We start from the raw sequence: 72,089 nt of genomic DNA, 5'->3' as shown, positions 1-72,089 counted from the left end.
CTGGGCATGTTAGTCAATAAATCTAGTATAAGCATTTATTTAATTGTTTACTATTTACTGTACTGTACTGCAGTAAACATTGAAGATATGAAGAAAAGTGAAAAATAGTGACATTCTTCAAGGAACTCACACTTGTAGCAGACATGTACAAGTATCCCTTCTAAATCTCTGGGGTTCTTGGCTTGATATTCCTAAGTTTTGGAAAATCCAAGTAAAAACATTTAGCTCTCCCTTTGTAACAGAAAAGAAGTCAGAAGTGTTATTTTCTTTTTCTTTTATGGGTTGCTTACAGTACCTTATTGTAAAAAATAGGCTAAGTAGTTGGTCTTAGAGTATATGTCACTCAATGATAACATTTCTAGTCTTTGAGTTTCGTCTTCTGGCTTTTGTGCTATTTTCACAAACTAACTTTTTAACTTAAATTAAAAAAAAGAAATTGTGATTATGGAATTTTCTGTGTTGTCTCCTTGCCTTTGTGTGTTGGCCTCCACAAGACTCAAAAATTTCTATTTAATTTCTCATGCCCACCCATGATGTATCAAAACTACAAAGGAGAGAGTTTTATGAGGAAGAAATATTTGTAATCAGGTAGGCACAAGACATAAACCAAATAAAAATGAGATGACCCTATGAAAGAAAGCATTTACATTTGGAAATGTAATGAGCAGGTGGTATTTATCAAATTAAAGAAAGCCGGGGATCATAAGAAGTAGATATAAGCATTAAAAGTATTCTAGGAATGGGGAATAACTAGTGTAAGAATTCAAAGAGGAGAGGTATAGTGTCATAATTAGGAATAGAAAGTAGTCAAATGTTTCTAGAACACAGATTTCAAAGAGATGAGTAAAGTGTAAGAAGCTTGGAAATGTAGGAGGATGTCAAGTAATAAAGAATTTTAAATGTCAAATAGAGGAGTTTATATTTGATCTTAATGGTGGTAAAGAATCACTAAAATTTATTAAATAGACTTGTGAGGGAAAAAATATGTTTTAAAATAATTTTGACAATGGAGGTGAAAATAGGTTGAAAAAGAAATATACATGAGACAGACATACCAACTTGTAACCTAATATATTGATCCAAGTGAGACAATTTGAGGACCAAAAACCAGGGTATAATTATGTGAATAATGATAATGAGAGAAACTGAAATTGAAATAAGAGAAATTAAAAGATTTGACAAAGATTTTATCTGTGAGGAAAAGGACAGTGAAAAGTGAAGGACAATAATAAAATTGTGAACCTTGGAAACCAGTATAAATATGGTACCTTGTTACTAATAGGGAAGTTCAGAAGAAGGAGAGGTTTTAGGGAAAACATGCTAATTTTTGTTTTTATGAGAATGAATTTGATTTGCTTATGAAATATGAAATTCAAAATATTTAAATATCAGTTGTTGGTCTTTGGATTTAAGCTTAGGAGAGAATTTAGGACTGGAAATTTGGGATTAGAAATCTAAGCTTCAATTGTATAAAGATGATAAACCTATGATAGGTGAAGATATTACCAAGTGAGGTGATACAGAGCAAAATTGAAGTGAATTAAGAAGAAAAAAATATTTAAACTTTAGCATATACCCAAAGTTAGCTAATATGTGATGGATAAGTAAACAGCAAAGTAAACTAAACTGAGAAGGGATCAGAGAGTAGGAGCTCAGTAAAGATCAATGTCACTTAAAACCAGAGATGAAAGAGCATTAAGAAGAAAAGGTAATTAGCAGGGTAAAATGCTGTAGGGGGATCAAGAATGATGAGAGCTGAGAAAAATGTCAATGAATTTGGTCATTAAGAGATATTTTGTAAAATCACCTGGAATTATGGTCAAAGAGTTCTAAAACCATGTATGGCTTTTGACCCAGTAAAGCATTATTAGATTTATTTCCTAAGTTGATCAATGAGAAAAGAAAATAAATTATATGTTCTGAAATATTTATAGCAGCTCTTTTTGTGGTGGCAAAGAACTGGAAAGTGAAGGGATGTCCATTATTTCAGGAATGGCCAAAGAAGTTGTGGTATATGATTGTAATGGAACAGTGTTGGGCTTTATTAAATGAGAAACTAAACAAACAAGCAAAAAAACCCTCCAAAGATATATGAAGTGAAACAAAGTGAAATGAGAACCAAGAGAATGTTATATATAGTAACAACTACAAGATAAAATACAACCATAAATGACAATTATTATCCACAAGCCACAATCCAGGACGATATCCACTGCCGTAAAAGAATAAAGAGAGTTCAAATGCAGATTTAAATATACCATTCTTCACCATATATCCTCTACAATTTTTTCTCTAATATAAATAATATATGCCTTGCTTCACAACATGACAAATAGGGGAATGTGTATTATATGATTTTATATATGAATATATATACATATATATATATATATACAACCTAATACATATTATCTGCTTTCTTATGAAGGGGAAGGGGTGAGGAGGGAATGAGAGAGTTTTTGGATATAGCTAATATGATTATTTCTCTTGGATAAGCATATTTATTATATTTTATTATATATTTATAACAAAGCATATGTATTATGAAACATTATATTGTTATACATTAAAACAAAATAAATTATAATTCTTTTAAAAAATCATTGGCTATAATGCATTGAGATAAAAATGGAATGAAGGGAAAGGAAGTTGAAGCACTTTTTATACATTTCATTTGCCAAAGAGAAGAGAGATATAGTATAATGATTCATGGAGATGGACAGATGAAGTGAGAGCTTTTGTTTGTTTTGTTTTGAGGATAGAGGAGATATGGGCTTTTTGTAGGCAAGAGTGGGCATTGAGGATGCAGAAGTCATTGAAGATAGATGAGAGAATAAAAGGCAGAGAGGGTGGTAATTCTGTTTGAGAAGAGAAGATTGAATAGGATCACTTGTGCATGTCCAGGGGGTTTTACTTGGTGAGAAGAATAGCCATCTTTTTGTGTGAAATAAGTGTGAAGGAGAAGAGGTTGGCAGATGATATCTCAGTGGCTTGAGAAAGGATACAAATATTAGTTATTATTAAAATTATGATGTTCTCTCTACTTCTCAGTATTAGTTATATATCCTGTCAATTAGAAAATATTCTACATTGACTCAGGAGTTGAAAAAGAACTCTAGTTTTGTTTTCTTTTTCCCAATTTACTCTTCATAGGAATTTTGGTAAGAGGTAGCTTGGTAGAGCAGATAGTTTGAGCACTAACCACTGAATCTTATCCTGCCCCTGATCCATGTTATCTGTGTGCCCATAGTCAAATCTTTTTCATTACCTCAAGCAACTCTTAAAGGCCTTAAGATTCTGAGTTCATGTCAATGAACATAATGGATGAAGAATTCCCTACAATAATGATATCTGCAAATTTAATAAGGATGTCACACATCTCATTTTATTATCAGGGATCATTGACCCCATGGAAACCTGGATGTATATGCAAACTCACTGGCAATGCCTTTACTCCACAAATTCTGAACAATTTTGCTTGATGAAAGAGAGATTAATGGAGATATTTCTCTTCCCAGTAATGAATGGTAGTTTCCCAGAAAAGTTTCTTAAAGTTTTTTTAATGATCTCCTTATTCCCTTATAAATAAACATATACATATATTTACTATGGATTTAGAAACTAAAAGTAATAAATTCTTAAAGATTTCTTACTGTGTAAGAAATACCTCTGCTTTTTTATGTGTTGGATATTTGAGATGAGGTCTCCTTGAAGATGCTGTGCCATCTTCAGACTAAGTTAGAGGGAAAGGATGTGTGAAAGCAACAGATGAAAAGAAAAGAAAACAATGGCATAATTTATAAAATGTAATTGTTTTTCTAAAAAGTATGCTAAATTAGCATATGACAAGTGAGATTTAAATCCACATGGATGCTAAGTTGAATCCCCCAAATAGATCTTTGTGGCGTTTCTTTTAAAAGAATTCCTATATTTTGCCTTTTCAAGTTGGGGGAATAGATGGATTTAGGTGGGGGTACCTCTTTGTTACTTTGGTGAGCATCCTTAGTAATACTAATTCTGAGGGAAATGACTGCCTCTAAACAATAAAGGTCACTCTATAAGGGATTTATGATTATTGGTGGTCATCTCTTTAGCTTAATTGTCACAAATCACCTCTGGGGAGATAAATTTAGTGTGAATGTTTTTACATTTAACTTCCTTGGAATGAAATATTCACATAATGGATTTGTTTCTCTATTTTTATGAACAATGGCATGGAACATTAAGAGAATAAAAATCCTTTTATGTTTTGTTATTAACTCCCATACGGATGTTCCCCAACTAATTTAGATTTCAGTCATCTAGGGACAAACACATTTTCTCGATCAGTACATTAAGGGTGCAGTCTCAAATAAATGACAGATGACTAATTGTTTAGTATAAATTATGTGATAAAAGATATTACATGATAATTGCATCTCTAAATAGGCAACTTACACATGAATTGCTAAGAGAGAAAAACATTCTATTTTTACATGTTATATTTTTGAGATGATGATACATAACAGCATTCTGTGCACTGAGTTTATGCAAAGTCTTATTTTTTTTCCAAAGGCAGGTAGAGTTTCAGAAATTCTGGAGAAGCTAATTAGAGACTGTTTAAAGAAGATTTTTTTTAATTCCATCATGTCATTTAGGGCAGCTAGTGTTGTATCTGCAAATGCAGATTCCCAAAAATCCCAAGTGTAGCATATGACAAAAGATGCTAATAGGATTTAGAGAGCATTTTAGAAAATAATATCTTCCTCAACACATAAGAGATTACAGGAAATTTGAGTGTGAGTATATTGCTTGTTAAGAGCCAGAAAGCACTTACTTTTATTTGTTTGGACTTTGCTTTGGTCTTTATTGATGCCAATATTTCAGATGTCACTCTGTCCCCTTCTAAATCATAATGCACCAGATAAAATGAATGTTGACGTCATTTTGACCATGGCTCCTCAATGTCTGACTTTGAAAATAAACTCTTAACTCTATCTAAAGGAAAGAAAGAAAAACAAAGTCTACCAAATCAATATTTTCTTCATATCTTTTTAGAATTCTCTAGAAACATTGGTTATAAATCCTATGAAAATCGCATTTCATTTTAAATCTTTCCTTACAAACAACTGCTAAAAACATAAATAAACAAATGAAAGTAATTTGATTGGCACTCGTCATCCTTTCTTTTTAAAAATATATATTTATAGACTTGTAATAATCACTTAGTCATACGTCTGGGTGGCTACATATATCTAATCATTATATTAAGCAAACACATTTCAAAATAAAAAGTTATATGTGCAAACTTATTTTAATTTCTAAACTCCTCTTGCATTTAAAACATTTACATTTCAGAAGAAATATCTATATACTTTGAATACATTAGATGAGAGAGAATGGTCACATAACTTTTACTGTGTAATGAAGGCTATAACCTAATTACTAAATAAGAAAGAGCAAAAATTAATTTTTCTCCTATTTTTCTTCATTGATATTTGTTTTCAAAGAGAAGATCTAGCCCTGTGATGTTAAGGGTGTGGGGCTGGCAGGTTGAAAACTCACTACATTAGTGCAGAAAAAAAATCATTTGTAAGCTATAGTCTAAGAAACTTTATCAGGCCACTGAAAGAATTTAACTGATTTGCTTTCTGACTGAAGAATTCTTTGTGTCAACTAAGCTCTATTGTGTCTATTGACCTTCTCACTTCTCCAAACTCTCTCCCCATAACACAAATGCAATTGTGAAAATTCTATCCATGTAAGTAGGTCTTCCTTGGAAGGATAAAATTATTTAGTGTGGTATTCATCTCTCCACCACCCACCACCCAAAATTTAAAGTAAGGGAATTAATAATAATCATTAAATTTGTGAATATGGAGATTCCAGGAAAACTAAGATTAAAAAAGTAATTACCTTGAAGAAGATTCCTTAAGGTTTAATGAGTCTGTGCACATATCCATGAGAGGTTGAATGATACAATGTCAAGAAAAGACTTAGAACAGACAGCTCCAAGATAGATGTAAAGGTCATTTTATTGTCTTTGTATTGGGGTGTCTAGCTAAAAAGATTGATGCTAGTTACTGTGAATGCCAGCCAAAGTATCTAATAAGAGATACTTTTAGTCAAACTCTTGTTAAAGCATTATTCCTCAAGTGAATGATTTTGGAAAAAAAAAATTATCACCTCATTAGGATAGTATGACTGTAGTTGAGCAAAACCTAGAATTGAACAAACAATATTCTAAAATGTTTTCTTCATGTTCTCTCTTTTTTCTCTCTGTCTGTCTGTCTGTCTGTCTCTCTCTCTATCTCTCTCAATTGATCTCTCTCTGTTATCTAATTTAAAACTCTATGGAGTATTGAATGCAGAACTGGCTATGAAGCCCAGACAACCTGAACTCAAGTCACTCCTTTGGCACATTTTGGCTGTATGACCCTGGAGAAGTAGTTAAAATTAAAAATTTCAAGGTTAATATTTAAGAATCAAAGTTTCAGAAAAGATGATGTTCTGTATTGGTTGATTGAGTTTCCTTATCTGGGAATTCTCTGTACTCATATAATCATAAATCCAGTCCCTATTCCTTCATTTGAAATCATTAAGGTGATTTTAAAAAGCTTTAAATTGAAAAATTATGTTAAAAATTTAAAATATGGTTTTTCATATCAGTTTTTTTTCCATACATAGCTTTTTGTTCCCTGACTGATTAATGCTGGGAGTAATCTCAATGAATTTTCTATCACAGGTTTATCAACAGTATCAGCTTATGATAATTCATTAAGCAGATAAATGCATTTGAATGAATGAATTGGATATGTAATATAGATTACAAAGGGAATAAAAGTGCCATGAAGACAGTTATTATATTATTTTTTATATTTCTATTCTCAATACTTTGCACAATTCTTGGCTCATAGTACTTGTTTTAAACTCATCTGCTAAAATTGAGGAGGAGACAAGATAATCTAGATCTTTCATAGGTTTTATAAAATGCTGAAATTGGTCATATTGCATCACCTGCATTAGCCTAGTTAAATCTAGTTAAGTCTCTGGTTCAAAATATTATAGCATCCATTTTAGGAATAAAGCTTGTTCAAATAAAATTTTAGTAGAAATTGTTAAGCAGAAATATTTCTGTTAGCTTCAGCTTTATCTTTAGCAATGAAATATTTCTTCATTTTTCACAAACTTTTGTTACAATAATAATGGAATCCAGAAGATTACATTAGACACAAAAAATGGCCATTAGAACAATAAACCATCAGAGGTAAATAGAGTGTTAATTGATTTACTGATATGTAAACACTAAATATCTGTTAGTAGGACTATATTGACCTCCTTCCTCATACCACTAGATTTTAATTAACATTGACAGAAATCCACCTGATATGACTAAGAAACTTTAATAATGGGATTATTGGAAAAGAGCAAATATAAATATATTTTGCTTTGAGAAGCATATAGATATATCTTTTGGAATAATAAATTCAGTATTCCTAGGAGAATTTGATTTTGAGTTCCTATGTGCAATTAACTAGCTCCCCATGCTTGTTAGAATAACTTTGTGTGCTCCAAAAAGGATATAGATAAATCCTAATGTCCACTGTGTTAGTACAGACCATACAAAATTATTATGTATGAAAGTAGGGACAACCTTGACTAAGTTCTTCAACAAATAAATCATGTTGTTTAAGCTTCTAATGGTTAGATAAAATGAATACTCCTATGGGTAATATAATAACTAATTCGATAAGATCTTCTGAGAAAAGAATATGGGATTATCTTTTTATGACATCCAGAATCATACCTATATTTTGAAGATAATATGACAATGGAAATTTATAATAGAATACAAGAAATTTTGTTTTTCCTATGAACTCAGCCATCACAAATTTGAAATTCGACCTAAAGACATGATTGCCATCTACAGAATGCAAGATAAGGGGTCTTCTAGTCTTCCATTAGAGATAGAAGGTTACTAAGAGTTTACAATTTTCTGATTACAGTCATTCTATTTTATTTTTAATTTTTGAAAGTTTTTTTCCCCTTAAAATTAGTTAAATTTAGCTGAATTCTGCCTTCCCATAAATTCTTCCCATTGATTCTAATGACATCCTCTATGACTTTTTAAAAGCCTTACCTTCTGTTTTACAATCAATACTAAGTATCAATTCTAAAACAGAAGAGGATTAAGATCTAGGCAACTGGAGACTTCCGGTCAAGATGGCGGCTTAGAAGCTGTGAAATTTCAGACCTCAGAAACCCTTCCTTACCGATTGCAAACTGAGTGCTCCTAGGACACTGAAAATCAAGCTGAACAACAGGACAGACCTAGAGAACCCTCCTCCTAGACCTGGATCAAAACGTACGGCCCCCCAAAAGCCAGAACCCTAGATCACTTGGATCTAAGGGGCAGGCAGAAGGAAGGTCCCAGGACCCATCCCCCCAACCCAGAGTGCTGAGCCCACGGTAGCAGCAGGAACCTCAGGGCCAGCAAAAGGGCCTCAGGGCTGGCTATTCTGAAGGACTCACCTTGAAAGCAACCTGAGCCAGTCTCCTGGAGCACCCAACACAGACAGCAGGGAAACATAGAGAGAAGGGGGAAGCCTGTAGCCTCCTGGCTGGGTCCTTCCATCTGAGTCTCAAGGGAGGTTCCAGCTTTAGGGCACCAGCTGAACCCAATCCTATCAGGAGCCCTCAGCACTACTGAAGGGACAAAAACCTCAGGGCTGGCAAAGGGTTACTCTGCAGAGCTTACCTTGAAAGTAACCTGAGCCAGTCTCTGGGCATTCAACACAGACAGTAGAGGATGAGGGTTTTATTTTTTTGTTTATTTGTTTGTTTTTTTTGGTTCAGGGATCATTCTACCCACACCAGCTGAACTTAATCCCATCAGGAGCCCTCAGAACCCAGGGAGGCCAGAACCCCTCCCCACTTAGAGAGCAGGGTTTTTGGAAAGAACAAGATAGGCAAAGGGGTTGCTCCAAAGGGCATTCCTTAAAAGCAACCTGGGCCAGTCTCTGGGCATTAAAAACAGATTGTGGAGGATGAGGGTTTTATTTTTTTGTTTGTTTGTTTGTTTTTTTGGTTCAGGGCTCATTTGGCCCAAACCAGCTGAACACAATCCCATCAGGAGCCCTCAGAGCCCAGGGAGGCCATGACCCCTCCCCCCTTAGAGTGCAGGGTCTTCAGAAGAAACAGAAATATAGAAGCAGAGTCAAGGTGGCAACCTAGAAGGAGCATAGACCTGGCAGCCTGGCCAGAACTTTGGAGATCCTCCATATTTGCTCTAGCTTTCCAGGAAGTTTAAAACTCAGAGTAAACCCAGCCCATCTAAGCTGAATTCAATCCCATCTAAAGTCTCCATAAAGCAGGGCAGCCCAGGCTCCCCATCCATCCTCATTGACTGCTGGACTTTAAGCCAATCAAAAGCCTCCAGAGGACAGGGAAGCTCAAACCCCCAACACCACTCCCCCAGGGACTACACCAAGAGAACTTCTGTTAAAACTCCAAGAGGGAAGACTGATAAAAGTCCCCAAAAAAACAAAAAAAATGAGAGGAACAAGAGCACAGACAAATAGGGAGTAAAGAAGGGGTGAATTTGAGCAAACCACAGAAAAAGAAGAAAGAAACTACAATATAGAGCTACTACTCAGCAAATGGAACAGAGGGGGAAGGATCAACAAAAGATAAACCAGAAATCCCAGCGAATTGGATACAGGCTGTGGAAGAACTCAAAACACAACTAAGAGAGGCTGAATACAATTGGGAAAAGAACTTAAAAATTAAGACAAGTCATCTAGAAAGAGAGGCACTTGAACTAAAATGGGAAAATAGTGTCTTGAAAGCCAAAATCAACCAGCTAGAAAATGAGGCAAAGTAGATAAAAGATGAGGCAAAGGAGATGAAAGACAAGGTAAAGAGGATGAAAGATGATCTTCAAAGAAAATCAGACCAGAAGGAAAAAGAGGACCAAAAAGCCAGAGATGAAATCCAATCTTTAAGAACCAGAATAAAACAACTAGAATCAAGTGACCTCACAAGGCAGCAGGACACTATAAAACAAAACAAAAAGAATGAAAAAATTGAGGAAAATGTGAAGCATCTCATTCACGAAACAGATGATTTAGAAAATCGTTCAAGAAGAGACAATTTAAGAATAATTGGACTACCAGAAGACCAAGACAAAAGAAAAAGCCTGGACATAATACTAGAGGAAATTATCCAGGAAAACTGTCCTGAGATCCTAGAACAAGAGGGGAAAGTGGAGATTGAAAGAATCCACAGATCACCCCCTGTATTTAATTCCTAACTGACAGCACCAAGAAATGTTATAGCCAAATTCAAAAACAATCAGATGAAAGAAAAGATAATGCAAGCTGCCAAGAAGAAGTCATTCAGATACCATGGAAACATGGTGAGGTTAACACAGGATCTGGCTCAATCCACCCTGAAGGACCAAAAGGCATGGAATGTGATATTCTGGAAAGCAAGGGAACTAGGTCTACAACCAAGAATAAAATACCCATCAAAACTGACTATATTCTTACAGGGGAAAGTATGGTCATTCAACACAACAGAAGAGTTCCAAGCATTCATAAATAAAAGACCAGACCTGAACAGAAAATTTGATGTCCAACCACAGAACTCAAGAGAATCATCAAAGCGTAATTAAAAAAGAGGGGGAAAAAAGAAACAAAACAACAACAAAATTTTTTTAAGAGACTCAATAAGTTAAAATGATATGTATCCCTATAAGAAAAGAGGTCATTGGTAACTCCTAAAAACTGTTGCTATCACCTGAGCAGCTATAAGAATTACACTCAGAGTGAACAGTGACAAACTGTATAGGATGAAAGGACAAGATATAAATAGGTATATAGATATATGCATGCATAAATACATACACATGTGTATGTATATATATACACATATATATATATGACTAGAGCTAAAAAAGAAAAGAGGTTATGACTAAAAGAAATGAAAAAAGAAATAAATGGGGGTAAATTTATATGTCACAAAGAAACTCATGGTGGGAGGGGGGAGAACATCAATACACTGGAAGGGTAAAGAGGTTGGAGATAGGAAATACTCAACTCTTACATACTTTGAAACTGACCCAAAGAGGGGAGAACAAACCAATCAATTTGGGAATAGAATAGATTTGCGCCCTATAGGGGAGTAGAAGGGTAAAAATGGGACTGGTGGGGAGGGAAGCAGTACAAAGGAGGGAGAAGGTGGGGGGAAATTTTAAAAAGACTACAGGGGAAAATAAGGGAGGGAATAAGAATGGAGGGGGGTAGAAAGGGAAGTAAAATAAGGGGGGAACGGGGAGGGACTGACTATAAACAAACATTAGTATAGAAGGAAATAGTGAAAGAAGAAAATGCAGGACCAGGAGTAGAAATCAAAATGCTGGGAAATACCCAGCTATTAATCATAACTCTGAATGTGAATGGAATGAACTCACCCATAAAACGCAAGCGAATAGCAGAGTGGATTAGAATCCAAAACCCTACCATATGCTGTCTGCAAGAAACACACATGAGGAAGGTAGATACGCATAGGGTGAAAGTAAGAGGATGGAGCCAAACCTATTGGGCATCAAATGATAACAAGAAGGCAGGAGTAGCAATCATGATATTGGACAAAGCCAAAGTAAAAGTAAATCTAGTTAAAAGAGATAGGGAAAATAATTACAATCTAATAAAAGGCAATATAGACAAGGAGGAAATATCTGTACTCAATATGTATGCACCAAATGGCAGAGCATCCAAATTTTTAAAGGAGAAACTAGAGGAGCTCAAGGATGAAATAGATAGAAAAACTATACTAGTGGGAGATCTGAACCTTCCCCTATCCGAACTAGATAAATCAAATCAAAAAATAAATAAGAAAGAGGTGAGAGAAGCAAATGAAATCTTAGAAAAATTAGAGTTAGTAGCCATATGGAGAAAAATAAATAGGGACAAAAAGGAATACACCTTCTTTTCAGCAGTATGTGGTACATTCACAAAAATTGACCATGTACTAGGGCACAAAATCATTGCAAACAAGTGCAAAAGGGCAGAAATTATAAATGCAACCTTCTCAGACCACAATGCAATAAAAATGATAATTAGTAAGGGTACATGAATAGATAAAACAAAAATTAATTGGAAATTAAACAATGTGATTCTCCAAAACCAGCTAATTAAAGAACAAATTGTAGAAACAATTAATAACTTAATTGAAGAAAATGAAAATGGTGAGACATCCTTTCAAAACCTATGGGATGCAGCAAAAGTATGACCCAGGGGGAAATTTATATCCTTGAGTTCATATATAAACAAATTAAGAAGGACAGAGGTCAATGAATTGGACCTGTAAATTAAAAAACTAGAAAGTCAACAAATTAAAAATCCTCAGATGAAGGCTAAATTAGCGATCCTAAAAATCAAAGGAGAAATTAATAAAATGGAAAGTCAAGGAATTATTGATTTAATGACTGAGACTAGAAGCCAGTATTTTGAAAAAACAAATAAAATTGACAAAGTACTAGTCAGTCTCATTTAAAAAAGGAAAGAAAAAAAAAACAAATTGACAGTATCCAAGATGAAAAGGGAGCCCTCATCTCTAATGAAGATGAAATCAAGGCAATCATTAAAAACTACTACGCCCAATTATATGGCAAAAAATATGGCAATATATCAGAAAAAGAAATTGAACAAGCCATCAAAGAACTCCATAAGAAAAAGATCCAGGTCCAGACGGATTCACAAATGAATTCTATCAAACATTCAAAGAACAGCTAACCCCAATACTACACAAACTATTTGACAGAATAAGCCGAGAAGGGGTTCTACCAAATTATTTTCATGACACAAACATGGTACTGATCCCAAAGCCAGGCAGGTTAAAAACAAAGAAAGAAAACTATAGGCCAATCTCCCTAATGAATATAGATGCAAAAATCTTAAATAGGATACTAGCAAAAAGACTCCAGCAAGTCATCACAAGGGTTATCCACTATAATCAGGTAGGATTCATACCAGGAATGCAAGGATGGTTCAATATTAGGAAAACCATCCACATAATTGACCATATAAACAAGCAAACTGACAAAAATCACATGCTTATCTCAATAGATGCAGAAAAAGCCTTTGACAAAATACAACACCCATTCCTATTGAAAACACTAGAAAGTATAGGAATGAAAGGGCCTTTCCTAAAAATAATGAATAGTATATACCTAAAACCATCAGCAAACATCATCTGCAATGGGGAAAAACTCAAAGCCTTCCCAATAAGATCAGGAGTCAAACAAGGATGCCCATTATAACCTTTATTATTTAATATTGTACTAGAAACACTATCAGTAGCAATTAGAGAAGAAAAAGAAATTGAAGGTATTAAAATTGGCAATGAGGAGTCCAAGCTGTCACTCTTTGCGAATGATATGATGATTTACTTAAAGAATCCTAGGGAATCAACCACAAACCTAATTGAAATAATCAACAACTTTAGCAAAGTTGCAGGATACAAAATAAACCCACATAAGTCATCAGCATTTCTATATATCTCCAACCCAGTTCAGCAGCAAGAATTAGAAAGAGAAATTCCATTTCAAGTCACCTGAGACAATATAAAATACTTAGGAATCTATCTGCTGAGACAAACACAGGAACTATATGAACACAACTACAAAACACTCTCCACACAATTAAAACTACATCAAAACAATTGGAAAAACATTGATTGCTCATGGATGGGAAAAGCTAACATAATAAAAATGACCATCCTCCCCAAACTTTTCTATCTATTTATTGACATACCACTTGAATTCCAAAAAAGTTTTTTACTGAAATAGAGAAAACCATAACAAAGTTCATTTGGAAGAATAAAGGATCAAGGATATCCAGGGAAATAATGAAAAAAAAATACAAAGGAAGGTGGCCTTGCAGTCCCAGATCTCAAACTATATTACAAAGCAGCGGTCATCAAAACAATTTGGTACTGGCTAAGAGACCAAAAGGAGGATCAGTGGAATAGACTTGGAGTAAATGACCTTAATAAGATAGTCTTTGACAAACCCAAAGACCCCAGATTTTGGGACAAAAATCAAGTATTTGATAAAAACTGCTGGGAAAATTGGAAGACAGTGTGGGAGCGATTAGGTTTGGATCAACACCTCACACCCTACACCAAGATAAACTCAGAATGGGCGAATTACTTGAATATAAAGAAGGAAACTATAAGTAAATTAGGTGAACACAGAATAGTATACATGTCAGACCTTTGGGAAGGGAAAGATTTTAAAACCAAGCAAGACTTAGAAAGAGTCACAAAATGCAAAATATATAATTTTGACTACATCAAATTAAAAAGTTTTTGTACAAACAAAACCAATGTAACTAAAATTAGAAGGAAAGCAACAAATTGGGAAACAATCTTCATAACAATAACCTCTGACAAAGGTCTAATTACTCAAATCTATAAAGAGCTAAACCAGTTGTACAAACAATCAAGCCATTCTCCAATTGAAAAATAGGCAAGAGACATGAATAGGCAATTTTCAGTTAAAGAAATCAAGACTATTAATAAGCACATGAAAAAGTGTTCTGGATCTCTTAAAATCAGAGAGATGCACATCAAAACAACTTTGAGGTATCACCTCAAACCTAGCAGATTGTTCAACATGACAACAAAGGAAAATAATGAATGCTGGAGGGGATGTGGCAAAGTAGGGACATTAATGCATTGCTGGTGGAGTTGTGAATTGATCCAACCATCTGGAGGGCAATTTGGAACTATGCCCCAAAGGCGATAACAGATTGTCTGCCCTTTGATTCAGCCATAGCACTGCTGGGTTTGTACCCCAAAGAGATAATAAGGAAAAAGCCTTGTACAAGAATATTCATAGCTGCACTCTTTGTGGTGGCCAAAATTGGAAAATGAGGGGATGCCCTTCAATTGGAGTATGGCTGAACAAATTGTGGTATATGTTGGTGATGGAATACTATTGTGCTAAAAGGAATAATAAAGTGGAGGAATTCCATGGAGACTGGAACAACCTCCAGGAAGTGATGCAGAGTGAGAGGAGCAGAACCAGGAGAGCATTGTACACAGAGACTGACACATTGTGGTACAAGAGAACGTAATGGACTTCTCCCGTAATGGCTTTACAATGTCCCTGAACAACCTGCAGCGATCTACGAGAAAAAAAAAAAGAAAAAAATCTATCCTCATGCAGAGGACAAACTGAGGGAGTAAAAACACCAAGGAAAAGCAACTGCTTGAGTACAGAGGTTGAGGGGACATGATCAAGGAGAGATCCTAAATGTGCACCCTAATGCAAATACCAACAACAAGGAAATGGGTTCAGAGCAAGGACATGTGATACCCAGATGAATCGTCTAAGGAAGGAAGGGGGGGGGGGAAGAAAATGATCTGTTTCCAATGTTTAAAAAAAAAGTAGCTTAAACATAATAATAAATCCTTAATAAATTATTGTTGATTTTTAAAACACCATTAAATAACCTTGTACAGGATATTGCATCAACTGATAGCTGTGAAAGAATCCTCCCATTTAATTTAGCTCCAACCGAAGTCCTATTCCTTGAGGTAGTTGAAATTGTTGGGATTGTAGTCATATGCCTGATACAAGGTGATTAGGAAAATTAAATCACATTGTTGTGGAAAATAAAAAGATCTAGGCAACTGGGGCTGTTCCTTGCTCAGGGTCACAGCAAGAAATCTTCTGAGATCAGATTTGAATTCAAGTCTTCCTAAATATAGTCCCAGAGCTCTATCCACTATGTACCTAGCCACCCTTCACACTCCTCAATTAAACAAAATAATATTCCATAATCCACATACAAAGTAAATAGTATATTTTAAGTTCATTATTCCTTTATTTTTAATAATTATTTTTAAAATTTTGAGTTCTAGATTTTCTCGCTCCCCACTTTTCCTCTACCCAAAGAGAAGGTAAACAATATACCAATTATATATTTGAAATCATGTAATACTACATACTTACATATTAACAATATCAAGAAAAATTATAAAATCAAGATAAAGACAGAAAATTTTAGTTTAATTTTCACTCAGAGTTCTTCACTTCTGTCTCAAGAGATAGATGATTTTATAATGTTCTCCCCCCGGCAGATTACAGGCTGATACAATTAATAATATTTTATCCAACATGTTCTTTCCCTCCCTCCCACACCTTTCCTTCTCCTCCTATCCCTCTGCCCCCTCCAAGACATTTGGTAATATGATGTGTTATATAGGCTCTGTTTTTTTATCATAACTTTTAGCATGTAGAGTAATTCTTAAAGAATTTCTTCTCAATCTATTTCCAAGATTAATTGCTTTACCAATTAAATTTTCATATTTTATTAGCTTCTATTTATCCAATATAATTTTAAAAATATATTTTCTTAAATGAGATTTTGTACTCTTTTCCATTTGGAAAATTCTTCTTTTTAAGTTCTTTTCTTCAGTGTTGTGTGTGTGTGTGTGTGTGTGTGCGTGTGTGTTTGTGACTTTTACTATTTGTCCAATTTTGTTTTTTTTTTGTTTTTTAAGGTGTTATTTTCAGGATGGTAGAAGAGCCACAGATGGAAGAGTAAAAAGGTTTTCTCAAATTTCCCTCCAAATAATTTTTTTAAATCCCAAAATGAGTTCTAGAGTCTCAAAAACAACAAAATGATGAGGTGAAACAATTTTCCAACCCAATACAACTTAGAACTTTGACATAAAAAGGTATATCTCAAAGGAGTGAGAATAAAGCCCAGGGTAGCACAGTTGGTGCCCAGGCAATTCAGCAACAGTTTAATCCCAAGTAAACAGCTCAGTCCTTGAGGCTGACTTTAATCAACAGCAGTCAGTACAGCCCATAGATTGTAAAGGTGCTAGATAACTAGTGAGAAAGAGATTACTAGGAGCATTATGCTTACATTGCTTACAGAACTCTGTTGTATTGCCCATAAGGAAATCTGGGTCATAGGCCTGAGTGCCAATTCCATAATAGGGAGGACATTCAAGTCTACCACTGCAAATACTTGGCTCTCTTGATTACAGGATCCTAGTCAAATTTGGAGTCCAAAATGGCTGCCCAAAATTCAGAACACAGGTCAAAAGAGCAGTGACCACATATCCCCTTAAATCAGGGGTCCCCAAACTATGGCCCACAGGACATATGTGGCCCTCTGAAGCCACTGCACTTCTGGAAGGGGCACCTCTTTCATTGGTGGTCAGTGAGAGGAACACTCTATGTGGTGGCACCACAAAGCATGGTGTCACTCACATACAGTACTACTTCCAGTGACATAATCCTTTGCGTGGCCCCTTGTTCTGAGAGTACATAAACAAGAATGAGGTACTATGCAAAGGATTATGTAACTGCACAATGGAAGATGTCATCATGGTGAGCTGCAATCTGAGGGGGGGGGGATTCCACATTGTGTTCTGCCTGTGCAAGGTGTTGACAGGCCCATCACAACTAGCACTGTAGCCTCCGCTATCCAAGACAGTGGTATACAAATTTGTCCATAGTTTTTTATACAGTCCAGCCCTCCAACGGTCTGAGGGCACAAATTAAACATCATTTAAAAAAAAAACAAACCTAAAATACAAAAAGAAAACATAACAATATAATTTACTATGGTTATAGGAAAGATCAAAACACAAACTCAGAAAAGGACAATTGTTACCAAATAACTAAAGACACAATCTTAAAGGAATTCTGAATTTTTCTCATGTTCCCCACCTAAAAAAATGTCCTGGAAAATTACAAAAAAAATTTTAAAAATTGAAAAAGAAACTAGAGGTCAAATTGAAGAACTCAAAAAGAATGATGTAAGGGAATCATGGGAAAAGTGTTAAAAACTTAGTAAAGGAACCACAAACTTCTAAAAGATATACAAAAATAAACTGAAAAAGCAGCTCCTTTAGAAGAAGAATTGGAAAAAGGTAAAAGGAGGTAAAAAGCTCAATAAGGAAAATAATTTTTTAAATTATAATTGAACTAGTATATGTTAAAGACTTCATGAAATATCAAGAAACAATACAACTAAAACAAAAAAATGAATAAATGAAAAGAAAATATCTCACTTAAAAAGCACCTGAACTAGAAATTTCCTTGAGGAGAAATAATTTAAGAATTATTTAACTTCATGAAAATCACTATAAAAAAGGGAGGACCCAGATAGCTTATTTTTTAAATATATCAAGTAAAGCTAAGACTACAGAATAAAGCAGAAATTGAAAAAAATCTACCAATCATCTCTATAAAGAGATGCCAGAATTAATGACTCCAATAATGTTGTAGTCATAGTTCCAAAGTTTCATGCCTAAGAGAAAATAAAACAGGTAGCCAGAAAGAAATGCTTCAAATATGGAGTAACTGTCAGTATAAAACAGTATTTAGCAGCTCCTATATTAAAGGATCAGAGTGTTTGGAATGTCATATTCTTGAAGACAAAAGAGCTAGGATTACAACTAAGAATCACCTACACAGAAAAAGCAAAAAAAATTCTTCTCTATGGGAAATGGCTAGCTAATGAAACAGGACTTTCAAGCATTCCTGAGGCAAATACCAGAGTGAAACAATAAATTTGATTCTCAATTGTAAGACTCAAGTCTTTAATTTATATTGGAAAGAAAAAGCATAAGAGATACAATACAGTTAAAAGGTTTGCATTCCCAACCCATATGGGAAGATAATATTTGTAACCCTTAACATGTTTATCACTATTAAAGCAGAAGGGATACACATAGACAGAGAGTTGACTATGAGGGACCGATTTAAAAAAAAATAGTGTTAGAGAGAGGGATGTATTGGGAGAAGGGAGACATGAAATTATGTATTACTTCACATAAAAAAGACATGAAATAGATTTTACAGTGGGAGTTTGGGGATGAGGAGGCTAACAGGAAAAGTGTTAGCCTTATTCTCATCAGAATTTTCTCAAAGAGAGAAAAACATCCACACTCAGTTTAGTAATAAATCTCTTACCCTAGTTGGTAGAAGTAGGAAGGGAGAGAGTTTTTTTTTTTTAATAAAGGATGGTGGATTGGAGGAGCCAGTGATCAGAAGCAAAACACATTAGAAGAGGGACAGGTTGAAAAGAGAAATAGAAGGATGAAGAGGAGAATAATTAGATGAAGGGGAAAACATACTAGGTCACAGTTTGAATTATGGATTGAATGAAATCTCCCATAAGACAAAAGATGGCAGCATTCTACCAGAATTCTACAATTTGTTGTTTATAATGTGCACTTGAAATAGAGACAAATCAAAAGTAAAAGTAAGGGAGTATAAACTACTATTTTTCAGCTCAATTAGAAAAAGAAGGATAAAAATCATTAATTGAGAAAAAACAAAATTAAAATAGATCCATTAAAAATCAAGGAAACTATATCTTGCTAAAAGATGCCAGAGGTGATAAAGCAATTTTAATACTAAACATATATGAACCAAATGGTATGGCACCCAATTTTTTAAGAAGTTCAATGAGTAGGAGGAGGAAACAGAAAAAATAACTACATAGGTTGGTGATATCAACTTAACCCCTATCAAGATCAGATAAATCTAGCCAATAAATAAGAAAGGAGATAGAAAGTTGAAGAGAATTTTTTAAAAAAATTAGATATGGCAGACCTCTAAAGAAAATTGAATGTAAATAAAACTTTCAGCAGCATATGGCACCTACAAAAAAGTCAACTATATATTAAAGAATAAAAACATCACAACCAAATGAAGAAATGCAGAAATATTGAATTAAGCCCCTCCATAACAATGCAATTAACTTTACATAACACTCATTTAGTTTCTCAATTTTTCCTCTAAATTCTTATTTCATTTTTAAAAACTTTTTTGAAATTTTCCTGGAATTATTTGGGTGGAGGACATGAGATCAATTTAAAATTTATATTGTAATTATATTACAATTAAAATTTCATTTAATACAGAGCCTTTGAAACATAGATTTAAATTAATGTGTGATTAAATAATCTAATCAGAAAGAATGAATGGGTAAAATTATAAAAATGTTTCATTAATTAATTAGTTTCATTAATTAAAGTGACCACAATGATCCAAAATACCAAAATGGTGTAATACAAACAAAATGGCACATATGGGAAACTTTATATGTTTAAATACTTATATCAACAAAATAATGAAAGTATACACAAATGAATTGGGTGTGCAACTGAAAAAAAAAAACTTAAAAAGAACCAATTTTAAATCCCCAATTAAATATCCAATTGGAATTCTTAAAAATTAAAGATTAATAAAATTGAAAGTAAGAGAACCATTAAACTAATACATAAGTCTGGGGTGTAGTTTTGTTTTTAAAATCAGTAAAATAGATTGTTAATTTGATTTTAAAAAGAAGGAAAATGAAATTTGGTTGTTATATGCTTTGATGCATTTTGATGAAAAAACCAAACCAAATTCTTAAGAATATGAGTAATTCCTCAATTTATATATGGCCAAATGATTTGAATGAGGAGATTATAGAAGAATAAATCTAATCTAAATAGAATCATGGGGGGAAGTCTAAATCTAGGTGTTGATTAGAGTAACTTAATTAAAATAACTCCAAAGTACTATTTCAATCCGATCAGATTTTCTAATCTGAAAGAAAAGGAAAATGACCCATGTGGAAAGGTATGTGGGAAAACTGGGAGATGAATACACTGTTAGTAGAGTTGTAAGCTGATCCAACCCCTCTAGAGAACCATTTGGAACTGTGTCCAAAGATTTAGAAAATTTTACATATCTTTTTTTTTTTTAAACCCTTACCTTCTGTCTTGGAGTCAATACTGTGTATTGGCTCCAAGGCAGAAGAGTGGTAACGGCTAGGCAATGGGGGTCAAGTGACTTTCCCAGGGTCACACAGCTTGGAAGTGGCTGAGGCCAGATTTGAACCTAGGACCTCCCGTCTCTAGGCCTGGCTCTTAATCCACTGAGCTACCCAGCTGCCCCCTGAAAATTTTACATATCTTTTGAAAAAGCAATGCTACTATTAAATCTATATTATAAAAATATAAAAATATATAAAATAACTTTAATTACAAAAATATATGTAGCAGCACTTTTTGAGGTGTCAAGTTATAGTATAAGATTATAATGAAATGCTATTGTGGCAAAAGAAATGATGAGTAGAAATTACAAACAAGATGATCAAAAAAATTGGAAAGATGTATTTGAAAAATGATAAAAAATGGAGTTTAACTAATGGAATGTGATACAACATCACAGCCATAATATATAATAATCAATTTTGAAGTAATTAAATATTATGAGCAATGAATAGATCCAGGACAATTCTGAGAAACTCATAACAAAAAAGGCTATCCACCATTCTTGAAGGAATTCGTGAGTGCAAATTGAACCATTCTTAAATTTGTTTCCACCATGAAGTTTCCTCTAGTATAAACAATGTGTATCTTCTTTCACAACATGGTAAATATGCAATTACATAGTTCATGATAGCATATGTACTGACTAAATTACCTGCCATCTTAGAAAGGATGGATGAAAGGGAGAGAGAGGACATTGATTGCAAAATGTCATAAAACTATTTTTAAAACTCTATCTCTGTGTAATCTTGAAAAATATAAAAAATAAAAAATATATTATCAAAAATATAAGTGTAAATGTATATGTATATGTATATATGACAAGCAGTTCACTTTTAGACTTCCATGAATTAATGTGAAGTGAAATGAGCAAAAACAGGAGAATATTGTATACAACAATATTATTGATTGGTCAACTGTACCTAACTTAGCTTTTCTCAGTAATACAAAGAATACAATTACAGAGAAAGAACTGATAGAGTATTAATTTTTATTGAAACTTACTACTTTTTTTCACTTTTATGTGTGCGTGTATGTGTGTGTGTGTTTTCTGTGTTTGACAACATGGATAATATAGAAATATGTTTGCAAAATTGCACATTTATAACTAATATAAAATCTCTTGTCTTATCAATAATGCAAAAAGGAAGAAAGGAAGAGAGACAAATTGTTAATTATTTTTAAATGAATGTTTAAAATATTTTAAATATTTAAAAAAGAAAAATGTATTATTTTCTTAAGTATTTTTGCATCTTTCACCAAGCTTTTCTTTTCATAATTTTCTTTAATTTTTCTCATTTCTTTTCCCAATTATTCTCTATTACTTTTGTCTTTTTCTTTACATCTTTGAGAGATTCTTATTAACCTTGCATTCCATTAGCATTTATCTTTGAGACTTTGCATTTAGCGTTTTTCACATTTCAGTCTTATAAGTTTATATCCTTTTCTTTCCTACCACCACAGTAGTTTTTTATGGTAAATTTCTTCATTCTTTCTTCTTTTTCTTCTTCTTTTTCTTCTTCTTCTTCTTCTTCTTCTTTTTCTTCTTCTTTTTCTTCTTCTTCTTTCTCTTCTTCTTCTTCTTCTTCTTCTTCTTCTTCTTCTTCTTCTTCTTCTTCTTCTTCTTCTTCTTCTTCTTCTTCTTCTTCTTCTTCTTCTTCTTCTTCTTCTTCTTCTTCTTTCTCTTCTTCTTCTTCTTCCTCTTTTTCTTCTTCCTCTTCTTCTCCCTTCTCAGTTTTCAGTTATTTCTGGGAGGTGGCAAGTTTCCAATTTCAAAGTGGTGTTATCCTGTGAGAAATGTGGTCACTGCTCTCCTTGTCTGCTCTCTGACCTTTACCCTGGAAGGGCCCTTATTTCCCTGAAACCAAAAGTACTAGTTCTCCTTTTGGTTCTGGGACTGTGTCCACATGCCATAGTCTTCTCTTGCTACAAATGTTAGTACTCCTTTTGACCTTGAAAATTTAACCAGGCCCCCCACCCCTTTGTGACAATTCATAATCAGTCCTCTGGATGTCTGGAGCTATGATACATAAGTATCTATGGGCAATAGAGTTTCCAGTCAGAGTCAGCTGCAGTCAGGGCCAGGAAAGAGTTCCCTATAATATCTTTCTGAAGCATCCAAGCTCTTTGACGTCTCTGGACAGAAAGCTCCCAATGTTGTTGCTGCTGTTGCTCTCACAGCCTTCTCTTAGTTCCACCACATGTGATCCTGCAATGCTCCAAGCCTGTGGCCACTGCACTATTATAGACCTATTCAGAATACCTCCTAAACTCTCTCAGCCTGGGAAAAAAATCTCTCCCTCTGTTGTTGTTATTGTTGTTGTTGTTTTGTTTTGTTTTGTTTTGTTTTTGCTGGCTTTCGTATCTAAAATTTAATTTTAGTCATTATAAAAGTTTGGAGGAGAATGTTGGGAGAGTTTAGCTGCATCCCCATCTGTAGCCTGCCATCTTGGCTCCTGGGAATGAAGAAAGTTAAAAATGCTTATATACCTATATGCATTTTTGAGCATAATTTGAGGATCAAACTTAAAAAAAGATAATGCACTTCAGTAAGTATCCCTTCTTCTTTCAATAGATTCAATTTCGCCTTTGCTGCCACCTTCACATGATTCCCTCTGTTGTAAATTTTTTAATAAATATTTGTTGACTTTAATTGGCTAACTCATTTATGAATGTTATAACCTACCAAGTTTTATTCTTTTCTTTCAGGACCTGGCCTGAGGTAAAATTTCAAATTACTTTCTATCTATTAAAATGATCATAAAAATAGAGGTCAGCAGTGTACCAGTGAAGTATTTTTTTCTAAAATAAAATGAATGGATGCTAAATCTCTTGAAACATTTGCCTATTAAAAACAAAAGATTTGACTTATCAATTGAAAGAGAAACAGATAAAATATAGAAGAAAAATTGTATGACAAACTAGTTGTGCCAGATGTTCTCACACAAAGCTGATGCTAGCAGCAAGTTAAAAGTGGATATAAAAATCTCATGTTTATAGACTGAGATAGATTTAAGATAATGCTGTTAGCAGCTCAAATTTCTTGACTGATACATTAAAATTCATAACAGTATTAAGTATATAAAACTTTTGGAAAATGTATTCATTATCCAGAGATTATGTTGAACATTCCTATGAATTAATACAGGAGTTCTCATCTATCTTGCACTTTTAAAAAGAAGGACAATAGTTTTAGGTTTTGTGTCTTTTCCATCTATGTTCCTCAATAGTTCATTCTATAGTATATTTTTCCTTCAAGTTATATAAGGCAGTCATAATGAAATTCCTTTTGAAATGGAAGAAAAGAAAGGCATAATTAAGTACAATTTGGCCCATTGGCCCACATTTTAAAGGCTGCATTCAATATGACCCAATGAGTTAGGGCTTCCTGTTATTGTAAATAAAAATTGTGACACAATATGTTGTAACGATGATTTTTTCCCTTTCCTGAAAAAAATGTCCCTGCCCATTACTTATATAAAACATTGTTCCTTTCCAAATTTTGTCACCCTTGTTTAAAACTGTGCCAGTTTGCTCTTAATGTTGATCCTGACTCCATTTTAGTCATTGTTTCTAATTCCTATCCTTTTTATGGCCTCTCTACTAAAAGTAAACAGTCCCATAACCTCGGCTACCTACCACCTGACCCTAGATAAATATCTCATTATTAAGGGTATACTTCTGGCTACTTCTCCAAACTAGTTTATTTTGAAGTCTGTTCCATTTTAATTGGTCTGGCTTTCTTCAAGGTTAGGTGGATTTATCACTATTGTTACACTCTCATCTTCTATGCTTGTGAAAATCTTTCTACCAATTCTTAGGAGAGGCACTTCCTACCTATTTGTTATTATCTTACCTCTCTATAATTGTCATAAGATGCTTCTCTCTTCCATATTTCACTCTAGTCTTATGAATTAGTCCTATTGACCCCTTCTGAAGCTAAGCTTAGCCACTAGCTGCTCACACTAGTCTTTCATGCATTATGTTTAGACAAAATGTTTAATTGAATATTTTCCTTTTATCACCATTAGTTTGCTTCCATACAGGTACCATGTAAATGGAAAATGGAAAGAATATATTACCCATACATTATCCATTTGCTATTTTTCAAGAGTATTACATTATCTTGAGAATCATCTACTCATTTTATGGATCCTCAGAGAGTCCCAAACACCACAGGAAGTCCCTGAATGTTGAATTTTATATTTCAATTCAGCACAAGCTATAAGATATTCGAAATCCCAGGGAGACAAAGTGAGGGAAAGCTCCCTATTGCTTAGATGTTCAAGTGGGCTCTTGTGTGCTATTGATACTAGAAAGGACATAAACTATCTTATGTGCCTGAAATGTGTCCTAGGCACACTTCTTTTAGATTCTATGAATAATTGATATTCAGGTTGAAACACTATTTCTTCTCAAATTTGTTTGGATATAATAAAGCACACATCTTTACAGAATTGTTCCTAAATATTTAGATATGGTTACATCCCACCTATAGTGCAAGCACTTAACCCAGTGAAGAAAGTCTTGAGCTTTATCAGTTGGGAAGATCTTAGTTTAAATCTAGCCTCAGACAATTAATGATAGTGTGATCTTGGGCAAATCACTTCACCCTATTTTTCTCAGTTCCAAATCTGCAAAGTAACTAGAGAAGGAAATGGCAAACTATTCCTGGATCTTTGCCAGGAAAACTCCAAATATGTTCATGAAGAATTGGGCACCACTGAAACATCTTGATAACCACTTCATCTATATGTTTTATTTATTTACATTCTTTGAGGTTTTCTTTTGTGTATTTTGTTGCAAAAGAAACCCCTTAGATTCTATCCAGTATCAAGAACTAAAATTTTGTTCCTTGTTATCATTTTATATTTCATTAATATGCATAGAACAATTCACATATTTCATCACATTTTCCCTCACAAAAACCCTAGGAGATATGTGCTATTATTACTACCATTTAAATCTGATCAAACTGAGGCTGAGAGGTTAAGTGATAGGATCACATAGCTAATAATTTCTAAGGCTGACTTCAGAGCCAATGTTCTCTTTCCACAATCTCATCTAACTTGCATATAAATCCTTTTGAAAATTTGTAGTGTTATATTCAATAAGGATGCCTCCTGAGAGCTAAACAAGGAAATCAATTATACAATCAGATCATAATAACTTTGGAGGATGTGAAACTCAAAATGTGCCTAAATAATTGGAAATGAGGAATTTATTCTAAATTTAAATACAACTAAGTTAATATAGTGACTTTTTTCTAACAAATATTTAGGCATTAAATTAGGATGTCACTCCATAGTAGCTACTTCTTTAAATTTTTTCCTTCTTCTTAGGAGCAATAGTAAGTATAGAAACTGAGGCAAAAGAGCAGTAAAGTCTAAACTATTGCTGTTAAGTGACTTGCCCAGGATCATACAGGTAGAAAGTATCAAATGACAAATTTGAACCCAGGTCCTTCTATCTTCAGCTTGACAATACCTAGCTTCCTCTCCCCACTTCTTTTAAATTTTCTATTAACAGTGTACTTCTAACACCAACACATTTCTAAGACACATTAACATAGCATTTTTGTGTTTAGCAATAATGGACATGTTTACATTTTGATCTTTTCAAATTTGATAATTATATAAAGATAGACTATGTGCTCATTAATTTATTTATGGGTAAAAAATGATTACTAAATACTTATGACATATAAAAGATAGAATAGTTTAGGCTATAAAAGACATCAATAGAAAAATAAAAAATTCGCAGATGATGCAATTGGGAAAAGCAATAAAGCAATTTGTGCTATATTTTCCTGTACTTTAAAGTATTATTTCTCACAAATAAGAAACTCTACTTACAAAACTTATTTCTGCTAACTTCTAAAATGATTTCAAATTTCTTAAATTGAAAATTAAATTAAAATTTCAAAAATAAAATTCTACTCATGTAGATATTTCTCCCTTTTGGTGATAGGTTGAGAGAAATATTTTTGTATGCCATATATAAAGAAGGTCAATTTAGAAGCTGAAAAACAAACAAACAATAACAAAAAAAAAACTTGATTTCTTTCTCTGGACTTTCTAAATTTTAACTACCATGCTGAGATAACCTCTGGCACACTAATTTAAATAAGTGTAACCCTTTATCATGTGTGATATGTCATTACTGAAGGGAATATAAGTAAAAATGAAGAATAGATGTGACAAAGAATCAGATCACTTACAGACAATGAACATAGGCAAAGGGCTATAAGATTAGTGGTCAAGAGAGATTTTAAAAAACTGGATTTGAGTGAGTAATCTGTAGTAATGGTACAAAAGATCATAGAGTCTCCAGAAATCACAACTCTGATGGTAAACTAGAGTCAAGATATACACAGAGCGAACAGGACAAGGTACAAATAAAAAAGTCAGGAATAAAGACATAGAAAAATGGGCAATCTGATATCAAGGGAAGAAGGGATGAAACTATAAAAAGAAAAATATGGGCAAACTGAAGAAAAAGAAGAAAAAAAAGACAAACTATGAAAAATATTGGTGAAAATCCTTTAATCCTCCTGGCCTCTTGATATCTATGATCTAGTAATGAGAACATAAAGAAAGGGCCATACTGATTGAGGTTTTTATATCAAATTTACATTTATGAATAAATACTGTGAATTTTAAAACTACTCCACCCTACTTAGACTGATCTTTATAAGATCTGATTTAGCTATTTCCTGATTAGTAACAATAGAGATACTTGGTCTAACAGAATCAAGTTTTGGGAGCTCTACATTTCTCCAACCTACTTAGTTTAACAAGGTCAGAAATATCTGCACCATACTCAAGGATTAAGGATCTGAGAAAATGGCCTTCAACAGACATGTGCAGAAACATCAGACAGACACCTTGGCTGTCTTAAGTCAAGCTAAGCAATCATTGGTACAGATGAGATGCAGGAAAGTGATGTAAAACTGTCTATATAAGGCACGTGAGTTCCTCTCTTTCTCCTTTTTTTTTTTTCCCCCAGAGAGGTGTCTCTGGCTGGCAGTGTGCTAAACATTCTGACATCTTAGCGTGGTGGCAGTTATTTTTCTGCGTTTTGGCAGTGAGTTTGCCCTTGAGCTAATTCAGGTTCAGGTATCTTGGCTGAGCCCTCTTGAAGTTCAGACTGATTCCTTCCTCTTTTACCCTCCAAACCTTACCTTCTAGAGCCTCTAATCTTCTCGCCCAGCACAAGCCAGGCGGGAGAAATCCTCCACCCTTTCCTTCTCTCTTAAATTTCTTTCCACTATATTAATTAAATCACCATAAATTTCCAGACTGACTTGGGTAAATTTTTTTGTTATTTTGGATATACATGGTGACCAATAATTAATATAGTTTTAGGTCACAATGCTAAAATTATCCTTTACAATACCCAGGAACATTTTCACTCATATTTGATATCATATTAAAATATGCTGCATCCAGCACAGCATAAACAGATGTGGTTCCTTTAATCTGTGGAGGGAAACTACTGACAAAAAAAAATAGGGCAGGTAGAAAGTGAGAGTAAAGACACAAGAAAACACACACACACACACACACTCACAACAAAGTATATAAAAGGAGCCAAAAGCCACTTCTAAATGCTGTGACTGGAGGTTTATATTTAAATGCAAATCAAGCAATGAGAATTAAGAATTTGCAACACAATAGAAAATTGAAAGTAACAACATCTGTTTCCACAGAGATAATACAAGATTCTTGGGAAAAGATGTTCATGCCTAAGTTTGCTGATTCTAAAAATTAGATAATATATATATTATTTCCTACAGTTTATGACTTTGTACCTATTTCATCAATCTTCCTTGTATTATAACTTATCTATAGGATACCATTCCTGCTATTACAAATGTGTGAGATCTGCTTCCTCTGTGACCTTTTGAAAGCTGGTAGATAAGCAATCTGCTTACTCAGATGGTGACTGAGAGAATATACCCCTCCTTTGTAGAAAGAGTTAAAATAATTTTGTCTTCCACCTTGATACTTTGGTCCCAAATCAATTAGTTTATTAAAGAATCTGGTATATACCAAACTTGTGAATTATTAAATATAGCTATAACAAGAAAATTGCTTTTGCCACCATATCTTGCTTTCACTATCCTTCAATCATTGTTTATTGGGTCAACTTTGACCATATATTTAAAATCCTCAGGATTCATCATTTCTGATTCCTATAAAAGACATTGCATTTTTCTTGATTTTTAAATTTATTCTCTAAATAGGCTTGAACATCAGATTCATTGTTTTCATTTAAAATAGCTAAATTTGCCTGGCAGTGCCTCATAGATATATTCCATTAGTCTTTATAGATTATTACATGTGTCACAAATATAATTAAACCATTCAAAAATTACTGCTTCATTGTACTTTCCTATCATTTGCTAAATATTTTTTATTTCTCATACATATGTATCAAGTGATTAATTTCACAGTTAATTTTCATCTATGAATCTGCAGAGTAGAAATGCTAGTTTCAGATTAAAATCTCTCAAATTCATACTTTTTTATAATGATTCAGAATAAATAAATGACCAAGTAAGAAAGAGATAAATTAAAGAATTATGTAAGAAACCTTTTGGCATAGATCATGTGTAGAGGAAATGTCATTTCCTACCCTTCCTGGATTGCTGATCTGGTCCATCCTATTTTTACAGGCCAGTGCTGCATCCATGAACGTAAATAAAACAGTGTCAGTGGATCCATATACATTGTCCCCCCACATAGTAAGGAAACTCATGTCACCTTAAAGGTGGGAAATTCATACTATTATTGCCTTTTGGACACTGGAGCATCTAGGTCAGTATTGGTATGGAAACCAGATACAAAATGTAACTCTATTGGCTCTCTAAATGTAGTAGGTGTATCGGGAACACCTCTAAAGGTCCCAAAACTTTTCTCTTCACATGGTATCCATGGGACCCCTAACTGTTAAACATTCTTTTCTTTTAATGCCTGTATCCCCCACAAATGTGCTGGGAAGGGATCTACTTTGCAAACTAAAGGCCACAATAATTTGCACTCCAGATGGCTCTGTGTCATTGGAAGCACTTGAGTAATCTTTAAATTTACTCCCTGTATTTCTCTCAGAGAGCCAGGAAGTGAAAGAGCCTGCCACCTTTGACATACCTACTGATATACCAGAGTCTCTTTGGGTCACATCTTCTTCTAATGTAGACTTACTTAAATCAACTGTTACTGTTCAGATTAAAACTAAATCTAACCCACCTCTTCCATTCCTCAGTACCTTCTCTCAAAGGAGGAAATCTAGGACATTACCCAAGTTATAAACTCATTAATCAACCAAAGCATCATAGTCCCCTGTAAATCTGAATACAAAACACCTATACCACCAATTAAAAAGCCAAAATTGGGGCCTGGTGGCAAGCATCTCTATCACTTTGTCAAGGATTTGAAAGCTGTGAACAATCACTTTATAAAGAGACACCCCATAGTTTCCAACATAAATATTATTATTTCTTCTATTCCTAGTACATCTACATACTTTATAGTAGTGTACTTCTGCTCAGTCTTCTTTTCTAAACCTGTACATGAGGATTCCAGGCATATCTTTTCTTTCACCTGGAGGTGCTCCCATAGATCTGGGTTCATTTACCCCAGAGATATGTGGAAAGCCCCAGTTTATTTGCACAAAATTTAAGCCAAGACACAAATAACAAAATTTAAAATCAGTAAATTAATCAAATATGTAGATGATTTGCTCTTGTCATCACCAAATGCAATAGCATGTCAAGAAGATAATAAATATCTTCTTTTGGAAATGCATAAAAGAGGGCATAAGATCTAGATGTAAAAGTTTCAGTGGTGTCTCCCCAAAGTAGAATATTAGGAGTTCTTTTTGACTGCTGGTACCTGTTCTATTTCTCTTAAGTGTTTTGAAAATATTCAAAAATTGAGAGCTCCTGCCACTAAAAATCAGTTAAGAGCAATTTAAGGAGCAACAGGGTTTTGTAGACAATGGATCCCTTGCCCTGAGGAAATACATAAGCCCTTTATAGGACTTACAAGAGATTCAGTCCCTGAATTACTTAAATTATAGACAGAACACCTGTCAACCCTGTCAAATCTAAAACATGCTTTCTTTTCTGCTCCTGCTCTATGCATCCCAGATTACAACAATCCATTTACTTTATTTTTACATGAGCAGAGAGGGCTAGCTTCAGGTGTTTAAACTCAATATCTTTAACTCAATGACCAACCCTCAAATATTCAGTCCAACCATAGTTTTTACCCTTTACAAGTGAAGGACTAGTAAAGTGAAATGATAGAATTATATTTTTTCCTTTTTCCAGAAGTAACAGGGCCAAGGCAAGCTAGGAGATAAGTGGAAAAGCAAGGAAACCAGGATATTACCAAGTAGTGGAATTCATCTACTTCCCCAGCATGCAGAAAGAGGCCAGGCAACTCCCTCCCCAAAGAGCAAAAAATGAGTGAGACATGGAATGGTACTTCTCCCATATCTTGAAGGGAAAAGAAAAAAGGAGAAAATCCAATTGAGAAAAGAATAAGTTATATGATCCCCCCATTCATTAAGTTACTTATATTTTATTAAGTCCTGTGTTAGTCAAACACTCGTTATACTATAATATACAGTCCTATATACTATATTTTATTGATGTGGAAAAGTCAGAGAATTTTCAAAACAAGAATGAACTAGAAAAAGAATAATTCACAGCTATGGAAATTCAAATAAATATGTATGCTTAGTTTAGGACTGACCAATTTTTTTTTCTTTCTGTCATCTCGGCATTATAAGGAATGTGACTCATTGTTAAAAGGACTGAACTACAGAAAATCTTCAATTAAATCGAGATCACAAATAGTCACTCCTATATATTGAGCTGAACTTAAAGATAAGAAAAATGGGGGAAATTCTATTAATTTGCATGAACTGCCTAGTACAAATGGTAACTAATTTCCTAATCCAAAAAACTATCTCATTTTCTGTGTGAATAGGTGAACTCATATCACCTGATAACAATTGATCTCAGTAATAAAAGTTGTACTAATGCGTGTTTTTCCTACACTCCTAAAATGTTAAATGGTTTACTTTGTCCCAAGAAGTTTTGAAAGGATTTTTAACTCTATTCCCTTTTTCAGCAAGCACCAAAGAATTCCATCTTACCACTTAAAATGCTCTTCTCTCATTAATGAGCCTGTAATTTTCACTATGAAAGTCCAAAAGGATATTGAATATGTTCTTCTTCCCTTATTATCTACTTATTCCCTACAACTCAATCACCAAAATATAATACAAGCATTATTACTTTAGAAGTGTTTCTTAAAAATCAGGATGGAAAAGCACTTTATTAAGCTATAGTGATCTTCATGAAAGTAATTATTAAAATTAGAAAATCATCTCTTATAATAGCCTGGATAGAAAAAAAAGTGTCCAGCATTGTGGATCTCTATTTCTAGGGCAGGAAGGGATTGAAATGAATGTAAAATTTTGGAAATGTTAACTCAATTACACATAATATAGAAACATTATGAAATATATTTATACATTTAAACTTTGATTTAGATATTTCTTTGGTAGACACAAGTTGCAATAATAAAAATAATAATTATTACCATAATTATTATGCCAATATAGAGACATTTACTTGGTATGTATGAAAATATAGTCTTGCTAACTTCTGAGCATCAGAAAGGTTTTTCTCTCATCAAGAATCCCATGAGTTCCTTGATTGGTTTATCCTGTTCAGTTTTGCTACTTAGTATGGATACAAAGCTTCCTAGAGAACTCTGAGAAACACTTTAGCATAGTTATTCTGTACATCATTGATCTGCCAGCATGTTCAAACTCTGAAAATTTCATTGGTTTCTCTCTCTCTCTCTCTCTCTCTCTCTCTCTCTCTCTCTCTCTCTATATATATATATATATATATATATATATATATATATATATATATATATATATATATATATATATATATATATATATATATATATATACATATATACACACACAGTTTTTCAGTGATACTCAAATATTCTTGTGCCAACATGGTCAAATTTTGTTGTAAAATAAAACACTTACAATTAAAAATTAATCAAATGACTGATGTTTTGTTCAAAAATATTTCATGTGATTTTATTTGTCAACCATTCTCCAATCCTTAAGGTATATATAAAAGTTCTTTAACTCAGGAGCAATATGCAAAATATACTTTATATAATTTTTATTTTCCTTACTTATTAATGTATCACAATTGAGTCTTTCATTGTATTTGTCTCTTTTAGTTAATTTAAAATTATGTTTATTTTACATATATACTAGGTAGGATACTGGAAAGGATTAATGGAAACTATTTCAGAAAGGCATTTCTGTTTGCTAGGAAATATATCATGCCAATTTATAGAAACTTAGAAGATTGAGACATAAGATTTAATCTTCTGAAAAGTCTTTCCAAATCTTCAGATTTTTCATGGTGAGACTGACAAAATAAATTTCTTAAAGTTCCTTCTCAGTTTTCTACATATAGTTGAAAAGTGTTTTTTGCTCAGGGCGATTGAACATCATACTGTTAGTTGTATATCTCACCTTTGTAGGAATGACATATGTAAGAAAGGAGCATGCATATTTGAATATAATTAGAATCTGTTATGCTAAAAACTATGATTCCCAGCAGCCCAATCTCCTCATGTTATGTGCTGACATAGGGAGGATATAAATTTGGTGTAGCCCCGTCTCTTGTTTTCTTGTCTTCCTGTTTGGGCTTTGGTAGAGTAAACTTTTTAAACAGGTAAGGAGAATTTAGTCATGTGGTCTTAATTTTGTTAAATAATTAGGTTATTTTTAACTTCTATTTCCTTTTCATTTCTTCTAATTCAAGTGATTATTAATAAACTTTGTAAAATTAATACTTAGATTAGCTGGATATTAATTTAAGTCCTACATTTACGGCAACCACAAAGGAATTCAAACCCTCAATCTTTTGAGTAAATTAGTTTCAAAACAAACAAACCTCATTTCTCCTGCCATAGCTTTGTGGCCTTTCCCCTCTGGGTAGTAGTGGCATCTCTGCCCGTCTGCCATGCTTCCCACAGTTTCTGCTGATGCTACCTGCTACTGTCACCTGCTGCTACCTCTCCTGCCTCCCTCACTTACTACCCTGGTAATCCCACCTGCTATTGTAGCCCCTGTTCCTCCTCTTCCTGCTGCTGCTACTGCTGCTGCTGCTGCTGTGAACCTGTTTCTCAAGCTGCGGGTTTTTATGAGTATTTGTGAGCCACTTTCCAAGGGACTGGTAAAGTATAAATCCATGTTTCTCTTACATTAAAAACAACTGAGTTATTTGGAAGCCCAGGCGTTTTTTTTTAGGCAACAAAAAGTCTCCTAAATGTTATTTTCCTGTAGGGAGGTTTCCACCCTCTTAACTCCCTCCCTACAACCATGGAGTCTCAAGCTTACGCTAGCCACTTTTCAGCAGGGTAATACATGGTGCAGTAGCCCTTCCTCACCATCTAGTGTGGTAATAATCCAAGGGGACTTCCATGCTTCTGGCTGTGGGGGTGAGGACTGAAGTGTCACATGGCCATTATTTTTACTCCTATGGGAGAGGAGAAGAAAGGTTACTCTTCCAAACAGGAAGTAGATTTACAACCAATTTAATAAGTATAATTGTAATCATGACCCAGTTTCTTGCCTATCTCAAATATCTATCATTCTGGGAGAGCATTATAGAGCTCACACAGCTCAAAGTTTTGGAGTATTTTCTCTTACTACTGTACTTCAGTGCACTGGTCCTTGCAATTAGCTTGAGTAATTCTAAGATTCAGGGGGGAGATTCATCTCCCTACACCCCCTTGCTATTTTGGTCTGCCCAGTCACTGCAAAATATCCAATATGGGATTTGTCCACTCTATGCTCAGTGTGGGTATGGGGAACCCCAAAGATGTGATGAAAGGAATCTAGAAGGATGATGATTCTAGGTAGCGGAAGGAACCTTAAAGAGTCTGGAGGTGAATTTTTAGCTTTTCAGACTCCATTGCTAACTGTGTCAGTTTGTTCCCTTCCAAATAGTGAAAAAGTCTCTGATGCAGTTATTGGAATTGAAGAAAAGTCCTCTTGAATTCAGTGCCTGTATCCTTTCACATATAGTAGTAGTCTCTTGGTAACTGAGGATGACAATTGTCTTTGTACATTTTCATCTATGATAGATGAGTGTGCACAAAGACACTTGTGCGTGAAGGAGATTTAAGTGGAAAAGTCGATGCACAGAGACAGTCCCACTCTCTCGGCATTGGAAGCCTGGGTCAATTGGCACAAAAAGTCATTACACCTGGAGACTTCCTCAGCTGCCTTGGATGGCCATGTTGTCTTTTGTGCTCCAACATGCCCTGAGCACTCCACAGTGCTTTGCTGCGTTGCCATCTCAGCCGTTGAACCTTCTTATTGGTTACCCAGCTACTGGCAGTTTGCACCAATCAGAACTAGTAACTGAAGGACTTAGAAAAATAGTTGACATTTCTTTGCCAGCTTATAATTGAGGATAAGGAATTTAGAAGTAAAAATAGAAAATGCCAAATGATCATTTTGCAAAGACAGTACTGGATTTTTTTCTGGATCATGTAATAGGAATGGTAAATATATTTTCTCCTAGATATTTTATAATTTCATCAAGAAAATATTAGTCTGAAATTTAGAGAAAGAAGGGAGATTGCAATTATATGGCTGATAAAAAGTAAAAATAAAACCAAAAAGAAATCTTGAAGAACACTTTATGTGACATGGGAAGTAGAAAGTTAGAGACTCTGTAATTAACCCAAACAAAACAAATAATGAGGGAATGGATAAGAGGCATTCAGAAGCAGAACAGTTGAACTTAGTTCAAAGGTCCAGCACCTCTAATTTAAATGAAATAATTGAAGTGTAGTTAGTAAAAATTCAAACTAGAGATCTTTGCAATAAGAGAGAAACATAATTTCATATACCATTGAAGCTTGGTGGATTGCAACCTTCAAATAGAATATGAAAATGAAATCTTACACTGTTCAAAAGTCAAAGATTAGAAAGGAAAGGAGTCAAAGCAGTAATGTTCAAGAAGAAATTAATTGCCTGCAGCAGAGAAAAGTGATTGAAGATATTTATACAATAATCATTGGAGGAAGAAATAAACAATGTGTTGATAGGAAAATTTTAATAGTAGGAACTATGCTTGGAGAGAATAGGGAGAGCAGGTGAAAAATCTATTCAAATTCAATTTTTCTTGTGTTTTCTCTGCACAAGAGATTGATCTTCAGACTAAAAAGAATAACTGATAAACAAATAGGGAATCATATTTTATAGTTATTTATACATATACATATATATCATATAGTTATTTCCCAAAAAAAATAAACTGTGAATAAATTTGATTCCCTAAGGCTGGTAGTCCCACACATATATACTAAAAGAATCTGAAACTGCTTTTGGCAAACTTATGTTAATGATGTTTGAATAATTATCATTAGCTATTCCTGTGAAAAGTAACCAGAAATGTGGTGAAGTGCAGACTTATGTAGTAATGCAATTTGGACTTTGTATGTACAGAATAAGAAAGATATTTATTCTTCCATGGCCTCAAGATTCATGTCTTTCAATCTGTGGCATAATCTGGAATGGAAATCATTTTTGTTTGTGCAGTTATTTTAGTCATATCTGACTCTTTGTGACCACATTCTGGCTTTTCTTGGCTAAGATACAAGAATGTTTTGTCATTTTATTCTCCAATGGAAATTGTTAAGTTCTATTTGAAAGAAAAATTAGTACTTTAATGCCTCCTCATGATTTGGAGACAATCCTGCCTTCTCAAAAACTATGCCACTTGATGGAAGATTTGGCATTTATTTATCTTGCTCAATAATTTTGATATTTTGTCTTAGTAACAGAGTATAGAAGATATCACATCAGAGAAGACTAGGCTAGTTATATATAGAGAGAAACTAATTTTCCATTATGGTTCATAATCATGGTATCCTCTGAATCAAATTAAGGAAAATATATCATTAATTCCCCATGTGATACCTTCTACTTACTTAGTATAAAGAGGGAAATAACAGAAAAAAGGGATAGAAGTTTACTCTTGCAAGAAGAGAGAAAGAAAAATAAATCTTGGCTCTTTTGTCACTACATTAAAAAATACAATAAATACATTCTATTGAGTATCAAAAGTGAGATGAAAAATAAAAGGAGAATTATTCCCTAAAACATTTTAAAATAACATTTTTACTTGCTTGTTGCATTTCTGAGCTTTGAAAGAAGCCTCATTATATATTTGGGATACTTTCCTATATAGTTATATTTATGTTCATGGTGACCATCCACAAAACTATTAAAGCAAGATAATATGTGCACTGTATAATAAATACGGAAAAACTTGTAGTTATCAGAATTAACCTCTTCTTCAACCAAAATCTCAAAGTATATATCTAGAAAAAAAGGATAAAAAATAATGTATCAGAAGCAGAACTCTCCTCTCATTCAATTACAAAAATGTAGAGAGAAAAATATAATATCAGAGAATTAAAGCTCCATTATATTATAAAGACATAAGAAGTGATCCATTATGCCAGTGGCTTTTTTGTCTTAACGTAGATGACATAGGATAGAGGTACATTTCTCCCACTGAGGAAATTGGGACAGGCTAGAAATAAGTCATTACATTTTGCCCCTAAGAACTAGTAATTCTGAGTCTATATCTTTACTCTGTCACTGAATAAAAGTAAATTTAAGAATAGTTAAATATTCACTTTTTTATTTTCTTGCTAAAGAAAAAAAATGTCTTTATTGTATATAAATAGGAGAGGTTAAAAAAGGAACCAATTAAGTTTAAAGAAGGCTGAATATAGTATATGTAGTAGAATAATTTGGAAATTTTAAGTTTCTACTCTAATACATGCATCATGATATATATTATAAGAATGAGATAAATATATATATGTATTTTTTGTGATTTGATCCAACCATTCTGGATGGCAATTTGGAACTATCCCCAAAGGGCACTAAAAGACTGCATGCCCTTTGACCCTGACATATCACTGCTGGGTTTATATCTCAAAGAGATAATAAGGAAAAGGACTTGTACAAAAATATTTATAGCCTTACTCTTTGTGGTGGCAAAAATTGGAAAATGAGGGGATGCCCTTTGATTGGGGAATGGCTGTACAAATTGTGGTATATGTTGGCGATGAAATACTACTGTGCTCAAAGGAATAATAAACTAGAGGAATTCCATGCAAACTAGAACAATCTTGAGGAACTGATGTAGAACTAGGAGAACATTGTACAGAGATGGATACACTGTGGTACAATTGAATGTAATGGACTTCTCTACTAGCAGCAATGCAATTATCCAGGACAATTCTGAGGGTCTTATGAAAAAGAACACTACCCATATTCAGAGGGAATGGAAACACATAAGAAAAACAACTGCTTGATCACATAGGTTGATGGGGATATGATTGGGATTATAAACACTAAATGATCACCGTAGTGCAAATATCAATAATATGGAAATAGGTCTTGATCAATGACACATGTAAAATCCAGTATAATTACTTGTCTGCTATAGGAGGGGGGAAAGGGAGAGGAGGAAAATAACACGAATCTTATAATCATGGGGAAATATTCTAAATTAATTAATTAAATAAAATTTCCCAGATTTATATATACATGTATATATATATATATTTTTTTTTAAATAAGGTTAAGCTTGATAAGTTAAGGAATGTGGAATATTTTCTCAGGGGCTGCAAAGAGGCTGATGCAAGGAATTCTGTGGAAGTTTTAGAACATAAGGATAAAGAGGAGAAGCAGAGAAGTGAAATTATAATTAGTCTTGTGTAAAGATTAAAGTTAATATCCAATACTTCAAGTATTGTTTTAATACTATTTATTAAAATTAAAAAAAAAAACACCTCTAGAAAGCACCTGCAAGGCTCTCTCCTTCCTGCTAGTACCGATCCCCAAAAGTGAACCTCATGGGCAGAAACAGAAACTCCAAATCTGCCTCCACATAAGGAGATGCACAAACAGGAAAGGGAAAAGGATATTGTGGGAAATCTAGTCTCTAAGTTTCAAGATGCTAAATCAATACATTCCCCCTGTGATCATTTGGGAGACCAGTCACCTCAATGGATCCTGAAAACATAACTATCTTATAATTTTAACTAGAGATATAAAAAAAATTATAGTTTTTAAAGAGAAATTACAATACTTTGGGGATAAGAGCTAAGTAAAAGGGAAAAGGAACAAAACCAACAATAGGTGCATTGACAAAAAGCTATTTATGAGTTAGTCCACTTTGGCATAAGAGAGTGTACATTCAAAAAGAAAAGAATTCAACCCCCCAAATTTCAAATTTGCCATATCTCAGAGTTCACTTTGGATCTTCTGGTACAGAATGTGGTCTCTGCAGGCATCTTCACAGCACCTTCTAGATTCTTAGAGGTAGTCTCTTGTTCTATATTTGGCTCAATTTTATGTCAAAGTTCATAACAATAACATAGTTCCCCCTGAAGAAAATAATAATGCATCCCTCCCCCTGAAGAGCATACAGGGATGCATGTAGGAATTACACAGGGACACATGGTCGAGTCATAAGGCATACAAATCAAGTATCAAAAAGCATCAAGGAATCAAATAAATTAAAATTTAAAAAACTTATGAGTCAGATAAAAAATTATAAAAAGAAAACTTGAAAAAAATTCTTGGAATAAGGGAAAAAAGCAGAACTCACAATAGGTTCTTATAGTGATCCATGTCCATAAGTGTACAACAACAATAAGTCACTATCCCAACTTAGCAGTCTGGAATACAGTAAGTTTTCACATCATGAGGGAAAATAAAAAAAGAAACTAGATCTCAATATATTTGGGAAATAGAATTTACTGCATCAAACTTTTTCTTCATTTTTTTTTCAGGATAATGGAACCAGAGCAAACAATGTTATATGCTTGATATAGGATGTGGTAAAAGGAAGTCCTGAATTTAACACATGTTAAACAGCGGCAAACTTGAGTCTCACATATGATCAAGTCATGGTGCCTTTTGTGACAAATGTTATCAATCCCCGTAGGATTGGTTTCTTTCACCTTTTTGTGCTTGTTTGGCACTTTGCAAGTCAAGTTCTGTGATTCTTTCTGGTCCATTTGTCATTGGATTAGATATAGTCATTGAGCAAAAGTCTCATAATAGTTAAATAACTAGTGGTAGATTGCCATAGTCCACAGCTTTTTGGGTATGTGTGTTTTGTTTTGTATTTTTACATGTTAGATAAATGGACATGTTAGGTTATGCTATTGCAAAAAGTAAAAATAGTTTAAATATTTTTTCAATACTAGTGATGTGTTTCAAATGTAAAAAAATGAGAAAAGGAGGAAAAAATCAAATACTATATGGCACATTAAGGAAAAAAAAAGGTTAAAATTGTGTATATTTCACAATTACAGAGGTGCAGTATAGGGACTGGTTTTCAAAAAATAAGATTCATTTCCTCTTTGACTCACCATGATCTGCAGTGTGAGTGCAAACAAGGCAGATAAAACAATGTGAATGCAAATTGTAAAATTGAGATTTGAACTCTGGACTTCAATCCCCACAAGCCCTTGCTCCACTTCCCCAAAATGCTTTGTAATCCCATGGAATTCTGAGGTGGGCAAGATCGAAAAGGCATTTAAGCTGATTACAAAGGCTTTTGAGCTCTCTTTTGGACTTCTGTTTTGGAGCAGATGCGTCTCTTCTGTGATGTGAGGTTATCTTGCCTAGACCTCTGGCCTAGGCACATGTTTTTTTTTTTTCTTATTCTGTATTTTCTTTAATCTTTAACCTTTAATAAACCTCTAGAAAATATAATATTCCTTGCAGAGAGAAACTAATTTCTACCTGCCATAGTCTCTCCCCAGTCTCCCCTAAATTTTAACTTTTACAGATGGTGACCACTAGATTGGATGAGAAATTCTCAAATTTTTTAGCCTAGATAATGATTTTTTAAAGCCACATTTCTCTAAGATGCTCCTTAGAAAACCATCTTGATCAGCTCCTGCCTTTGGCCCTCTCAGGCTCCTGCTTCTGCTCCTGGCCTCTCACCTGGTGCCAGAGCTCCCAGCCCTGTTTGTCTGCTCTCCGGCTCCTGGGCTTCTGGCCCAACCCACCCCGGCGGTCTGTCTCTCACCCATCTGGCCTCCGAACCAGAAGGCTCATTACCCCAGACCCAGACCCATGAGTGTGACCCCAGCCGGCTCATCACCCAGATCCTTGGAGCAGATCGCTCAGGACTCATTGAGACCAGCTGGTAACAGTATTGGCCAAGTGGGCGGAGGGGAGAGAGGAGAGGGAAAGGAGAAAGGGTAATTTTCCCTTAGGCTAAGCCTCCGAGTGGACGGGGTATTGACTCCACGTGGGCGGCCTGGGCTCCATATGGACTGGGGCAGGAGGAGGGATCATATCAAGAGAGAGAGAAAAGAGAGAGGAGAAGAAACAGATTTTTCAAACAGAAACTTAATAGCAATGGGCTGTTTAAAAGGATACCTTTTGACTCTTCTGGTAATTTCATTGACTTCACCTGCCTGTCAGGGACTCAGCCCAAAGATTCAACTTTGGAGGGGGAAATGGGTGGCTCAACTGACTGAGAGCCAGACATAAAGACATGCGGTCCTGGGTTGAAATCTGGCCTCAGATACTCCCCAGCTGTGTGGCCCCGAGCAGATCACTCAGACCCCATTGCTTAGCCCTTACCACTCTGGCTTTGGACAATACACATTTAAATAGATAAGAACCCAAGGAACTTTAAAGACTAAAGGCTATATTATTCTAAGGCATTTCAGACTCCAATGGTTTATAAAAATCTCTGACTATTGCATTTTTCCTGATTGTATTGTTTAAGGTTTAACTTTGTGATTTTAAGTTCATATATTACTGGATTCAATATTATGTTACACTGAAGGTTGATTGAATTTATTTTGAATGTACTGAGTTTTGACTACTGTTAAATTCTGTTTTTCCCCTATAACTGTATTGAACAAATATTATTGTAATTAAGCCCATATAAAAAAAAACAGTTTTTTCAATTTTGCCTTTGTAAAATTGTCATAGAGATAGATGGACTTCTTCAGAACTGGTATAATTGTATAACAATCTTTGGAAAATTTAATATGCTAAATACCTCAAATAATTTTAAGGGTTTTTTAAATATGATTTTTGGAATTTTTTTTAACAATCTCTGGTTATTTTTGCCTTCCCCTTCCATGAGGTAAGGCCCAGTAGCTGAAGTGAAATACATTTTATAACCCTCAACCTTCCTGCATTTCTAAATATGTGAATGGAAGTTGGGGCAGTTAATCTCAGGGCATTTGTATCCCTAAAAAGCCTCCAAGAAAAAGGAGCACCCCTTTATTTATACTCTTCAGCTCACTACTTTACTTGCACCAGAATGATATATAGATTTCTTGATTATGTTCTTAACCCAAGATGAATTTTACTTTGTTTTAAAAATATGTTTAAATACCAAGGTTGAAAGATTTGCTCTGATTGTAAAAATTGTGACAAATATCCATCAATTCATAGGTTTTTTAAAATTCCATATAGCAACTTATGTGAAATATGATAGTGTGTTTGTTTGCTATTATAATTAATTGGGCTATTGAGAATTTTGGGGATATTGATATCTACATATTTGTACTACTGTATTTTTTAAAAATGAAAAATTGTTAACCTTGTTCAATTCATTTGCCTTCTACTCACAGTGGAACATGGCCAGATATTAAGAGGAAATGGATCTCATTTTTGGTGAGAAAGCCTTGCATCTTTATTTTCTTAGCTGACACAGTGTGTCAATGATTATAAGCTATATTTTTGAATTTTCTTAAAAGCTCTTTTATTATTATATTTTTCTTGCATGTGCAATATACTTTTTCAGTTTTTTTTAATTTTTTCTCTCTTTTTTTATTTGAAGGAGATGTCACCAGTATTAAGATTTTCTTTAACCTTTTGATTTTTCAGTACTACAAGTTTAATATACATTTGCTAATGCATGCCCTAAAAAGCTAGAGACTATAAAAATGATGCCACTAATTATTTAAAAGTTATGGGACTTTGCTTAATGATTCTGTCTGATTCCAGGACAAGATATACACATAAGAGCCATTGCACAGAGCCAAAGAAAAGCCAATCCATGATGGATTGATGCACTTCTAGGCCAATACAAAGTTCTTGAACCTAGTGTGAAGACTCGAGGTTACTGTGTTTAACATGTTGTTACGACATAGGCTTTCCTTGTGTCCACACTCACTCTGAAGATACTCACAGAGGAGTATCCCCAAAACTTGGCTCCTACTTAGCTTCTATAATCTGGTCCCTTTTCTGCCTTCCATAATGTGGTACCTTTCTGTAGTCCTGGCTACTGACTGGGTAAATGCATCATTGCTTAGATCATTTTAATTGGGCCCTGATAGAAGGACCTGTTATAGATTTATTTTTCTTTACTTGGAATTTTTACACATAAGACTTTGATAGTCTATATTTTCATCCAGAAATTTTTCTTTTTTTCTTTTTTTTTTGGATTTTTCTGATATCTTTTTAATTTCTCTTGCCAATTGATTCATATACCTCATACCTCAGCCATGCAGCCTTAAGTGATTCTGTATTTGTTAATCACCCTCTTAACAGGGGGAATGTAAAAAAAATATTATTTAAATTGCAAAGTTTAAATTCCTTTTGAGAAGAATTTTAGGTAAAGAAGATGCTACCTCTCTGAATCCAGAACTGAACTGTTGGAGAAGCCACCATGAAGAAGCCTCCAGACCACAAGTTGCACAAAATTGAACTTTGGGTGTGGTTGATTGAACATTTATTTGTATGTATACTTTCATGCCAAAGGGGACTGCCCCCAACTGGCTTTTTGTCAATGTGTCTAGCAATTATTGGTTTTATTCTTTTTTTTCTCTTATCCTCAAATTATTGTAATTTTAAATTGATTATGTTTTTATGATCCTTTGGGGAAGGACTTCTTCCCAGAGGATCAAATGGGGGTATGTAAAATTGAGATTTGAACTCTGGACTTCAATCCCCACAAGCCCTTGCTCCACTTCCCCAAAATGCTTTGTAATCCCATGGAATTCTGTGGTGGGCGATATCGAGAAGGTATTTAAGATGATTACAAAGGCTTTTGAGCTCTCTTTTGGACTTCCTTTTTGGAGCAGATGCGTCTCTTCCGTGATGTGCAATTATCTGGCCTAGGCCTCTGGCCTAGGCACGTGTTTTTTTTTTCTTATTCTGTATTTTCTTTAATCTTTAACCTTTAATAAACCTCTAAAAATATAATACTCCTTGCAGAGAGAAACTAATTTCAACCTGCCTCAGTCTCTTCATATTCCTAAATTTTAATTGTTACAAAATGAGGTAGACAAAGCAATGATACATTCAAGAAAATACAAAAATAAAATTAGTATAGGCACAAAATGTTACAAAAGGCACATCAAGTCAATGTAGGTCACTAATATAGATTTTCTTTTATGAGGTAGTACATGTGTTGCCCTACAATGCAATTTGGGCCAATACAGGATTAATCAAATAATGTACAACAAAATAGTACATATCAAGCAACAAAGAATTCCAATCACAATCAATAGTCAAATAAAATCAGTGCAAGCAATTATTCACCATCAACAGAAGGTACTTGTTTTACATGGCTACAATGAAACATGAATCCCTCTCTCTAATTTTTATGGCTGTTGTTGTAGTTAGTAGGATCTGAAATGGTCCATCATAAGCAGGTTCAGTAGACCCAGTACATTTGAAATTCTTTATGTACACACTACTACCTGGATTTAAATCATGAAGGGAGAAATCAATGGGGCATGCTTCAACAGCAGCTCCAGAGTCATGGAATTCTTTCACTTTTGTTTGTAGTAGTAGTAGTAGTAGTAGTAGTCTCTCGGTAACAGGATGACAATTGTCTTTGTGCGTTTTCATCTGTGATATAGATGAGTATGCATAAAAACACTTGTGAGTGAAGGAGATTTAAGTGGAAAAGTCGATGCACAGAGACAGTCCCACTCTCTCAGCATTGGAAGCCTGGGTCCAATGGCACGAAAAGTCGTTACACCTGGAGAATTCCTCATCTGCCTTGGATGGCCATATTGTCTTTTGTGCTCCAACATGCCCTAAGCACTCCACAGTACTTTGCTACGTCGCTATCTCAGCCATTGAACCTTCTTATTGGTTTCGTCCTCTATTCAGCCGAAGCAGTCTTCACATGATGGGTGAGCAAAGACCTAGTTCACCAGGGGTCGGTGACCCGATGGCTACCCTCACAAGGTTTGGCCGGCCTGTCGAGGCCGTTGCCCGGGGTGTGCCCGCTGCCACATGCTAGCAGCTACTAGGAGCCACAGGTGAGAACTAGGTGTCAGGTGAGGGTCAGAGCCTGGAGAGCTGCCCTAGGAGGGCATGGCAAGCCCTCCATACCAAAGACCCCATAAACCCCAAAGACTTTTGTTTGTAATTATTTGTTATATGTAGCAATGGTTATATCCCCTTCCTAATAGTGAAGTATAGGCAGGGGCAAATGGTTGTGCCTGAATAGTTGGATGTCCAAATAGCATCTCAAATGGTAAGATGTGTAAATAACCTCCGGGTCTGCTTCTGAGATAAAATAGGGCCAGAAGTAGAATTTCAGGATACTTTAAATGAATCTCCCTGCCTAATTTGCCAGTCATGGTTTTAAGTTCTTTATTCATTCACTCAACTTGGCTGGATCTCTGGGGATGATATGGTGTATGAAATTTAGGAGTTATCCCCAGACATGAATAAATTTGAGATAACACCAAAATGGTAAAAAGAGTTCCTTTATTTGAATCAATATGTGCTGGCAGGCCAAAATGAGGAATAATTTCTTTCAAAAGGATTTTAGAAACAAAAGTCACTGTGGCATGACCCATAGGAAATGTTTCAAGCCACCCACTCAGTTGATTGACTATGACCAGACAAAATTTATAATGTCCAGTCTTTGGCATAGAGATAAAGGTAATTTGTAGGGGCTCAAATGGTGTGTAAGTAAGAGGACATTCACCAAAGCCTTTTCCTCGAAAGGTGTGTCGATTAAAGGCCTAGCAGGTAGGACAAGCTGTGCATGCTTTGGAGGTAATTGTAGTTATTCCAGGTGCTATTTAAAGCCTTTTAAGAGTCTACAGTGCTTTGGGTGCCAAAATGACCATGTTTATGAATAGAGTGACAAATCTGGTTAAAGAAAGCTCTAGTGAGTAAGAGTTTGACATCTGATGATACCCATACTCCATTTATATGTTTTGCTTTAAATTTATGCTTCCATTTTTCCACTTTCTTGTCATTATAAGAAAGGGAAAGATCCATATCATCAGTAATTGTGAGTGACATAATTAATTCAGGGCCTTCTAAGATTGCTAGTTTGCTGTGATATATGCTTAGTTATTTCCCCTGGAGGCAGGATCAGTGCCACTTGTATGGGCAGAACAATAAACAACAGCTATAGTTTTGGGGAGGTGGATGGCAGAAAGATCAGTAATAAGGTTTGCATTGACAAAACATTTTCCAGTTGATATTAAGAATCCCCTCTAGATTCTTAATCTAGAATCCAAAAAAGAAGTCATAGCATGGAAATGGAGTGACATATGCCAAAGGCATAGCATGAGGCTGAGTAAATTGTGACTCTTTTATCCTTTGAAATAATACAGGCATGTTTCAAATCTGTGCGTACTTCATCCAGTGTACTTAAATTTGAGGGCAAGGAAGCTGACCACAGAGTATCAAATTTAGTAGCTACTGCAGCTCTTGTATAGCACACACCATCCCTCATAAATTAAAAACCATCTGTAAATAATATTAAATCCAAATAATCCAAAGGAATGTCCAATAAATCACTATGAGGTTTATCAACAGTGGAAACTAAAGAGGAGTCAAGATGGTGGCATAGAGGCAGTGAAAGTTCAGACAGAAAACACTTCCTTAGTGATTACAAGCTAAATGCTCCTAGGGGAAGGAAAATCAAACCTAACGACAGAACAGAGCCAAGGAACCCTCCTACTGGACTCAGCTTAAAAGGTATGCTTCACAAAAGCCTGAATTCAAGAACATTCAGGTTTAAGGGGAAGGAAGAAGGAAGATCCCAGGACCCCTCCCCTACATAGAGTGCTGAGCTTCCAGTGAAAGCTGGAACCTCTGGGCAGGCAAGGGTGATAATCTGGAGGGAGCATATTGTGGGGAAAGCTGTGCCAGGGTCAGAGCATTGGAGAAGTGAAAAAAGGGCAGCCTTTTTGAAGCAGTAGAGACACTCCATATTGCCCCCCCTTCCCAATGTTTTGACCTCAGGGCACATCCAGCTCTGCAAATCAACTGGGCTTAATTTCATCAAAGCCTTCAGAGCTCAAGCTCCAACACCCCTCACTCACAGCCTGGACTGAGAGATATGCTGACTAAGATCCAAAGGTGAAGGCTGACAGAAAATCCCCAAACCAGAGATCCAACCAAAAAAAGTGAGGACCAAGAGCACAGGCAACTGTAGGGAATAAAGAAGGGGTAAATATGAGCAAACAAAAGAAAAAGAAAAAAAAGAAATTATAATCAGCAGCTTCTGTCCAGGCAATAAACAAAGAGCAATTGGAACAGAGAAGGATGAAGGAACAACAAGCATAAAAACAGAAACTCCAGTGAATTGGATAAAGGCTTTGGAAGAACTCAAAATACAATTCAAAACATAAGAGAGACTGAAGACAACTGGGAAAATAACTTAAAAAGCAAGATAAGTCATCTGGAAAAAGAAAACAGTGTCTTAAAAGTCATAATTAATCAGTTTGAAAATTAGGCAAAGAAGATGAAAGATCAGAAGGAGGATGACCAAAAAGCCAGGGATGAAATTCAGTCTTTAAACCCAGAATACAACCATTAGAAGCAAGTGAATTCACAAGTGTAACTGGGATTTCAGAAGTTGGGATTTCAGGAGAAGGGCCTTGGGAAGTATGTTCATCCAAGATTTGCAGACTATGAGAGAAGCAGTCTGGCAGTTGAGCTATTAGGAGAGGTGCTTTCCATCTCCATTTTGGGGGAAGGGATTTCCTCATTTAGAGGTTCAGAAGCAGGTATATAAGAGTAAGACATGGTTTTTGGTGGGGTAAGTATTTGCCAATTGATCCTGTAAGAATTATTTTAAATTATCCAATTGGTTTTGCATATTTTCCTTCATTTTAGCTTCAAATCTTTTCAAGGTAGCATTTCTTGTCACAGTATTTAGGAGTATTAAAATGAAATTACCTAAGAACATAAGAAATGAGAGGTATACTGAAATCTTTAATGTCCCTAATTTATCAAACATCACACAAATTTCATAGAATGTAGTATTCACTTATATATATACATATATATATATATTTTTTTAATTATTTACAATTTTGGTTTTAGTCAGTAGGCTACTGGCTAGGGGTTAAAGTCTGGGAGTGAAAACAAAAGATTTGGGTATAGTGGCCTTTTTTAAAGAGACTTTTTTTTAAAGAACGTGAAAATTCTTTTATTGATTTTATTTATACATTGTTTAGTAAAATAAGTCCATCATAAGTCATGCTGTATACAGATTATCAGGACAAAAAAATCAATATTATCATATAGAAAATATAAATAAATACATGTTCAAGTTTAAGGACATACGATTCTCTCAACTACTTCCCATTTTACCTGTGTACCTTAGGTTTAAGAAACAAATTTTAAATATTCTCTTCTTCTTTTGTTAGATCTTTTATTGTTAACTAAATCTACCCAGATGAGTCAGAAGGTGAAGTTTAAAACTGCATATTATTACCTCAATAACCTATTATTGACTTGGTTCAGGATGGCTCACAGAATGTCTTGCTATACACTATCTTAAAAGAGTCATTCTCTTCTACAGTCAAATCATGCTCTTCATATTGTTGGTTCTACATTCCTCGTTTTTGAGTGGCTATAGTCATTGTGATTTTAAAATTTTTTTTGCTATTTATTTCTCCCTAGAACAGTGCTGTTTGAGTTCAAGTATTTATACAGAGTAGTGCTACAACCTAAAACTACTTCCTCACCACCGTTTTCCTTAAAGACCCACTTCCAGATTGACTAACCTCCATTTTCCCTTGGAATAGAGGTAAAGAAACTAAACCTGAAACATCACCAATTTCCTCAGAATCTTCTATTACAGTTCAATAGTTACAATAAAATTATTTCAATGTTTCAAAATAGCCAACTAGATAAAAAAGGTAATCAATATTTTACTCGGAAGTAAATATAGTCGTCCTTTAGAGAAATACTTTTTATCTGAACCATAATAGAAACTTAGATACTGAAAAAGTCTGTCCCAATCATAATAAAACTTAATTTGTGCAAATTTGCAACAGAGAGATTTTTCAGGCACACATTAAAATAAGTTAACATTTTGAGTGTGTCTGCAGGTATGTGTGGTTGTTTTATTTTAAATAAAAAAAATTTCCACATGTATACACCTTTTGGACATGTGTACACATAAGGCATACAATTTACAGTCACCTAACCAGTGGTCTTTTTTATATATTCAAATAATTTATCATCTGCAGTGGTCCTTTTAAAAGAGAACAAGGTAATTTTAAAATGACTTTAATGTGGACTTTTCTAGACCCACATTTTTACATTCTATGAATTTTCTCATGTTCAACAAATCGATTCAAATGATTCAAGTTATCCCACCAGTTAAAAAGAAAAGTCTCAGCAATGATTTTGAACCATGGTGTAATTTTAATTTCCCCATTAGCTGCTTTTTCCAGGAGTTCTTCTAGTTCCTTTTTGGTGACATAACAATAGCTTTTGATCTCATTAGGATCTGGATCAAACATTACATTCTTCCTCACAAACAAGATATAATCAATTTCATGTTCTCCCCAAATCCCATCAGATTGTGCTTTGTACTGGATTCGTGTTAAATAGGAAATATCTTATGGAGGAACCTGTTCCATGAGGATCCCTAGTTCAGCCTTTAAACATCTCTCAGCTGCCTGCCTTACTCCTATGGCATTATTTTCTTCCAATTCGACTGGAGTGCTTAGTGGATGGCTACAACAAGTGTTTGTAAAACAACCTGGAAAAGTAATTTTAGCATCTGATCTCTGCTGCAGTAATATTTTGTTTTCTGTATTAAATAAAAAGATGCTAAAAGCTCGATGTAATAACCCTTTGTCAATGTTTTCATTCAGGTGGCAATTCTTTTTGGTCTCTGCACCGATCTTAATGTCATTTTCATCAATAAGAATACACATCTCTGCCAGGAGCTGAACTTGCTGCTCATCCAGATCATCCGTGTTGATTTTGGGCATTGTTGCAATATGTTTAATCCTTCCCAAGAAGCCCACACTCCCGCTGAAGTTTCAGTGCTGCAGCTCAGATCCGCAGACTGAGCCGCTGAACCAGGAGCCTGAGATCTAAAGAGACTTTTATTCCAATCAAGTCCCCTAGGCCAAAAGGAGACAGAAAGCAAAGACTTTTGCCTGAGGCTAAGGCTATGTTTTTTTTTTGATTTGGGAGGGGTCAAAAGCCTCCTCTATTTCCCTTTCATTGAGCAAAGCCTCTAATTTACCTAGCTGGCCTCACCAGGTTTTTACTTCTCACTTAATTAAAAACAAAACAAAACAAAACAAAACAAAACAAAACAAAAAAACCTAGACACCTGAGGAACAGGACAAGACCAAAATTTCCTCCAGGTTTTTCTATCACTAGTTAAGAGTAATCTAGGCAGTATTGTCAGTGATGGTTGCCTAATTGGGTTGTTTGTTCCCTAAGGGAAGGGAGATTCAGAAACAGCTTCCCTGGCTAAGGCCACTTAAGGTCCTGTCATTTTTAGGTTAAAAAAAAAAACAGCTGTGTTCAATTCAAATGAAGGAGAAAAGAGAAAAAATATGTTTTATACTCACCTGATCTTGCATCTGTGTTTTGAACAGCTGAGTTAGATGCTTAAAAGATTGACTTGAGGAAGTAATAAGGAGAGAAAGGAAAGGAAGGTTTCACAGAAATTTGAGGGTCCTTATCACAACCTTCATGGATTAACCAGACTGTTAGGGGATTGAGACTGAATATAAAATTTAGTTGGTCACCAAGGATTAATTCAAAATACCAATAAAAATACTCAAGTCAGTTTGGGAATTTTATGGTGGTATAATTAACATGGAGGGAAGGAAATAATAAGAAGAGAGAGGGAAAAGGGTATAAGATATCTCTGGCCTAGCCTAAGCAAAGGGAGGTTCAGAGAACTGAGGCATGAGGCCTCCTCAGAAGACTAAAACTAACTTGGCTTACTATGAGGATAGTGTTTTTGGAAAGGTAACAGAAAAAGGAAATCAGCCTAAACTCTGAGAGAGCTCAGGGAAGATGCCTGATCTGAACCATGCTACTGAGCTTCTCCCAGTCACCGCATCAAGGATGTTCATTGCCAAACCTGGACAATAGCTGAAGCCATGCCAAGATGCCCCACCCCAATGACTAACAAGATAGAGAGACACATCTAGAAAAGAGGTTGGAGAGAGGAAGTGACATGAAATATATAGACCATGTTTTTACATCACTTCCTGCATCTCACATGTACCAATGGTAGCTTAAGCTTGACTTAGGACAGTACAGGGGGTCTGTGAGTTGTTTATTATTTGTCACTTTGCTAGCACATCTCTGTCATAGGCCATCCTAATCAATGCTTAATCCTCAAGTAGGGATGTATACATTCCTGATTGCTAGGCTAAGCAGGGTGAAATAAATCTAAAATTCACACAAGGCAGCAGAAAACTATACAACAAAATCAAAAGAATGAAAAAATTGAGGAAAATATGAAGCATCTCATTCACAAAACAGAAGATTTAGAAAATCATTCCTGGAGAGACAACTTAAGTCTCATTGGTTGACTGGAAGACGATGACAAAAGAAAAACCTGGACATCATACTACAGGAAAATTATCCAAGAAAACTGCCCCAATATTCTAGAACAAGATGGAAAAGTGGAGATTGAAAGAATCCACAGATCAGCTCCTGTACTTAATCCCCAATTGACAACACCCAGGAATGTTATATCTAAATTCAAGAACTATCAGACCAAGGAAAAATATTACAAGCTGCTAAGAAGAGTCATTCAGGTACCATGGAACTACAGTGAGGATAACACAGGATATGGCTGCATCTACACAGAAGGACCAAAAGACATGGAATATGATATTCCAGAAAGCAAGGGAAAGGTCTACAACCAAGAATCAACTACCCAGCAAAACCAACTATATTCTTACAGGGGAAATTATGGTCATTAAACAAAATAGAAGAATTCCAATTCCATTTGTAAAGAAAAGAGCAGACCTAAACAGAAAATTTGATGCCCAAATACAGAACTCAAGAGGATCATCAAAAGGTAATTAAGAAAGAGGGAAAAAAGAAAAACAAAACAAAAAACACTTTTTTAAGAGACCCAATAAGTTAAAATGATATGTATTGTTATAAGAGAAGAGGTGATTGGTAACTCTTAAAAATTGTTATCATCTGGGTAGCTAGAAGAATTATACTTAAAGGGAACAGTGACAATCTGTATAGGATGAAATACTAAGATATTAATGTATATATAGATAGATATACATATGTATTTATGCATCTATATGCATGTATATATATATATATACAACTAGAGTTAAAAAGAAATTAATACTAAAAGAAATGGGAAAAGAAACAAAATGGGGTAAATTTATATGTCACAAAGAAACACATGGGGGGAGGGGAGACATCAATACATTGGAAGGGTATAAAGATGTTGGAGATAGGAAATACTCAATTCTTATGTGCATTGAAATTGACTCAAAGAGGGAAGAACAATCAAATACATTGGAGCAGAGACTTGATGTGACTAATAGTTAGGTTCTTGTAAAGGAGCTAGCACCATTGATTGATCATCATGCCCTTTGTTTTGTTTATCAATCTTATCCTCCAAAAATTTAATTTGTTTTCTCAAGGTTTCTATAACATTATTAGCCTCTTCCTGTTTTTCCTCTTGGAAGCAGTGTTTCTCAACTCTTCAAAGTCCAGTTGAAGCCACTGTGGGCAATGCAACTTAAAATAATCTTAGACCACCCTGCAAGAGTTGTTGACAAAATGTCTCTTTATTTGCTTAATATCTTTACCTTTAGAAATATCAAGGTCTAGTTATTGACCCCCAGGCTCAATGTGTTTATCCATTAAATATGAGGGTGTCTCATTATTTGAGTATCTAAGCCTTTCATATTTTGACCATCCTTCCATATCTTCAGAGCATTCTTGCATAGCTATTATAATGGCATCCCTACAGCAATTTAATTGCAACTGGTCCACAGTACTGTTATAATCCCATGCAGAATCCTGAGCTCACCAGTATGGTGCACTACTCCCCTGGAGCTTGTTAACATGAGAGATGATTTTATTTTTCTCATGTTATTTTAGAAAAGCATCGAGCAAATTCTCAACATCCTTATAGGATGGGTCATATTGATAAAAAGTATCAGCCATCTTCTTGGTCACAACCAAAGGTTCACATTCAAATGTAGGTATATTATGTTTCAGTTCTCTAATTTCTTCAGGAGTAAAAGGAATATGATGTCTTAGGGTTGCCACATCCCCATTGTGTCCTATTTGGGGCACTTTCCTTAAGGGCAAAATGAATTCATAGTAGTCATCTGATGTCTGTGAGTCCTTATAACTTGACTGTGGGGATGCCAAAGCAACATGGGTAGGATCAAGTATGGTAGCAGAATAATGAGATTTCTTTAGGGTTGGGGCTGGTTGTGGGGTGGGATAAAGAACAGGAGAGGATGGGGGCTTAGAAAAAGAATCATGGGAGGTAAGTTCAGTCAGGAGTTGCAGAACATGAGAGAGATGTTGCAGAGTATGAGAGAAAGGTCTATACCTGATGTATACAAGAAGGATGTCACATCTCCATTTTGGGAGAAAAAGGATCATCCTCTATTTGTGGTTCAAGAACAGGATCATAAAATTCAGACTTGTTTTGGATGGGATCAGTATTTTTCATTAGGTCATGTAAGTTTTTGAAATTTTTTGATTGAATTTTCATGTCAGCCTGCATTTCTGCTTTAATCTCTCGTTTAGAGGCATCTTTTTTTTTTAGAGTGAAGATCAGAAAAATGAAATGTCCTAGGAATACAAGGAGAAGGAGGGATTTAGACTTTTATGCACTTCTAATTGGGTAAAAAGCAAAAGGCTTTCAAGAATGGTAGCATTTATGCTGCTTAGAATCTTGATCAAAAAAGGAAAAAATATATTTTATTGATTTATTATTATTATTATTATTATTATTATAAGGGGTGGGGGTAAGGGTGAAGGTATTTAGCTTATTTTATTTTATTTTTTTATGATTTTATAGGATTTTTATTTTTTAAAAAGGGAAAAAATTTGAATTATTTATTTATTGCTGCCATCTAGTGGCAGCAAACACCCACTGTAGCTAAGCAGGAAAAGGAAGAAAAAAATAATAAAAGAGAAGTGAGAAAAAAGGAAGAAAAGAAAGAAGGAAAAAAATCAGTGCTCAATATTGACCTCTAGTGGCCAAGAGACAGCACTACAACTGGGAGGGGTGAGGGGCATGGTTAGGGGTGGTTTTCAGGGTAAGGGGTATGTTTAGGTACTTCCAGAAACCAAAATGGGGGATATAACTACAAAATCCGATAGAGACCAAGAGATGGACGTAAGGCAAATTTGGTAAATTAAGAAGGGGTAGGAGTTAAACTGGGGTGGATAAAAGAGGGCTAGGACCCTCCCAGCCAAGGCAAAGAGCCTGGTGGAGCATATGGGGCAATCAGGTGTCCAGCAGGGAAAGGAGCTTCCCTTCTGTGTTGGCTGAGAAAGTGAAGTTTATACTCACCAGCTTTAACAGGGATCAGAACCGCGGAAGCAGCAATGGCAGCAGCAATGTGGGGGTGGAGGCCAGGCTAGAACCCAACAGTGGCTTTGGGCCTCAGGTAAGAGAAGCCAAGCAAGGTGTGACTAGGTTTCAGCAGCTGCAGCCTGCAGGAGCAGCATCAGGGTGGCCCAGGGTGCCTCGGCTGAGGTAATGATTTGAGGCAGCATGGGAAGAGTGGGTCTGCTGTTTAGCCAGGCTTTGGCCAAGCTGTGGGCAGGAATGGTCAATCAGGCTGATCAGCTTCTCTCTAGGGTGTGGGCAGGGAGCTACTTCTCCACCAAGTTCCTCTAAATTAAGACAGCTGGGCCAGTTGGAGTGTGGCAAGCCATTCAGGGCAGCTTCCAGAGGCTTGGAAGTCAGTATGATAGCTATAGCAATGAGCCTCAGCTGGGTGGCTGGAGAGGGGGTTTGAAAACTCCTAGCAGAAAAGCAGCTTTGGTTGCAAACCAGTAGCAGTTTTAAACCTCCAGGTTGCTCAGCTATAACCGGGCTGCTGGCTTTAAAGAAAAGGAAAAAGAAAAGCTGAGTTCTAGAATTCCTTTGTGGTCTCCAAAAATGTAAAGATTAAAATTAATATACAGTACTCCAAGTATTAGTTTAATACTATTTATTAAATTAAAAAAGAACAACTCCAATAAGCACCAGAAAGGCTCCCTCCTTCTCGCTAGTACCCAGCCCTGAGAGAGAGCGCCATGGGAGGAAACAGAAACTCCAAAACTACCTCCACATAAGGAGACTCAGAAACAGGCAAAGGAAAAGGGGATTGTGGGAAATGTAATCTCTAGGGTTCAGGATTCAATATCAATATCCTTGGATGAAAAGGATAACTTTCTCTCTCTCTCTCTCTCTCTCTCTCTCTCTCTCTCTCTCTCACACACACACACACACACACACACACACACACACACACACACACACACACACACCACAGACTTGGGTTTTAGAAGAAAGTAAGAAAATCCTGTTGTATCTTAGTTTTTTTTTTCCCTTTGAATACTTTGTAAAACACTAGGAAGAGTTACCACTTACTACTGATACATTTGATTTGAAGAAGACTAAGAAGATACTGTCTGTGCTTTGAACTCTGAGATTCTCTTCAGTTACAACTCAGCTTCATTGAGGCTAAGCCATTTTTGACCTCACTAATTTTAATAACTAGAAGACAACTTTAAGACAATGATATGTGAACTTATATAAGTATTTAGCTTATTTTAGATATGTTTTTTTGAGAATTTTAGTCAGTATAGTCAGTAAAAGAATAGATTGGGTGAATTACAAAGATCAGAAAAATTTCATTTTGCAAATAAAGAGGAATGGATGGTTATTTAATTCCGTTAGTGCTAAGGTATCCTTATTGTATAATCCTTATATTTAAAATTTTATTTATATAAATAAAATACTTATATTTTTCAGACAAGACTCTCCAAGACAGTTTGTACACTGATCCCAGTGAAGGAAAGTTCAAATTTGAGCTTTCCTTTAAGGAGGAGAATTGGGATACTTTGTAGATTTCAGGCAAAGTATCCAGTGTACTTCCCTGCATTTTTATAGAATGTGGCGAGTTTCACAAAGAAAACACAGCCTACAATTTTTATTTTTGCAGACTAACTGCCATTATCTGGTCAGTTAGAATCTTCCTAACAGAATGGGATCCATATGATAGCTTGCCCTCTGAGCTACACAGAACTGCAGTTCCAGTGAACAAAACAGCAGGGGGTGCTGTTTTGTCATAGTAACGAAGCTTCCCAGCTGCAAGTTTCTTAGCCAGCTAATTTAAAGCACAGGCATTGTGTTGTTCTAAGCCTTGTTAGGAGATACAGTAAAGATGTGGCAAGTTATTTGGCAACTATACTTTATACCAACCTTCTTTGATAACATTTTTGATATCAACAATTTGATAACAATGCCTGAATATATATACAATATAATCGGATATGGGTTTCTGATACTCATACTGTCCCTGACAGTGCAACAAGTTATCTCATATTCTCTCTTAATTTTTTTTATTCTAGCCTGTTTCTGTGATAGAGGCTGGCACTAGAGAAAAAGTGCCAGACAGAAGAGTATATGAAATTGGTCACCTCGGTGGGGGAGGGGCCCCAAGAAGTGAATTTTCCTGAGGAGAGAAGACTCTGGTGAGGAAAGCAGTGAGGGTCTTTCACTGAGACGTCACAGAGAGAAGGTGGATGAATACTGTCTCCTGAGAGTTACCCATTTTTCCTGCTGGTGACTGGAAATCTTTCCCCCCAACACTTCCTAAATGAAGGGAATTTCTGAAGAGAAACCTGAGCAGACTTTACCTCAGCTCCTGTTGCCCAGGGGTGAGTCAACCTGACCGTCTCTCATGGGGCTCAGGCTGCCAAGGCCTGAGTTCCCCCCAAACTTGAGGAGGGAGGAAAAGGGTTTAGATTGAGACAGGAACCCCCTTTCCACACTTTCCTTTTCCCATTCTTTCCTGCCCATTATTCCTTTTGTATTACCTGAGTGTGTTAACATTAAAATTTATCTATAACCCAAGCTGAGTATGAGTGAACAGGATCAAGGGAAGACCTTTTTGGTCTTGAGTAGTGGAGGGGGATCAAGAGGGACAAGAGTGTATTGGGGAGAGCAGCTTTAGCTTAGGAGGGAAGGCAGAAGGGGGAAGATCTTCAAATCTCCTCTCCTCTCTCTGAGACAACCCATTGCATCTGCTATCTCCCTTGAACCTCGCTTTGTGGAGTAGTGGTGTTCTCCTCTCCTTCCCCCTCTCCATACCTCAGGGTACAAGCTTCCCTTTGGGGGTACATTCATTTCCATTCTTCTCTTTCTTATTTTTTAAAACAGATTGGCACCCCAGATTTATAAGGACTCCATTTATTTTTTTAAAAATTATAAACTTTAGACTATCACCAACTGCCATCAGCTTTCATTTGTCAATTACAACCCCTGAGGCTACAGCCTTGGTCACTGACTCTGCCTAGCAGTTTCCACACAGTATCAAAAACATCTTGATTCCTTGTGTGTGTGTGTGCGGACAAGTCAGTTATCAACTGTCACTCTGGTCAGTTACAAAACTGAGAGAGTGTCTATTGTAAAAAGGAGGCTGTACTAGAGCTGTCAGCTTATAGGATCTATCCATCTTGGATCCTATCTATCTAGAAGCAAAGCTTGTGGGAACAATAATCATTTTCTAACTGTTAACTCCTGACAGTTAGAGCCTAGAAAACATCTAATGGGGAACATGTTACAACTAATACTTTGGTTGACTGTGCTAGGAATAATTTCCATTTATTGGGGCTACTGTATCATTTATAATACATTGGCAGGGATGATAGACAATGTTCTAGAGACATTAACCAATATGACTATGGGATGGACACAGTTGCCTATGAATTATCTAGATGTAAATTACCTCTGGCAAATCATACCCCAAGTCTATTTTGTGTTCATAGCAGTGACTAACATCTTAAAAAATATCAAAGCTGTTGTCAACCTGATCTTCCGAAAGAAAACTGTACATGCTCTAGTCATTGATAAAGGATTAGAGATATTGTTTGGTCACATCTCTCTTATAACTGAGATGTACCAGGATTATATTCAGAGAAAAAAAAGCATGGGGAAGGGAATCAACAAGGAGACTGGGGACATGACGAGACAGACTAATAAGGATGATGTAGTTACTAATACTAATATTGGGACACCATTAGGTGCAGAAGTGGGAAATGACTTTGCCAATAACATACAGGCACCAATTAATGCATCTGCTAACAATCTTGCAAATTCATCAAAAGCTCAAAAGATTTTGCCTTTGCGTGATATAGCTAAGGTCACTGATAACTTTGGCATTTTACATGCAAAGGTTAATAAGTCATTCACCACCCATGACTTAGAGTCTTTACGTAACCATATGCCTAAATTTTTATTAGAGCTGCATCTTGCAACTAAATAACTGAAAAGAGCATTTTGCCTATATGAACCAGATTTTGAGGATGTAGAAATTATTTTATCTGAACTTTTTACACCCCAGGAACATAAGAATTTTATTGAGCAATCTAGAAAAGATTCCTCACTCATGAGCTGGCCAGAAGTTTTTGAGGATCTGGATTTTTCTAATCCAAGATCAATGGCTTATCTAAGAAAATGTCGTGAGGATCTCTTGCAGGGAATGAAGCAATGGTCAGAAAGACTCAATGCATGGCGAAAATTTGACAGATTATTCCAAGAAAAAAATGAATACCCAAGTACATTTATTGATCACCTTATTGAAAAAACTGAGGGACTGTTAGGTTTTAGCCCTGATTCAAAAGAAGCAGAAGTACACATGAGGAGGCAATTTCTCAAGGACTGTGATAAGCACTTGAGGGATTTCTTCAAGAACTCTTGCCCTAAGTTTTACACCATCTCACTTAATGAACTTAGAGACACTGTTACCTATCTTCATGATAACAAAGTAGATCAAGAAAGGGAAAAGAATGATCTAAAGAAAAAGCTCTAAGAGACCTCTGAAATGTTAAGGCAGAAAGAATTAGAGGAGGCTAAGAAACTGGCTACAATTAAGACATTTAACAGACAAACCCCACAGTATAGACAGACACCCCAAAGTAAACAGAGGGTGCAAAAATATACCAGGACTTGGTTTTTGTGTTCTGGTCAAGGACACATAGTAAGAAACTGCCCAGTGAAACATCACTATGAACAGGGCCAAATTAAGAGATGGCAAAGGTGCATATTATCAGGGAAATGTATATAATAACAAAAATTATGGGAGACAGGACTCTAATAGCAAGCAGTGTTGCTCTCATTGCAGACTTAGAGAACAGGAGGCCCCAGACCTAGAATCCATGGAAGCAGCAATAGCTTCTGGAGCAAAACCCCATTATTCAGAATTTGTATCAAGGAATAAGCATTATACTGCATGATGCCAGGCTCTAGCATCATCTAGTAAAAAAGAGACAAATTTGGAGGGTACCCCAGGAAGGAAACATGAGGATATAAGCATAAAGGGAAAAAAAGGGAGACGGTAAAAAGGAAAAAGAAAACTTTAAAATTTTGGTGGTAGAGAAACAGATAGTTGAGCAAGATGCCAAGGGAAGCAACTTAAGTACAAAACAAAAGCTATCATTGAGATGGAGAGTGAAATTGCACAGATAATAGCAGACATGAAATATGACATTTATGGTTCACAATATATAGGTACACAAAACTGCATAGAGAAAAGCAAGGAACAGATTAAATCCTTTTTGGAAATTTTTTTATCTTGCAGAATGGGTCTAGGCAGTGGAAAATCAAATGGGGAGAGCAAATCTTTCAAACAGCAACTTAAATATGCAGACCATTCTGACAAGATAGCTAAACGAGATATTGTTGCAAGAGACTTCGGAGCTGAAAAAAATTATACATCTAACAGGAGAAAGAAAGGAAAATGAGGGGAGAACTAACTTAAATCCAAAAGCCAAATATTTTTACCCACAAAATTCTATAACACTCAAAGGTACCAGTCCTGGGGAAGGGTTTAGAACAGATCAATACCAAATTTCCAATGACTGTCTATTCCCTGAACCAGAGGCTGCAAAACAATGTAAGGGAGTGGGAACAGAAGAGTCTTTGATAGTGAACCCTCATCCAAGCAAATCTCAAACTAAAATTAATAGAAACACAAACTTTTCCTCCGAGCAAGCTGTTTGCTCACAGACAGCAATGGTCCGAAGTGATACAGAGCTAGTAAGAGAGGATTGAATAAGGGTGCAATAACTAAAGAGGTTATGGTAAATTGCACTATAACATCTACAAAACCTGACACCTCTATTTGTTATACAAGTGCATTACAAACCTTGGGGCAAGAAAGTAAAGATGATAATAGGAAATCTGTGTATGTAAACACCATAATAACTAATTTATAAGAAACTCCAGAACCATATCTTGGGACAGAAGTGGGAGAACAAAAGCACAAAACTCTCACTGATATAGGGACAAGTAGATCTGTATTGAAGTCATTCCCAGAAGATACCACCATAGAGGGAATGGTTTCTATGTCAATAGATTCACAAGAGGGAGTAGATACACAAGAACCTGATATAAAAGTTATGGTAGAACCTGTGCACTCCAGTAACATAATAGCAGAACTTAATATACATACATACATATATACATACATACATATATACATATATACATATATATATATATATATATATATATAGTCTCTTGGTAACTGAGGATGATGATTGTCTTTGTGAGCTTTCATCTGTGATGTAGATGAGTGTGCACAAAAACACTTGTTTATGAAGGGGATTTAAGTGGAAAAGTCAATGGACAGAGACAGTCCCACTCTCTTCGCGTTGGAAGCCTGGGTCCAGTGGCACGAAAAGTCATTACACCTGGAGACTTCCTCAGCTAAATTGGATGGCCATGTTGTCTTTTGTGCTCCAAAACTCCCTGAGCACTCCACAGTGCTTTGCTGCGTCGCCCTCTCAGCCATTGAACCTTCTTATTGGTTTCTTCCATCTGTTCAGCCAAAGCAGTTTTCACATGCTGGGTGAGCAAAGCCCTGGTTCACCAGGGGTCTATGACCCGATGGCTACTCTCATAATGAGGTTTAGCCGGCCTGTTGAAGCTGTTGCCTGGGATGTGGCTGCTGCCACATGCTAGCAGCTACTAGGAGCCACAAGTGAGAGCTAGGTGCAGAACTTCAGGAATCAAATTTGTTACCACAGAACTCAGAATTAGAGCATATTACTGGTCAACAGATAGAAAAAGAATTGGGAAATACAGAAATCACTGAAATAGTGTCAGACCAAGACACAAAACCTGGGTTAACAACACCTGACACAGAATTACAACAAGTCACTGAACAAAAGCTAATGAAAGACGTAGAGAGTACAGAAATCAGTGACCAGGAGTCAGACTCAGACCCAAATGATATAGTACCAAATGGTACAATAATAGTTGAACAAAACAGTGATGAAGAACAGGAGCCTTATGAGTACATTAAGCTTTATGATAAAGTTCATAAAGATTTCGATGAATGGGACACAAATTGTCATAGTGAACACCTGAATTAAGAACAAACAAGCTTTTCTGATTCTGATTCTGATTCTGATTCAGCAATTGAAAACATAGGAAACTCATTATCAGTACAGGAAATACTGTATATTACATGATTCAATAGTTTTGAAGAATTTTGTAAGAAATATAACTTAGGGGACAGTGACACTGAATTGGAAGTAATATGATAGAGAACTTGGTACCAGGACTGGTTTGAATTCTATAGGGTAGCAAACAACACAAAACCTTATAAGAACCCAGACTTGTACTAGGCATAAGATCTGACACATGATCCACAAAGAAACCTTATTCAAATTAGGAAAACCCCTAAGCCTATAATAACAATCCCTGATTGAAAAAAAATGAGACAAATCCATGAACCCCAGTATATGTAGATGAGGAATATCTAAGATGTTATTGGAGCATCTTACCCAACAAAAATTATTGCATGAAACCTAAATAGAATAATGCTTAAGACAGATAGTACAAATTTGGGTTAGTTAGATTAGGGAGGATTAGTGTAGCCTGTGAAACACAGGAGAAGCAGTTCCTTGAGGAACCTGGGAGTTTATTGGGGTGGATTTAGAATCCCTTAGAATTATTAAACTTATATACGAATTTCAATCTCAAAATATCATTAATCTATATAATCAGTCACACAGGAATAGAATAATTGCCTTACAATCACACATTATGAAAGTTATCTACTTTCATTACATTAAAAAAATCTCACTTGCACTCATGAGGATGGCACAAACATCCAATATAAAGTTTCACTCACATGCATCAAAATATTCACTCTTATATGCATGCACATGTTAATCTTACACACAAGCATGATCCTGTAGTTACGGATACCTGAGATCATCTTTCAAGGTGAGATGACAGGCAAGCATGTATCCTGTAAAGAAGGCACCCTGATCTGTTACAAACTTCAATCAATACCAAAGGATGGAAGACACACAGACAATGGGAAAGAATTTTGAATCAAAGACATTATGGATAATGAACTTCAGTGTAAACCTCAAAATTTCTCAGACTTATGAATGTTAGGGGTTTCCCCCATTGGGGAATCTTCTACTTAAAAAAATTCCCTAGCAGATGGTGAGAACTCTACTTGAGTGTGGGAGCTCCTAGCTTGGGAATATCCCTACTCCACCATACTTAGGACTGCTTTAGTACAGAGAGCTCCTTGAGAACAATGAAAAGTACTTTGATCCATGCTAATGGAAGGGACAGGAAGTTCTTTGAGTCATGACTGTTTTAGAATTGATACAATGGGATACTAAGTACCTATAAAGGTGGGGCAACTTGTAAACTACTTGAACCTAGAAGGGTGATAACTTATTCAGAGTTTTTTTTCTAATGAAATTTGTTGACACAGCAGCATTTTTTTTCCTGACTTACTAAAGAGATTAAAACTACTCAGCTGTGAATTCAAAATGGGCTGTCCTTTAGAAACATCTACAGTGATTGGTAGATGTAAGGACTTAGGGGAGGTGACAGAGAAGATTTTGCCCTTAAAAATAAGAGCTCAGGGAAGAGCTGGGAAGTCATTCTGAAACATTCAGATTGGAGAGACTCATTCTAAGGAGACTGATTCTGAAACATTCAGATGAAGGAGGGAGCTAGTGAAAAGCAGCTGAGATGCTGCTGGCCTGGTGTCATTAGAATTCCTTACTTAGACAGATCTTATGGTGAGTTATAAAAAACTGACTGATTTCTCTTTTAAGACTCTGGTCTAGGCCATATTGGCTTTGAGGCCCTTCATAATTGTTCCTTTTTTACTCTCTCTTTCTTTGATTACTCATTGTATTGTTAATTAAAATCTCTATAAAACCCAATTGACTTGGGTATTTGAATAATTGGGAATATTTCCCTGGCGACCACCTTATATTTGATTTTAAACCCACAACACTGTAGTGAAACATATTTCTGCAGTCAAACTTACTCACCCTCTCTTATATCTATCACAATTTATATCTTCCACAATATTAAGCACTACAGATTAAGACCTCAATCATTTTAAATCTCACATCAGGAAAATGGGTCACATAAAATTTATCGCTGAATACATTAACTTCATGTATAGGGAAGTACATCCACATATACATTGGAATAAAAATGCATCCACTACGACATATTTAGCACATGAACAAATTTCACATTGACAATAGGGCCTGTGCTATAAATAAGGACAACCCCAAAATTGTATATTTATAAATAGATCTCTAGTACCAGAAGATATATATATATATATATATGTATATATATTTAAATAACATGTGAAATATGTAGGGGTGTATGGGGTGCTCAGGGAGGGGTAGTGTCTCTAGTATGGAGGGCTTGCCGTGCCCTCCTAGGGCAGCTCTCCAGCCTCTGACCCTCACCTGACACCCAGCTCTCACTTGTGTCTCCCAGTAGCTGCTAGCATGCGGCAGCGGCCACACCCCTGGCAACGGCCTAGAGAGGCCAGCTAAACCTTGTGAGGGTAGCCATCGGGTCGTTGTTGACCCCTGGTGAACCAGGGCTTTGCTCACCCAGCATGTGAAGACTGCTAAGGCTGAACAGTCGGAAGAAACCAATAAGAAGGTTCAATGGCTGAGAGGGCTATGCAGCAAAGCACTGTGGAGTGCTTAGGGCGTGTTGGAGCACAAAGGACAACACAGCCATCCAATTTAGCTGAGGAAGTCTCCAGGTGTAACGAATTTTCGTGCCACTGGACCCAGACTTCCAACAGGGAGAGAGTAGGACTGTCTCTGTGCATCGACTTTTCCACATAAATCTCTTTCATGCACAATTATCTTTGTGCACACTCATCTATACACCATAGATGAAAACGCACAAAGACAATCATCATCCTCGGTTACTGAGAGACTACTACTACTATAGAAATATGTAAATGTATGAAATAGCAGACATGTGTATATATATATATATATACACATATATGTTATATATATAATATATATAATATATGATATATATGATATATAATAATATATGCTATATATAATATATAATAATATATGCTATATATAATATATGCTATATATATTACATATATATAGCATAAAAATGATCTAATCCACTAATATAGATAGAAAGGAGAGTTAAAATACTAACATAATGCCTAAGACAGATAGTTCAAATTTGGGTTAGTTAGATCAGGGAGGATTAGTGTAGGCTGTGAAACTGTCCTCAGTTTGCCCTAACCACATTGCACCACGAGGCTTGGGGACCTCTGCTCTCCTCACAGGAAGCACCCGGGGTCTGCGGGCGATGTCCGCCCCCTACCCAACCGTCTTGAAACACGGACCAAGGAGTCTAACATGCACGAGTCAGGGGCTCGCATGAAAGCCACCCGTGGTGCAATGAAGGTGAAGGCCCGCACCCGCCGATGGAGGAGGGATTCGGAGGCCTCAGTCCTTCTTCCTGGCCTGCCGAGGGCGCACCACACGGGAGGGGGAGCATAAGCGTGTGTGTTAGGACCCGAAAAATGGTGAACTATGCCTGGGTAGGGCGAAGCCAGAGGAAACTCTTGTGGAGGTCTGTAGCGGTACAGAGGTGCAAATAGATCCTCCGACCTGGGTATAGGGGCGAAAGACTAATCGAACCATCTAGTAGCTGGTTCCCTCTGAAGTTTCCCTCAGGATAGCTGGTGCTCTCGCAGTGGTCATCCGGTCAGGCGGGGCCTCCCCTCCCTGGTGGGGGGGGGGCGGGGGTTCCCCTGGCACCCGCTGCCACGCAATTTTATCTGGTCAAGCGAATGATTAGAGGTCTTGGGGCTAAATGATCTCAACCTATTCTCAAACTTTAAATGGGTAACCCTCAGGAGAAAATCTTTATCCACCTTCTCTCTTCGAAATATCAAGATGTAGAGAGACCCTCACTGCTTTCCTCACCAGAGTCTTCTCTCCTCAGGAAAATTCACTTCCTGGGGCCCCTCCCCCATCAAGGTGATCAATTTCATATACTTTTCAGTCTGGCATTTTTTCTCTAGTGCCTGCTTCTACCACATTCTACATGATGGGAAAAGCTCTGACAATTATTTTCAAATTGTTTGAAGAAAAATACTAAGCAAGCCATAGAGATTGTTGGATTAAAACTAAAATTGGAGTATGTAGAGACTAAATTAGACAGAAAGCTCAGTATGAGGAACTGGCAATGTCACAGCAGACAATGCATGATATGAAAGACCAAAAGGCGGCAGCTAAGTTAGAGGGTACAGCAAAAACAAATGCATCAACCAAATTGCAAATGGAGACAGAGGCATAAGAGACCCAAACTGCAGATATATTTCCTCTCATGGAGATACCCATTATTTCACTAGAGATGAGTATTGTGCATGTAAAATCCCACCAAAGACTCACAGAGATACATTTGAAATCTATACAGAAGAGTACCTCAAAGTATGATGAGGAACCAATGGGCATGGTAAAACAATTTAAAAGGCTTGTCAAATTCTTTGATCCATTGTACTTGGACTTTGACATTTTGATGAACTGTCTAAAAAAGAGAAACAGCAGATTATTGAGGAAAGTAACAAAAATCCCAGACTTCCTAATTGGCCAAACAAGGATCTGGATTGGGAGCTATAATCTGTAACTGCTTACAGAGAACTTTGCACAACTAGAGACGCTATAATAGAGATCATGAAGCTAAATTCTAGGCACCGGGGGAGTTGGTCTAAATGTGAGTATTTGAGGAAAGAAATGGGAGAGACCCTGTCAAATTTTTTGTACTGAATTATTGAATGTGCAGAGAAATGGATAGGGCTTGATTTGCTTACAGAAGAAAATATAATCATATTCATAGGCAATTTGTTAAAAAAACAATTGCCTAGTGGTCAGGAAATTTTTTCAAAGCAGTTATCCAAATTGGTTTGACATGGGTCTGGTCAAACTTGAAAGTGTCGATACATACATTTTTTAAACATTATTTTATTTGGTCATTTTCATACATTATTCACTGGAAACAAAGATCATTTTCCTCCCCTCCCCCCCCGCCTTTCCCTCTCCCATAGCCGATGCATGATTCCAATGGTTATCACATGTGTTCTTGACTCGAACCCATTTCCCTGTTGTTGAAATTTGCATTATAGTGTTCATTTAGTCTCTCCTCAGTCTTATCTCCTCCAACCCTGTAGTCAAGCAGTTGCTTTTCATCGGTGTTTTTACTCCCACAGTTTATCCTCTGCTTGTGGGTAGTATTTTTTTTAGATCCCTGCAGATTGTTCAGGGAAATTGCATTGATACTAATGGAGAAGTCCATCACCCTCGATTGTACCACAATGTATCAGTCTCTGTGTATAATGTTTTCCTGGTTCTGCTCCTTTTGCTCTGCATCACTTCCTGGAGGTTGTTCCAGTCTCCATGGTTTCCTCCACTTTATTATTCCTTTTAGCACAATAGTATTCCATCACCAACATATACCACAATGTAGAAGGTGTTCTATGAATCCTTTCTATTTCTATTTTGCCCCCTTGCTCCAGAATGTGAGGGCAATTTTCTTTTATAATCTCCTGTAGAATAATATCGAGTTTATTGTTTACCTCTGGTTTTCCTGGGAGACCCATAATTAGGAGATTTTCTCTTCTCCCTCTGTTTTCCAGATCTGTGACCTTCTCAGTGAGATATTTTATGTTTTCTTCTAATTCATTAATTTTTTGGGTTTGCTTTATTGATTCTTGCTGTTTTATCATCTTGCTTTCTTCGAGGTGCTTAATTCTGGTCATTAGGGACTGGTTTTGCTTTTCAGCCTTGTCTGCCCTTCTATTGGATGCTTCGAGTTCTTTTTCCAATTGAGCATTCTTATCTGTCAGACTGCTGATCTCTTTCTCCCATTTTTCTTTCCAGGTTTCCATCTTTTGGATAAGTTCCAGTTTGAGATCTTCCAGAGCTTCTTGATAGTTTCCATTTTGGGAGGCGTGTTCTGAATTTTTTTGGATTTCCTCCTCATTCTCCTCTTTTCCTTGGGTACTTCCACCATAAAAGTTTTCAATAGTCACTTTTTTCCCTTTCTTCCTGGAGGCTTGATTTTGGGCCATGTGAGCCATCCCTTTGGTGGTTTTATTCCCTTTTCCTTTTTGGTCTGGGGTCTGGGTGATGTGGGCGGTTTTTCTGTGAATTTAGGTTGCTTCAGACTAGTTCTTCCCAGCCTCCAAGGTTTCTTAGAGGGCTGGGTCCCTGATCACAGCCACACTGCCCAGATGTTCAGCTCCGCCCAGATAATCAACGCGTGGTCCACCCCTGGTGTTTAGCTCAGTGGAGATGTTCAGCGCAGCCGCCCCAAGTACAGCTCCGCTGAAGCACTGGATTCTCCAGTGAAACCGCCCTGAGACATTTTTTCCTGGCAGTCCCCAGGTCCCAAGGACCCTGGAGTGCCCCCCCCCTTCCAGACAGAGACGTTCCCCACTCACTCGCTGTCCCAGTGAGCGCTCAGGTAGCTCACTCTGGTTTAGTGGGGGAGGTGGGGTGGGGGAAGGGTGGCTCAGTTCACTTTTCTGTGCAAGCTTTTCATCCTTATTATAGTGTAGAAATGTTCAAACCCCATGTACCTTCGCCTCTGTGGAGTACTGGGAGTATTGGGGTGTCCTTCTGTTCCTCCAAATGTGATTTTTATGCTCCTTTGATGTAGTCTATTTCATTCGGTGCCGGGGAGAGGAAGCATGTGGCGTCTAGATTGCAGCCATGATTACCCGGAAGTCTACATACATTTAACAGGATGTCAAAGATAGACATTCTGAGAAAAAGAATGATATTATTGATAACTTGACTAGGAAATAGAAGACCTAAATTTGAAACTAAAATCAAATGAAGAACAACAAGACTAAGCTGTTGCTGCATTGAGAACCTACAGACCACCAAGAAACATTTACAACCTTAGGCAGACTAGACAAATATCCATATGCTATCTTTGCAATTGACCCAGTCCCATGATGAGGGAGTGTAGATTTAGAGGACAATTTTCAGAATAAAACTACAGGGGAAACCAAGGCAATTGATTTAATAATAATAATGGATTTGGACAGAATAGTTATGAGTTTAATAACAGATATGGAAATGGGTATGGCAATGCATTCCAGTATGGGAAACCAAACTTCCAAAACCACTGTAATCTCAAATGCTGCCACATTTCATAACATGGGCCAGACATGAATGCCATGTGGGAGTATATAAAATCAGGATCTCATCCGAAGTATTCCCAAGTAACTGCTGGATACTTCCAAAAGCTTGATATACAGAAGAGTGCAAGATCATTATGTGTAATGAATCATTATGAAGGTATGCAAGGAACTGTACAGTTAATGGTTTAGAAAATGAGAATAATAGAATGGAAGGTATAGGAAATGATATAGGAAGTAGTGACAATGTAATAGGAAGTAATGAGAATAATAGTTTGAATTTTAAACCCAGGAAAATTAGTAGAGCAGAAATAAATGGGGAATTGGAGAGTGAAGGATAGAAATAAATGCTAAGTTTTCCTGATCCTACTATTCAAGTGCCTGTAATACCTTTGCCTTCGCCAGAGAACAGCCAGAGAACAGAGAACAGAACCCCATGTAACTTTAAATGTGGGAGGTCAGATTTATGATTGCCTTTTGGATATGGACCACCAAATCACTGTTGCAGAAATCCCCTAAGAAGTACAAAGTGACGGGTACTATGGAAGTTGTTGATGTGATAGGAAAACCACAAAGAGTCAAAAAGTTAGAACCAAGGATGGTTTCCCTAGGACCTTTAAGTGTGAAATACTCTTTTCTTCTAATGCTGAACTCCCCAATGAATTTATTGGGTAGGGATCTTCTGTTTAAATGAAGAGGAACAATACAATATACACAAACTCGGGATACTTTTTTACAACTCCCATAAGAAACTCTGAGCCTTTTCCCTTTACTATTCTTGGATACAGTAAAGGCAGAGGAGGAAGTAAATAGCATCAATCCAATACCAGATAATATCCCACAAGAATTTTGGGCTACACATTTCACAGATGTGGGTTCATTAAAATCAGCCACCCAGGTAGAGTAGTGGCAAAGGGAGGTCCAGCACCATGTCCAGCACAGTGGATACTACAGTATCCACTGAGTAAAAAGGCTATTGCAGGTATCACCCCCATAATTGAGTCATTATTGCAGCAAGGAATCATAGTACCATGTATTATTGAATACAATACCCCAATTCTACCTTTGAACAATCCCAAGCTATGATGAAAATGGGAGTCACTTATAGATTTGTGCAAGATACAAGAGCTATTAATGATCCTGTAGTTAAGTCTCATTCAGTTGTACCAAGTCCTGCCATGATAGTTCCCTTGATTCCAAGTCATGCAAATTATTTTCCTGTGGTTGACTTATGTTCTGCTTTCTTCTCTATACCAATACACAAGGACCCACAGAAGATATTTGCTTTCATGGTGGCAAGGAAATCAATATTCCTGGTGTCACTTGTGCCAGGGATTCTTTGAAAGTCCCTCTTTATTTTCCCATATCTTACTACCTTAGCTCTTCCATTATTGGGAAGATTGAATTGCAATCCACAATCTATTTTTAGATTTTAATCCCCAAAAGGTGATAATTCAGTATTTTAAATAGATCTACCCATTTTAACTATAAAAGGTGTTAAGTAACTACAAAAGGTGAACTAACCAAAAAAGGTGTTAAGTAATCGAAAAGGTATAATCTAACCAATGAAGGTTTGAAGTAAAGAGTGGGCAGTTCTGGAGAAAATTGTCTGCTATGTGACTGGTAGATGTGAAATTTAGGGAAGGTGACACAAGAGAAAAATATCTTTAAAAAGATGATTAGAGGCCAGAAGAAGGGATTCTATTCAATTTGAAATTTGAGTTGGATAGAGGATCTCTGACTCGGAATGGGACTAGAGGATCAGTTTCTTGATATTCAATTTGATATTTGATTTGAAGAGATTGAAGAGCTCTTTGACTAGGAGAAAAGACTGAAAGACAGACACTTGAGGAGCAATTAAAAGACAGATATCCAGACTTCTTTCCATTTAGATGGTCACCATTGGTGAGTGAAAGGCTGACTTAGGACCCTGCCTTTCTTGGAAGCCTCCAGGAAAGACCCATTGTCTGGAGACTCTTTTCCCTGATTAGGGCCTTAGTATTTCTATTTGGCTCAGAGGAATCCAGAGTTTCCTCTCTTTCTCTATTCCTTAATATCTTCCCTCTATTGTAAATAACCTACCATAAATTCCATTTACTTTGGTAATTAATTTGGGGATTTAGAAATTAAATCCCTGGCGACCACCTAATTAATATATTTCGTCTCAACCACGAACAAAATTAACATGTGTCAGAGTGAAAGCAAATATATTTTATGTGAATTATGCAAGAGGGGACACAGGATATCAAAAGCTAAACTGTAGTGGTGTCTTCCTCATGTTGAGTACCTTGGTTTTGTGCTATCTGAGGGGTCCAGAAGCATTTCTCAAAGTAGGGTAGCAGACATACAGAAGCCGAGTGCCTGTAAGACCAAAAGGCTATCCAGAGCCATTTTGGGGACCATGGCATTTTGCAGACAATGGATACTGAATTATGGTTAACTCACAAAGCCAATGATTGATTTAACAAAAGATGCAGAGTTGGAGCAATTGAAGTTAAGACTAGAGCATTTGCAAGCAATTGAAAAGTTAAAAGAAGCAATATTATCTGCTCCTGCTATTTGTATCCCATATTATTCAAAATCATTCACACTCTTTGTTTGTAAGTGAAAGGGAGTAGCTTCAGAGGTATTAGCACAGACCTTAGGGCCAAACTATCATCCTGTTGCATATTATTCTAGCAAACTAGATCCCATAGCCTCAGGAATAGCTCCATGCTTAAGAGGGTAGCAGCAACTGCATTAGTAGTGACAATATCTGCAGATTTAGTATTAGGTTGCTCACTGATAGTTTATTATTCATATGAGGTTGAGGCACTTTTGCTAAAATACAGAACACAGGCATTCTCAGATCAACCCCTGGCTAAATATGAAATTGTCCTTTTGGGAAATAAAAATATAACACTCAAAACATGTAATGTTTTAAATACATCTACACTATTGCCCAATTTACCAACACAGGGAGAGCCATTGCATGATTATGAAACTATAGTGAAAATGGGAGAAAGGCCTAGACAAAGTGTGTCAGACAAATACCTTCATAACCCTGAACTGATTCTATTCACTGATGGGTCATACATAAGGTATGGAATAAGATTCATGGGGTCTGTGGTAGTGAGTGAATTTGAAACTTTATGGTTTACTTCA

At 35.8% G+C, this 72,089-nt stretch overlaps 1 non-coding gene and 1 pseudogene across 1 annotated transcript; one reads left to right on the top strand and one right to left on the bottom strand.

The window, feature by feature from the left end:
• Nucleotides 1–17,301: 17,301 nt before the first annotated feature.
• On the top strand, nucleotides 17,302–17,364 carry MIR12297C-2 (microRNA mir-12297c-2). The gene has a single exon (NR_162880.1). It is a non-coding gene; the product is annotated as a microRNA mir-12297c-2 (primary transcript).
• Nucleotides 17,365–48,373: 31,009 nt separating this feature from the next.
• Nucleotides 48,374–50,302, bottom strand: LOC100022790 (isopentenyl-diphosphate Delta-isomerase 1-like; annotated as a pseudogene).
• Between the last annotated feature and the right edge of the window lie 21,787 nt (nucleotides 50,303–72,089).

Source organism: Monodelphis domestica, chromosome 3 (genome assembly GCF_027887165.1).
Source record: "Monodelphis domestica isolate mMonDom1 chromosome 3, mMonDom1.pri, whole genome shotgun sequence".
Taxonomy (NCBI): Eukaryota; Metazoa; Chordata; class Mammalia; order Didelphimorphia; family Didelphidae; genus Monodelphis; species Monodelphis domestica.
This window is presented reverse-complemented; position numbering and strand designations above follow the sequence as displayed.